At 40.6% G+C, this 71420-nt stretch overlaps 4 protein-coding genes across 11 annotated transcripts in view; all 4 read right to left on the bottom strand.

Moving 5' to 3' along the window:
- The window catches only part of marchf8 (membrane-associated ring finger (C3HC4) 8), a 108261-nt gene extending 101489 nt beyond the window's left edge, over window positions 1-6772 (bottom strand). For 2 of the 3 annotated variants that reach the window (XM_072677888.1, XM_072677886.1), the window contains exon 1: window positions 6688-6772. The gene's annotated coding sequence lies outside the window, so the exon portion shown is untranslated. Of the gene's footprint in view, window positions 1-5571; window positions 5627-6687 lie in introns of those variants that run through there. The other variant, XM_072677887.1, reaches the window with a different exon arrangement.
- A 4880-nt stretch (window positions 6773-11652) lies between these two features.
- zfand4 (zinc finger, AN1-type domain 4) lies at window positions 11653-32962 on the bottom strand. 2 transcript variants are annotated; one of them, XM_072677884.1, is made up of 11 exons: window positions 32881-32962; window positions 32467-32593; window positions 31399-31706; window positions 23536-23611; window positions 22761-22828; window positions 22295-22481; window positions 20650-20797; window positions 18946-20118; window positions 17401-17455; window positions 15540-15657; window positions 11653-14006 (listed from the first exon to the last, which is right to left on the bottom strand). In XM_072677884.1, the coding sequence occupies exons 3-11, from the start codon at window positions 31580-31582 to the stop codon at window positions 13871-13873; spliced, it is 2145 nt and encodes a 714-aa protein (XP_072533985.1). In that variant the 5' UTR covers window positions 31583-31706; window positions 32467-32593; window positions 32881-32962; the 3' UTR covers window positions 11653-13870. The 2 variants fall into 2 exon arrangements, with proteins under 2 accessions (XP_072533985.1, XP_072533986.1); XM_072677885.1 differs by having other exon boundaries at window positions 31399-31702.
- Window positions 32963-34012: 1050 nt separating this feature from the next.
- washc2c (WASH complex subunit 2C) lies at window positions 34013-49704 on the bottom strand. 5 transcript variants are annotated; one of them, XM_072677880.1, is made up of 32 exons: window positions 49463-49704; window positions 48135-48272; window positions 47887-48051; window positions 47729-47797; window positions 45871-46044; window positions 45674-45767; window positions 45492-45553; window positions 45310-45363; window positions 45091-45177; window positions 44872-44959; window positions 44699-44764; window positions 44263-44384; window positions 44095-44164; window positions 43887-43937; window positions 43615-43797; window positions 43289-43461; window positions 42780-42890; window positions 42591-42686; window positions 42397-42495; window positions 42217-42318; window positions 41849-42021; window positions 41508-41619; window positions 39675-39905; window positions 39279-39500; window positions 39063-39191; window positions 38837-38935; window positions 38592-38672; window positions 37896-37952; window positions 37188-37406; window positions 35771-36376; window positions 34756-34930; window positions 34013-34637 (listed from the first exon to the last, which is right to left on the bottom strand). In XM_072677880.1, exons 2-32 carry the CDS (start codon window positions 48261-48263, stop codon window positions 34495-34497), a joined length of 4242 nt encoding a protein of 1413 aa, XP_072533981.1. In that variant the 5' UTR covers window positions 48264-48272; window positions 49463-49704; the 3' UTR covers window positions 34013-34494. The 5 variants fall into 5 exon arrangements, with proteins under 5 accessions (XP_072533981.1, XP_072533980.1, XP_072533982.1 ...); XM_072677879.1 differs by having other exon boundaries at window positions 49523-49704; XM_072677881.1 differs by having other exon boundaries at window positions 43289-43458; window positions 49523-49704.
- A 2804-nt stretch (window positions 49705-52508) lies between these two features.
- On the bottom strand, window positions 52509-65672 carry alox5a (arachidonate 5-lipoxygenase a). The gene is made up of 14 exons (XM_072676896.1): window positions 65400-65672; window positions 64275-64473; window positions 63999-64080; window positions 63248-63370; window positions 62265-62371; window positions 61468-61640; window positions 61216-61362; window positions 60228-60431; window positions 59971-60057; window positions 55852-56030; window positions 55579-55700; window positions 54807-54907; window positions 53645-53815; window positions 52509-53560 (listed from the first exon to the last, which is right to left on the bottom strand). Exons 1-14 carry the CDS (start codon window positions 65547-65549, stop codon window positions 53381-53383), a joined length of 2025 nt encoding a protein of 674 aa, XP_072532997.1. The 5' UTR covers window positions 65550-65672; the 3' UTR covers window positions 52509-53380.
- Between the last annotated feature and the right edge of the window lie 5748 nt (window positions 65673-71420).

Below are 71420 nucleotides of genomic sequence, written 5' to 3'. Positions count from 1 at the left end.
TCTTCGTGTACCAATCTTAGTTCAAGGAATAAGCTAACTAGTAAGCTCTTTGTAAATTGATTCACGGCTTAGGCCGTGTAGCACAGACACATAACCTTCTTGCTAGGCGTACACCAGGTACGCCTAGCAAGAAGCGGTTTGTAAACGGACACTGGCTACAGGGCATATTTATGTCTATACTATAGAAGCATTAGAAGACATCAGGCCAACACAACAGACATTCAGATGAATCTATGGTCAAGGTGGATCAACTCCTCATCTCAATGGACTCTCTGGAGCACTTCTGGAGAGACATTCACATTACGAAAAAATGTTCAGCACTAGCTCTGAGAGCGTCAGTGTTGCCACTCCTGACTGAATGCGCTCCAGAACTCCATTACCTCCTTTAGTCTCCTCACACACTCGAAAACGCTGGGAAATTAGAAGTGCTTACTCAGATTGAATGAGGGGTGCATGGTTTGTGATAATTGTGGTTCTATTCAAGGATTTTGAAGTTCTGTACAGGAGCTTTACCATTCAGAACCTCTGGAAGCTCACACAAATGTAATGAATAATTATTTTTTTTATGCACATAGGAGCATGTAGAACATATACATTTCATTCTGGGAAAGTACATCTCCCTACACAATTTCACTAAACTTGCTTGGGCAGATAAGGGCCACTCCAGAAACCGTCATTTTCCATTTTCCTACGGCTTCCTTCTCATCTTATCAGGAGGTCACTGTGCCTTATCTTGCTTATTGTGCTCTGCGGGGAGGTGCAGTGCAGGGGTCTGCATGACCTCTCAGTATTACTCTCTCTATGTTGTGACACTCTTCGGTCTACCTCATGAACAGCATACTGGAGCAGTGTCTGCTACTGACAGAGAATGCCCAGTTTTGGTGTTGCCTTGGCTCCCTGAAGGATTCAGGAGAAACAAGCCCATCAAACACCTGAAGAACACATTCATACATTGGTCATGATCTTCCAGGCTCATTCAGCATATTCCTTCAGGACATATTAGATTCAAAACCAGACAGACCTTTTCATTTTTTGTAGTAAATGTAAAAAACACACCAAAGCATAAGTGATAGTTACATGTACAGAACGATTCTGTTCACATTACGAAGCTTTATTCTCATTAACGCAGCACTGAAAGTACCTATATACAGTTAGGCGCTCGGCCTATATCTTAAAAATCCCTAAATGAAAATTGCAATCTGACCCTTTTTGTGAGGTTGTGTGGCCACATACTAAATACTGAATGTACTGATTGTGTTCACACAGCTCTTAAGAAGAAGAAAAAAAACAGATACCTCAAATACCGAACGAGATCCCACAGATCGCTTAATCACATACAGAAGAAGCAAATAGACTCCATGGAATGCTTCTCCTCACAAACATTTTGTAGAGCACAGGAAGCACTGTGCCAGTACTGACAAGCACACTAGATAAGCTGCAGATGACATTTTTCCTCTACATTGCTGACACAAGGTTGCACTGTCTCATCTGGCCCAACCTAAAATGAATGACAGTGTGACATATTCTGCATCAGAGGTGCGATACATTATCCATTATTCCATCAAATCAAAAGCAGCACCTATTGCAAAGAGAATGATTATTCCATTCTTTACAAAGAATTCTATGTGATGCTCAAAGCACGTCAGCTGTTGGGGACACCTAAAATAATGCAATAATCAGTCAGTCAATATCCCTGTTTACTTTTTTTTTACTAGAAAATACCCTAAAATAAAAGAATCCAAAAGATACATCAAGCTAGATGCTGCCAAATACAAAGTCAGATACACAATAATCAACATACACATTGGGTCTTCAGTCTGTGTTTGAAGCCGTACGGACACCCAGGGCAAGTTCATTCCACTACTTAGGTGCCAGGACAGAAAAAAAGTCTGGACACTTGTCTTCAACGCTTTTTGAAAGATGGTGGGTCAAGCAGAGGCATACTTGAAGCTCAAAGGGCTCTTGGTACTGATCGACTTTTGACCATTGCCATCAAGTACGGAGGAGCTGGTCTATTATTGGCTTTGTAGGCCAGCGTCAGGGTCTCCAATCTGATGGGGGCAGCTACAGGAAGCCAATAAAGAGAACGCAGCAGAGGAGTTATATGGGTGAACTTTGAAACATTGAAGTCAAGTCATGTCGCCGCATTCAATTGCAGGGGGCTATAGGTGCGCATAGGATGACCAGCCAGAAGGGAGCTACAGTAATCCAGTCTTGAAATTACAAGAGACTGAACGAGCACCTGGGTGGCCTCTCTAGAGAGGAAAGGTTGAGTTCTCTGGATGTTGTAAAGGAGAAATCTGCATGAGTCAGGTTTGCAACATGAGTCGAGAATGATAACTGACTACACCAAGAAAATCTTTCCCCAGTTATTTTGTTTTTGCTGGAGAAACTGTCTACACTTTCCAGGGAAGGCTTTTTACTAGATTTTAAAGAACTGCTGTGATGATCTGATTGCATTCAGCAACAAGAGCAAGAGCACGAGGTCAGGATGTTGGATGATCATCCATTCATCATCATCATCATCATCATCATCGTTGTCCACCTCATCCCCAACTCATGCCAAAAGTATTAAATGGAGTACCATCATTACCACAGATCAATGCTGGGGGCTTTATACCCCTTCAGCGCATGCATGACATTAGGCAAGGTGCCAATAACTTCATGTTTATCTGCTCCAGAGAGTCCTATTCTATTGGCAATACTTCTCTCCAGGGACTAGACAAGGTATGTATGTGCATTTGCACATAGGTCTCAGCAATGGGTGCAACTTACAGTAGCTGAATGCATTTACTGGAGTTGTCAAACATTTAAAAACATTTAGACATAAAACTTGCACAATTAATATAATCAGATGCAAATCTGTAATAAAATTGTGATTAATCCCATCTCTCATATTCTTGTACTACGGCCTCCACTGAAGAGCTTGTCAAACTGTAAAAGTCAGTATAAAAACTGTACCAATAGAAACATTGCCTTCACTTGGTTTCCTGGCAGAGTTGGTTTCCTTTTGCAACTGAATGACAGGGTAGCAGCACAGCAGAAACAGGCCTGTGGCTAGTCTGCTGCATGGTTTTCCTAGAACCCTCTTGATTAACTTCTAGCCTATCAGTCATTCTGTAAAGTAAAAGTCAGTCAAATACAGCTACACTATTTTACATCATAACCATCATTAACCATCCTGGCAAAAGGGACGACTTGTACAGTACTCCACAAGAGCCATGAGCAGGAGCATTTTCAAGCAATGGAGATGCATTAGGCCAAAAGGATTATCTTGCAGACAGTCAGTGATTGCACTGTTTATCCTATTAAAAAACTAGAGCAGAAGAGGTGACTCCTTTCAAAGTGAGTGCAATACAGCTGGGAACTGCTAGCCTTTCTCCCCCCCACTACATGGGTTCCACCCTACAAACCCTGACTGCCTCAGGAAAGAATATCTAATACGACGCTGCCCATCATTTTAGGAGTGGCAGATACACAGTGTTCTCAGAAATGCCAGCGATAGGACCATACTGAACTTACACAAGCAGAAGAGTCCAAGATTCCACTACAAGGAGGATTAACATGAAGTCTGATGCAACAGTTTAATACTTTCCTTTATGAAACACCTTTTACTGTTAATACAGCAGAAAAGACATGCTGTGTTGTGAGCAGAGCTTGGAACATCTCATCTAATCACATGCCTGCTTACTGTTTTTCAGCACAATGGTTTGGCATACACTAAACATGTCCAGCATCATAAATGTGCCCTTATTATTTTAAAGGGTCCATATATGAAATTACATGTTTATAAAAGGTTCATGTATGACATTTCTGTGGGCTTTTGTATCATACATAGTCCTTTCCTTCTCAACCACTCTTTTTTTCTCAGATTTAAACAGGCTGTTTCTGTTCACTGATTATATGTAAATTTCCCCTCTTCTGCAACTCATTTCAAAAAGCAGCCCAGGCTAAAAGACTGGATGCACAACATTAAATCTGTAAGATCTCAGGTAGAGAAACCTGTTTAAATGGAGTGTTGGCTGCCCGTATTTTTCCCTCTTGCATAACCTGTTGCATTGTAGCTGTTCTTGCTGGGGACAAATTGTCACTCCTGAATTTAGAGAACATTTCAACATTGCGATCGTCAGCGTCTGCCATGATTTTCACTGTGGGATTTGTTATGCTACATGACAGAGTTGTGACCCACTGGGCTGGAGCTTTTAGGCTGCAAAAGCGGCCTACCCGGGAATGTGCGGCACTTTTACTTGCGGCTGAAGGACACAGGTTCACCCAAACTGAAAAGTTTGGCATTTTGACTGGAAAAAAACATAACCTGCTCTGATGAATCTTGATTTTTGCTGAGGCACACAGACGGTGGGCTCAGAATTGGGTGCCAACAGCATGAATTTATGACTCCAACCTGCCTTGTGTCAACAGTCCAGGTTGGTGGAGGTGGTGTAATGGTGTGAGGAATGATTTCCTGGCACACCTTTGCTCTGTTAATACCAATCAATCATTGCTTGAATGCCACAGAGTACTAGTATTGACCATGCGCATCCATTCATGGTCATGATTTACTCATCTTCTAGTCGTCTCTACCTCAGTTCAGTGTCTTTTAGTGGCCTCCAAACAGAACACACATGGAATGTGGCAGAACATCACGTCAACATGGAATTCCAGAATTCCAAAGGAATGTTTCCAACATCTTTCGTGTCATGAGGAAATTGAGGCTCTTTTTGAGAGCAAATGGAAACCCTACCCTAAAACTGCTCAGCGAGTGTATAAATGTGTTGATTGTTGTGACAATGACCTGAAAAGTTTCATGCTTAACTGATCATTTAAAGTTGCCAATTTAAGAAAGTAATTTCTCTGTTGATCATCAAACGAATACATCAAATGACACCGGCCATTTAAACCATTCTGACCACATCCACAATTGACCGGGCATCATCAGAGGATCTAAGCAGCAAGTCCTAGAATGCAACCACATCTAGAAGCATAGAAGCGAAGATTACATAAAGAACAATGACATGGCAGAGTGAGAGGATACTGAGCAAGAGATTTACAGTACAGGCTGTCCAGTGCTGCACATTTGGAGACTGCAAGAAGACCTGCAGTATGGAAAATGTTAACATTTAAATATAAAAGGCTGAAACCAATAAAAAAAAATTTTTTTTTAAACTTCTCTGACCAAAAGTGATCAATGATAATCAGCTGTTTAAAAAGCACGGGAAAGACAAGCATCAGAATGACTCACCATTGCCAACGCAAAGACAAGACATGCATTAAACATTAAACCAAGGCAAACCGCCGAGATCTGGAACAGTGTGGCAGAAAAAGAAAAAAAAAGCTGCATTAAGCCAAACATTTCACAGCGAGCTCTTCTTCGTTCAAGACCGAGCCAACATGTGCCCCTCCTGCACAGCAACACGGCCAACTACTGGGGTATTCAACGAGAAAGAGGAAAAGACAAACCTCCCAACCCGGGGAGAGACGAGCAGATTGTACTAATTCAGCTCTGCGGCTGAAAGAAAGCCCTGCCCGCGTGAGCGTGGAGCAGCAGGTCGAGCTGTAAGGCAGCCTACATACCAGGGAGAGGTGTAATCCATACAGCAGGACAGGCATACATCAGCAGCTGCAGCTCACAGGCGAGGCGTTTATGTGTATGTGCGGTGTGCGTGCGTGCGTGCGCGCGCGTGTATGTATGTATGTATATGAGTGTGCGTGCGCGCGCGCGTGTATGTATGTATGTATATGAGTGTGCGTGCGCGCGCGTATGTATGTATGTATGTATGTATATGAGTGTGCGTGCGCGCGCGCGTACGTATGTATGTATGTATATGAGTGTGTGCGCGCGCGCGGTTGTGCTGCCGAATTCGGTACACTAACAAAGAGAGCGAGACAGGGGAACCTCTGAGGGTCCCACTTTCTGTTTGAAGCCCACAGACACTAAAGCCATAGTTCATTCACTTGTTCTTGGGTCAGTCAGTCCGTCTGTCTGTCGGTCGGTCGGTCGGTCCAGCGCTGGGGGGCTCATTCTCAGGGTTTTTATCCTCGGGGTCTCATAACAAAAGCGAAAGCGACCGCGAGACTGACTGACGTGTTCTCCTAGTGAACTTAGCACTAGCACATTCAGGCGTTCACCGTCTCTCCACATAACCGTCCACCCGCTCTCATACAGGGTGTTATTTCACTATAGCGTAAATCAGCATCTACACGGACATGTCAGGTCTGTCCCCCGCGCTGTGGCAGTGTCAGGGCAATTGGGCAACAGAAGCCAAGCCAAGAGTAGGGGGGGAAATGGAGCGGAGGCTATCGACGATGAACGATAACAGCGTCTTAGCAGCTGAACGGCTTTGTGCTTGAATAACCCAGCAGCTGCTCTGCTGGGCTTTGTGTGGCAGTAGAGTCAGTGAGCTCCATCGGCAACAGCGCTGTTATAATGAGGGGAAATCATAAACGGACACTGAAGCTGTTAAATCTATCAATTCCAGCTTCCAGACGGACCTGAGAAGGTTTCCAATCTGAAAGGGATTTAAATCCGAGCCCACTGCCTGTCATTTCACACTGAGGGTGCAGAATGGTGCAGGGTGATGGGTAAATAATAGTGTTGTTAAAAAAATCATGAAACAGGGGGTGAAAACACAGGTCAATGGTCCGGCCCGATATGCTCGGTCTGTCGGTGTGAAAATCAGTCTTACTCACCTTATTGTCGCGACGGTTTGTTTATTTCTGACTGCCCATCTGACTGCATGCGTCATGTCTCTGACTTCCGCGATAGTGGAGCTGAAAAAACTGCAAGGGAGGGTAGCGGCTGCGGTGCGCATGCGCATGCGCGTTCCAGACCCTGAGCCCTGTGGCTGCAGTAGAGGCCTGGGGTTCATTTACTTCACACCAAGGTCTCTGAACTCCAGTCTTGCAATCCACATGCTGTCCATCAGTCTGGAATCGGCTAGGGAAGAGCTTTAGTAGCTAATTAGCTCGGCTGATGCAGGGTAAACATGTAACTGTGCAGTTCGCTCCAGGATGGGAACTGAAAAACACATGAGAGGACGAGATAAGACCACCATATTCACCATTTGTGACGGACGGAGACAGAATTTGGCTTCCGCCTTTAAGCCATCCGTGCTGTGAACACACATATAGTGTGTGCAGCCATTGCTGCGGTGCCCAGGGAACAGAGAGGGTAAAGGGCCTTGAAGCTTGCAGAGCACGGGTTTTGAACCCACAACCCTGTCATCAGTAGCCTGGAGCTCTAACCACTGAGCAACAACTACCCAGTGCTAGACACAGAGCCAAGGAGATAAACTGTACTTAAAGCAACATTAAATAGCAATATTATTTTATAATATTGGTTAAAAACTTTTTGATGGTACACTGCCTGTTCTCCCTCCTGCCATCAGGAAGAAGGTACCACAGCATCCAGTCCAACACGACCAGACTCTGCAATAGCTTCTTCCCCCAAGCCATCAGACTTCTCAACTCAGCTTAACTTCTGACCTGACCTGATGTCGTTTCTGCTACATGCACACACACACTCTCTCTCTCTCTCTCTCTCTCTATCTCTCTCTCCAACCATTTACCCCAGATAAAATGTTTTGCACAAAGCATTTGCACTAATAACTTTACTACCTCACTGGACTGGAATATTTATTACACACTGCAGAATTTGCACACTACCGTCCATTATTTATTATTCTCTGTCTGTACTGTGTTGTGTTGTCTGTCTGCACTTGTTTGTGTTGCACTTGTGTCTTGTATGCTCTGTCTATGTTGCACCATGGTCCTGGAGGAACGTTGTTTCGTTTCACTGTGTACTCTGTATGTAGTTGAAATGACAATAAAACCCACTTGACTTGACTTGGCCTTGTAAGAGGGAGAATGGGGTGTCTGTCGTTGAAGTCTGACGCTGCTACTGTACTATGTACCTTTGGTGGAGCTGCACAAGACCTCCTGCCAGAACTGCATAATGCTGATTAACCCAAATCCCATTTATGTAAAATCATGTAATATCACTCCACCAATGCCAGTCAACATGCATCCTCCCTGGTTCTGTATCCTTAGCTTGCCAACAAATGCATGTGTACAGCTGTCCATGAGGTGGGTCTCAAGGTGTGATTTGTTTTCTTTGACAATGAGGGAGCCCTTAGTAAAACACCAAAGCTGTGTCCAAAACTGTGTTGTGTTCACTAGATATTACTAAATATGACTAAATATGCCCTATTCCCTATTCACTGCAGCAGTCCCACAATACACTGTAATATATAGCACAAACTAAATGGACATGGAATACCCATAACCCATCGCATTGTTTGATTTGAAGATTGCACACAGCTTCTCTAGGGAAGACAGACAATCAGACTGTTAATCTGTCGCACTCTGCTGTTGCACAGCAGCGAGCTCACACCTATAACGACGTGTCTGACATCGTCCACTGCCTTGTGCAATTCTGTTCCCTATAATAGTGCTCTATATAGTGATCTTGATGGTGATCACATGTAAGGGATAGTGAATAGGGCACAGTTTCAGACACAGCATATTGCTGCTTTAAAGAGCCCATCCTATCAATTTTTCTTTTTTTTTCTTGTCATTTGAAAAAAAAAAAGGTGTAATCTAATATGTAAACATTTAACATTTTAGTGCCCTATTCACTCCCTAGTCTATATATGGACATTACGCCCTGCCTATCAAGGTATAGCTTGCCTGTGTTTCAGGCAATACAATCAGTAGATGTCATTTACAAGTATCAGTGTGTTAAAGGTGCAGTAACAAAAAATAACCTGGTTAATTTCCAAACTGAGTTTACATGTTGCTGGTAAAATATAACTCCACGTCTCCAAGCTGGAAACGGGCAGGTTGTTGAGACTGTCCACTATTTTATGCTAAAATAGATTTCAAACACATACGTTGGGAATGTGTTGTGAACATGATTTGAGGGTTTGAGAAAGAAAAAAAAGAAAACTGGTCCTTTAATTCAGAAGAAGTGCTCAGTCCTGGTCCTCAAGTAACCCTACTGTGCCTGCATTTGTGCTTTACCTGCCCTGATCCTTGCCCTACCAAACTCGTCAGGTAAGGTATCAAGCCTTGACTTACAGTGGGTGGGTTAAAAACAAGGAAAACACTAAGAAGGACAGAGGTCTTCGCACTTCATCTGACCTCAATTATAAATAGTTTTTCTCTTACCACAGTGATTGAGTGTCATAATTTATATGCATGGTTACATTTTCTATTCCCCATTCCTCTTTGCATCTCTGGGGGAGTACAACAGAACATCTGTGTGTTAGTGGTGTGTGGGCCACAAGAGAGGGACGGGTAAGCTGAGGCTCTGCGAAATTCTTGCTTTTACACACTGCTTAAATCCTCATCAGCTTGTGTGTCAGAGGGTTTGAAGGGGTTAAACTATGGGCTCAGTTCTTAACCATGCAACATTTCTCAAGAACTGCATTTCATAAATTGCAGACGGAGGACACATCATTCTCTGTTCAAAACACCTACAAAATAAAAACACCTGAACACCTGAAGATTACGTTGAAGTGGTGCGTGCGTTTCGACATGCAGAGATGATGAACCTGTTAGGCAAGCTGGTGTTGATTTGCTTGTTTCCACACCGACAAGCATTTTCACTGTGTCAAATTTCATATGGCCAAGCCAAGGAGAAAAACACAAAAACACAATGGTGAGATCCTTTCTTCCGGACGACAAGGAACTGCAAGGAACTGTGATCTTGTAAATTTCCCCACTGCGGGACTAATAAAGGATTATCTTATCTTATCTTATCTTGCACAAGAGCAGAATGTTAATAACTTTTAAGAAATGACAGAAAAGAGGCACTTCTTGCTTTTAGTTTCATACAGAACCGCGCTGATTGGATAAATTATACGTTTTGAAAGACCTTTTGACAGCATTGTGCATCGCCCTCTGGCTGAGTTTTCACAGTAAAATAAATCACAGGCTCCCCACTGCTGCAGTCACAACTAGATCCCACTCACTCAGAGTCTCTGTCTGCTGCCTTCAAACGCTTCTGCAGCCCGCTCTGCCTTCTGTGAACCACACTGTATGACATCTACTGCTTTGTGTGAGCTCCTGTCATAAGAGAGAGATCCAGGATTTTGGATCTGGTTGAAATGTTTTCTTTTTGGCAAGAACACGCTCACACATTCCACGAAGACAGCACTGATAAGGCAAGAGACTCCAGTCTATCTGATCACAACACTGAGGTACGAAGTCTTATTGGCTGATTCACATGATCAGATTGTGATATTTCTGGATTAAATGGATTACATAACACAGCCGCTCCCCAGCCAGGAACCTGTTGCCGTAAAGGTCACAAACAGTGATTATTAATAAGATTAATAAGATTATTAACAAACAATGGCACTATACATTTGGGCAACTACACATTTGCATTCAGAAACACAGACAGAAACACTGCAGGTAATAAAGGTAAAAATTTAGCAGGACTCAGGAAGTAAGATGCATGTGGGTTAAAGTCTAGTTTAAGCTTCCTTTCGAATTTTGAAGGCATACAGACAGAAAATACCGGGATACAGGAAATCACATGGAGTCCAATACACATTGTTCTAAAAACATTTCTCATTTAACATACATTATACATTAATATTCAGTTAACATTACAGATTTCTCTATGTCTTGATCTGTTCTACACTTTCTATTCTACACATGTCCAAATGTTTAAGGACTACTCTACCTCTAATAAAAGCATTTATAATGGTTGTACCCATTGCTGCTACAGATCTACAAAATACGCACACAACTTGTCTAGTCCCTGTAAGTAAAGGTGCACGTATTTGTCACTGTACAGCAAAATGTGTCCTCCGCATTTAACCCATCTGTGGTAGTGAACACACACACGTGATCTAGGGGCAGTGAGTACACACATACCCAGAGCGCTGGGCAGCCAACTCCAGCACCCGGGGAGCAGAGAGGGTAAAGGGCCTTGCTCAAGGGTCCAACAGTGGTAGCTTGCCAAGCCTGGGAATCGAACCCACAACCTTGTTATCAATAGCCCGGCGCTCTAACCGCTGAGCCACCACTGCCCCAAGTGAAGTACTGTCAATAGAATAGGACTATCTAGGGCAGATAAACATGAACCTATTGGCACCATGACTGTCATGCGTGGGCTAGAGGGGTATAAAGCCCCCAGAATTGAGCTGCAGATCAGTGGAACTGTGTTCTCTGGAATGATGGTGCTCCATCTCATACTTACGGGATGAGTTGGGGATGAGGTGGGATAGTGTTCTGGTCACTAAATGCAATCAAATCTTCACAGCAATGCCCCATAATAGCCTTCCCTGGACAGTTAGTCCAACAACAGCAAGATACACATTTCTGATACCCTTGATTTAGCAAGAAAATCTATATAAAAAAAAAAAACATATCAGCTGATGTTACTGTGTTGCGTGGAGGCAGGTCACAATTACAAGTGTACTGAAAAGGGAGGGGTACACACACACACACACAGAGCGCGAGAGTGGATAAACTGCTGTTATTGTTATTGATGTTAGAAGAGCACTGTATGAGTGTCAGTAAATTGACACCTATGTACAGACCCCTCTGTATTCTATTCACACATCAGTATGTGTGGCTTAAGTCCGTTAAGCCACACATACTGATGTGTGAATCAACTAACTTAGCCCAAAGCACCCCCAATCAAGTAGTTTAATTACACACCAAAACCTCAATCAATAACACATGTAAGGAAACACAGGTGTAGTTTATTATTAGTTGGATCCCCAAATAAATATTGAAAACTTTAAGCTGAGCGTGCTGCGCAATAATTAAAGCAAAAAGACAGTAAAAATGAACCTTCCAAAGCGGTATCCAGCCATTCTGTGCTCACATCTTCCCATAGCAAGCCCTTCTGAAAATTGTTAAGAATGCTACGTGGCCGTACTGCATAGTGGTGTTTACAGCTGACAAACATGTAGAACTTGCATAAATGCTTTTCAAAGTAAAACCCAGCACTAGACAGACACAGTATCTTCTTGGATCATGGGTGTGTAGTACCCGGTGTGATGTTGAGTAGAGTGTGGTATGCCTAACTCAGAGAAGAGAAAGATGAATTGTTGAACACTGGGACACTTAAAACAGTCAACAGAACACTTCTTTACAAACAACACATAATTCAGCCTGCCCCTCGTCCCATGAAATATTCATTATTCCTAAAGTGCATCACACAATGACTTGCCTTATGATGTCATCTCTCCAATTTTAAGAAACAATAACAAAAAAAAAATATATATATATTTTATATACACAGTATTATGCAAAAGTTTGGACACCCTCAGCCAAATGACACGGTTTTTAGTAAACACAGCCTCAGTAGCTAATCAAACATATCTTCAGAAAATAAAAATGTACTTCTATCTTTTATAACATCAATAAAAATGTTAAATAAAATAAACATGAACATTAAAATCATAATTGTGGCCCAGAGTGGTCCAACGGACTAAGACGCTGTCACTATGATTATAGGATCGCTGGTTCGAATCCCGGTCACGCTGCTAGCCATCAGCAACCGAAGCCCAGAGAAAGCACTTCATTTCGCTGTGGTTGGGAAGTTGGAGCCATGTATGTAGCGCTTTCCCCCAGCTGCATTGTCCAGTTACGTTGCAAGTTTGGGCACCTTAACTTTTTAGGTTCAGATTTGAGATACCTTTTTTTATTAATTAGGAGCCATCGACTGAATCCCACATCCAGGCTTTATACATTTTCTAGCTCTTCAAACCTTTCTCTAAGCAATTGTCTAAAGATCTGAAAATAAAAGGAATCAGGGCCCACAAAGCAGGGAAACTGTACAAGAAGAAGTGTTTTCCGCTAGCAGTTTATGCAGGGCACTGTTCAAGGAAGCTGTGGAGGTCAAGATAAGATCTGAAAAATCAAGAAAACAATAATAATAATAAAGGCAAATCAAAACCTCCAAATGACTCCCAAGAATCTGCATGAACGTTTGGCCAAGTCAAGAAGGTGGTGCACTCTTCTACTGTGCAGCATTGCTTACACAAACAATTTTCAGTGCTGTAGACTGAAGTCAAAATCAGAACGTCGGCCACAATCAGCAAAAATACATTCAGAGTTTACAAGGAACTGCATTTCAAGAAAATAATATCTTGTTAACTGAATGCAATGCCTCTGTTGCTCATTTAAATTAAGAATATGTATTGAAAATGTTAAAAATGTTGCAACTAGTGCTTGTATTTTCCATGGTTGTGGATCGATTATTCAAAATACAAGCAAATCCTGAATGTAAACATAAATCCATGAAAAGGCTGAAGCTGAAAAGCTTTACAACAGGACAGTGATCCAAAATATACCTCAGAATCTGACCACCATCGACTGCCAGATAAGACAAGCCGACTTCATTGGTAAGTCCAGATTACATTATGAAAGGTAGAGTAAAGGTGCAGAAGGGTTTATATTTGGTTAGTCACAGCTGCCATGTTTACTATTATTGTTCAATAAATAAAAAAAACCCAACCCACACACACACAAGGGTGCCCAAACATTTGCATAACTGTATGCACACACACACACTTAAATCATGCATTTTGCTTATCTGACATTTTTGCGTAATGGAAACTTAGTTGAATCAACTCATTTCTCATGCCAGGTTCGTTTATGTTTTTCTTACTGCATGTGAAGAAAACACAGAGTAGAGGAAATAAAAAAAAAGATAAAGATATTCACATTTGTGCAAAAAAGTAACCAGTAAAAAAAAAACGTGTGCTATTTTTTGCTCTGTTTCTACACATAGGATCTTTGACAGTTAAGCAAACATGGTGATAAAAGCACACACTGGTGATAAGGTTCTTGCTCTTTTTTTTAATAGGTATCTGGTATTCCTTCTTGTCTTGTCCATATCCAGCCTTCATATTTTGGGCAGCTTTGGTGCACTAATGATGGGGTTAGACTCCTGCAGAAAGCGGCGGCCTGCACTTTTATAGTCGTAAGTGCAGTCGTGGGTCTCTGCATAGCGGTGTGTGGAGCAGAAGTTGTTGCCACACCTTAGACAAAGAAACAGAGACACGTTATTAAATAAAAGATACAACACAACACATAAGGACACCAAATCAATCAAGTGTACAGATGCATGAAATGCGAGCTCTGGACAGACACAGAAATCCAAGATATACACACCTTTGGCACTATATCTACCAGCAACATCAATTGTAGAGTTACTGAACAAATGTAAAATGAAAAGGATTTGGATATGTTTGCACAGCAAACCAGAAATTTTTTGCGATGAACCACCTGAAGCAGCTTTATGTGAGAGTTACATCATTAAATGCACAAGAGACAGCAGTAGACTCAATGCATGTCTGTGTTTACATTGGTGTAAACTACACAATTCAATTTGAATGTCACGTAGTCCAGTGCTATTTAAATGTTCAGTTCTCTTTTCCAGAAGGGAAGTACACATAAGATAACAAGTAACCAGAAAGCAATCATTAAACATGCATAACAGTTTGCAGTACAGTTAGTTCTGAATCATTATGGAAGATTTAGAATAACTGTAACATTTAACATAACTCTTCTCAAACATCCATTCATGAGGCATCTCAATCATTACCCTGCTTAGAGATATTTGACATCTTGGACATAAAACAAAAAAGGAGAAAAGGAAAGTTTTCCGTTTTACAGACAAGACAGGACATGGGCATCTAACAGAACACACACTGAAAAGATGCCTTTCAAAACGGATGCCAGAGCTGAATCATATGGTTCTGCACAGTAGGGGCACATTAGAGAGAGAGTGAGTGACAAAGATTGCAGCCAGCCAGAGATGATGTCATACCTGAAAACACCAGAACATGGAGAAAAGCCTTCACAAAGCATCTCAGAGCAGAAGTGCAACACTACAAGAATTAGGTCCTACACAATCCTCTAGCAATTCTTACCCCTTGAACCCTAGGCTTATTTCTGACCTGTGATTTATGTGAAGACATCGGATTTAGTAACTACTATGAATTACATTTACATTTATGGCATTTAGCTGACGCTCTTTTCCAGAGCGACTTCCAGGGTTACTCATATTACAGAGATGGGTCAATGTAGTGTTAGGAGTCTTGCCCAAGGACTCTTATTGGTGTAGCACAGCACCCAGTCACCCAGACCGGGAATTGAACCCCAGTCTCCCACATGATGTGGTAGATTAGTGGCAGTTAGTGGTGTTATCTGTTGTGCCACACCAACCACCAATTATTCCGTAGCTACCGTCAATTATTCCGTAACTAGCATATTTTATTTCAGAACTACTGTAAATCACTCCGTAACAACTGTGCATTATTCTGTATCTACCAGTAATTACTTCTGAACTACAGAGAAATATTCCGTATCTACTATGAATGAAAGAATAAAAACTGAAGTATGGGCCAAGACATAGGCCTTCCAAGTTCGAAGACTTAAAATATAGTGTGTAATATTTCAATCAAAACACCCTGCTCAGACTGAGAGATCTAACCTACGCCAGTTCAGTGAGAACTGCACGGGGAGTATGGGAGACTTAATAGCATCTCCCTGTAGCCTAAGGTAAGTACCTGCATTCATAGCTGGTGGCTAGCCCAGTCTTCTTCCCACACAGGAAGCAGTGCTTTGAAGTCTTCTTCTTAGAGCCAACAGGGGCTTTCACAGGAGGGAGGTGATATGTTGGAGTGCCTGAAAACATTTTAGGCAACAAAACAAAAAAGAAAAACATTAGCAGCTTCTACAATAACAATGCAAAAAAGAGAGAAAAAGGAGGGTACACAAAAAAAGCACATGCAATCCTCATACTGCACCAGTGAATAAACACAAAAGCACTTCAAATGTAATTAAAGCCATTTTCTTCATTAATAATGAACATTCTTTTTATGTTCATTTCTCCCAAAGTGCAGCCATTATCCGTTTGCCATGAGTTTCTCTCTATTGAGAGATTGTGTTAGCTGTCTGGTAGACTCCTGTATATGCTTTCATCCAAAGTGCATGAAGACCCTTAGACAACCAGTTGAGTTTGTTCTGTATACCATTTAATATTCCTATGTACTGCAAGGTTCATGGGCAGGTCTACTCTGAATCATGAGCTACACGTACAGTACATTACATCTTTGGGACTTAAACACAGGTCTCAAATAGCACCGCCTATGTGCATAAAAGCAATAACCCATTCCACATAATCACAACAATTAGTCAGGCTTCTACCACCTACAAAAACACCCTGGGTGGCACACTTAGCAAGTCACAAAAGTAGGGAGTGAGGGAAGCACACAACAACATGATGAAGGAACCACTGTGTGACGGAAACAGTCTGGAGAAGCACAAGGCCAGGCGCTGAGGCATGAGATTGGATTTATAGTTGTGTTCCTCTAGAGCTATCAGTTCTGATGCATGCTTCCACAGATGTGTTCTGTGCCACTGACAATCTCAGATATGACGGCACTGGCAGTGATATTTCTGGGAACATTTCAGAAAAATCAAAAACACCAGCTGCTGGAGAATGTCTCGCACGGAAACCCATCCCTGAAGACTTCGACATTTCGGCTGTCTCGAATGATAAATATGGTAGTTGGTGTCTTGTGGAGTTGCATATTCAGCGAGTATAGTATGTGTGTGAGAATGTGTGAACAAGTACATTTGAGTGTATCTGCATGCTGCGAGTGTTGATGGGGGAAGGTATATGGTTTGTATTTCCTGTTGCTTAGTTTCTGCTAGCAGTTAGCAGACGCGCTTCTGTGAGTGCTGGTAAATAATTGAAAGTGTGCTACGCCACTGCAGGGCCCATACAACACGTATCAAGCTCATAAAGCAGAACTGCTACTCTGCTAACCTCTTGGTCAAGGCCACACTTCGTCATGGTTCTTCTCAATGCACCACAGGTGGAAAGCTGGCACACAGTGGTGGGTCTTGACAAAATTAAGACTGTGGGTTTCAGCAGTCTATTTATAGCTTATCGCTTCACTGCTGCCTGCTACATAAATAAAAAAAAAAAAAATGGAGGTCATGCAACTCGCTTAGAATTCATGTCATTGCCCACTACCCTAAGTGGGGGATTTCTCAGGTAAGAGACTTCATGAGAAAACAAAACCAAGCAGAGGCTCAGTGGCATTCTGTCACTCTCATCATAATGTAATACATCCTTTCATTAAGATAATAAACCTGGCTGTGACACAAAATAAATAAATGAATATTTTCATGGTTCGAACAATGCAGTTTCAGAGGCTCTGAGACACAACAGTATGTCAGCACCCTCCTAGTCTCCAGGACTGATAAGGCATTCCACTGAATGTGTGCAGTGTTGCATTAAATAGTTGTCTCGAGAAGAGATGGAGCTGTGTGAGAAAGTGACTGTGACTGTAAAATACTGAAAACTCCCAACAATCCTTCTCAGAAAGTGCATCCTGATAATAAAGTGTGCAGACTCACCTTGTCTCTTTACTGAACTGGAGGATCCGCTCGAAGAGCCCAGCATTCCAGATGGCTGAAAAGACATTATTTAGAAAAATTGTGTACAGGTAATACCAACATCAATAATAGCTTCGTTTGTATGTGTGCGACTACTCTAAACGAGGTAAACTGATGCTGCCACCACCATGATTCATGGTGGGGGTGGTGTGTTTGTGGTGATGTACAGTATCTAGTCTGATGGCCAAATAGCTCCTTTTTGTCTCATCGGAACATGGAACCTTCCTCCAGTTGACTGTGGAGTCTCTCTCCCAAATGTTTTTAGGTTCTAGATTTAAGGCAATAAAAGGGGAAAATATCCATGGGGGTGAACACTTTTCACACTAGTTGCAACATTTTCAACATTTTCAATACATATTCTTAATTTAAATAAGCAACGGAGGGGCATTGTGTTGTGGCCACATTCATAAAAATAAAGGTGTCAAAAAAGGGTTCACAGTCATGCAGTTGAATAACACTTTTTTTTCCCCTAGAGAGCTGTTCATGAAAAAATTCATTTGGTAAATGAGATGGCAAAGTTTGAAGGACCTTTTAAAAATGTATAAGAAAAATAATCTACATGTTTTACCTGTTAAAAGTTTTTTTCTTGGAACTATGTGCCCCAGCCAAGCTTCGTGTTTAAGCTATTATTCGATTTAGAGTCTATTAGATTTTAAGAAACATCTGGAAATGTCCAGATATGAAAATAGCTTAATCTTAAAATTAGCTACTGTGAATCTGATCATATTATCTGGATTTCTGTGTTTAATTCCAAAGACATTTCACGTACAGACAGTACTAAATGCACTTGATGATGTGCCAGTATTGTTTAGTACTAATACTAATGTTGAAACCCAAAATCTGTAGACATCGCCAACTAGGCTTTTGTATCAAAAACAATGCTGGCAGAAAACACTTTAACAGTACTGCTAACACTGAGTCCCAGTTATACTGCACCACTAACAGTACATAAAAATAACTGTACTTCTCACTATTTTGCATTATAACTGGTCTTAAAGATAGAAAACTAGGATGCGGAGAGTGCGTCTGTAAACCAACAACCTGCACGTTCCCTCTTGACCTGTTTGATTGATCAATCTTCTTAATAAATATTAAAAAATATATATATATATAAAAAAAATGCTAGATATTACTCTGTACTTTTCTTAGAAGTTTCATTTTTACAAAAACACTTAAAGCACACTGATCAAAACAAAAAACCACTTTTTAAAGATTAAAAGGTTAAGGTTAAAGATTATGATTTACTGCGATGCTGTAAACAAAGTGTTATGATGCAATTTTTTAAATGACCTGATGATCTGAAGACACAGTACAACACTAAATGAACTATTTAGCGGTTGGGGTTTAAACACAACACTAAACGAACCACTGACTGCCACCAATCTTTACATGTAAACTTTTCATTAAAAGTTAATTTCAGAAGCCATGCAGTCTTGCAAAACATAATATCACAATACTCAAGTGTATCAATATTTTCCTACACCCTTAGACGTCATGCACACTCACCGTGTAGACGACTGCTCTCTGCAGGGGGTTTATTCTGCGCAGGAGGTCTTCCTGAAGCAGATGGATGTTAGCTGGCAGGGAAGCAGATGCACCACACAATCTGCCCAGCGCACGCGATCCAGCCATACTCTCTCGACCCCCAGAGCCGGCCAGCGAGGCCAGCAGCTCTGTGTTACTCACACAGCCCAGCAGCTCTTTGGAGGCCTTGTTGGCCATCTTGGTGATGTTCCGTGCCTCACTTTTGGACATGACCTCGGTCCTCTTGCCAGGAGAGCCCACTTTGATGCCGCAGAGCGGAGTTGCCTGCGGGGGTGAACGAGGCGGTACAGGAGGACTGTCGATAGAACTGAGGAGGGTACGAGGCGGGCCGGCCCTCAGGGAGGCCCCTGTGAACTCAAAAGGCTGAGGCATGCGTGGAGGGGGAAAGGGTTCTGAGGGGAGATGCAGCGAGCTTAGCACAGGTTGGGACTGTAGTGCTTTAGCGCCTGTAGCCCATGTGTCACTGCCAGGTTGAGACTGTAGTGCCTTAGTGCCTAAAGGCCATGTACTGACAGAGTCTGAGCCCACTGCTTGAGACAGCAGTGGCGGTGCGGCCATAGGCTCAGCCACAGCCCCTATGGAGTCCAAGCTGGCATCCTGCTGAGTGGACACGTCCAGGCTCAAGGGTTCTGGAAGCAAGTTGTTGAATGAAACAGGCTTTGAAGGCTCCATCACAACCACATCCTCTGCTAGTGTAGCTTGATCACCCTGCAGCTCTGCCTCATCTTGACCAGACAGGACAGAGAAAGGTGGGTGTACACAGTCTCTAATAACCTTAGACCCACCCACATCCAGTCTGGACACTTTGGGAGCCAGTCTAATCTTCCGAGGGGTGGGGTTATTCCATGGCTCCTCCTCCTGAAGCATGTAAATGCTAGAAGCTGCCAATGAGGGAATAGCTCGGTCAGAGGCAGGACTCAGGTGAGGGACAAGAGGCATGCTATAAGGGCCAGTAGCAGAGGAAGGGGTTGCAGGTTGCTGCTGGTCACCAAGTGGAGGTAGATGTGTTGCAGAGGCGTGGCCTATCTGGGGAAGGACCCGGAACATTCGGTGGTGGCGGACAGACCCGAGTGAGCTACTGGAAGGGCGGGGACCAACCGGTGGCCTGACTTTCAATTTAGCAGTCTTCTTGGGCTGGAAAACACATCATACATATGTCAGAAGCAGAAGAGAGGTTAACACTGTATGTATAAAGGTTTCCATTTCACAGATAATTAAGTCAGGGGTTAAAGTGGGAGTGAAACAACATGAACAACATTTTACTGTAAATATAAAGAACTCAAAGAAACACTTGCATGCGAGCGTCAACAATTTGTCAGGATCCTAATGACTGTGCCGAGTTGAGTGTGAATAACAAATTAAAAATGTGCCAATCTGCTGAGCTTGTATTTATTACGGCGCTGGTTAATAAGAATCACTGTGGGCCAGGTGACACCCCTGCAGCCAGCTGAAAAAGTGCATTCAGTCTGAGTCTGCTTTTAGTAGCAAATCTAATTACATGTGTTTAAGACACCTGCTGTGTCTGATAGGATGAGTAGGCTCTTTTTAATGCTGCCATTTTACACACCTCCAGTAGTGATTCACGGCTGTATTACAAGAATGAAAAACGAATGCAACACATCAGTGACGTTAACTGCCATCTTCACACAATCAGTGCTCTGGTACCTTTTTATTGAGGTTCATATTCTCCATTTTGGACTTGAGAAGCTTCATCTTGTTCATTGTGATAGAGTTCTCCAGGGTCAGCTGAGCAGAAGATGTGCTCACACCATCCTCTTCTTCTTCAGCGTACATATTGTGCAAAGAACCACCACTGAGATGAGAACGAACACACACACATTTTGTTTTAGTTGGACCAAGCCCTTGAAGCATGCCTCAAGTTGTTTATCCTAAGTTCTTTTTCTTTTTAAACCGCAGACGCAGACACTATTTTGCCCTGAAATACCATTTCTTTCATCAGAAAGTTGAGCCACAACTGACAGAGGTATATTCTTCACAAGACGCAATTAAGTACCAGTGTTCATTTCCTTGTTTGCTTGTGAGGCTGGCCTGTGGTTTATACTGTAAAGAAACCAAATTGAACCTCAGACCATCCATATTATGCAAATAAAACAAGTACGCTGTGAAAAGTTTCATTCATTTCCGTATTTTGTTTCTCATTAGATGTTTAACATCTTGGCTAATCTTTTATCTAGTTTTCCCTTGTTAGCTATCAAACAAATACTAGTCTTCCTTGTACTGACTCCTTTTGCTGAACGCCATGACTCGGCATACCTCTTAACTCTGCTTCAGGAGTCAAATTCCTCATTTCAGATCATTCCTAACCAAAATTGGGCCTGGTCTGGACTAGGTTCGTTTGAGGACAAACAAAAATGCAGCATAAAAGCATAACCTCTAGTAACCTGTACAATCCGTCTGTTTCCCTGAACACTATGAAAGAATAAGTTCTGAAGGGATGTAACCTCACTTTTCTTGGTTTACTTCCAACTTGTAGCATTAATTTACTCTTTAATATGTTTATAAGTCAGCAATAGATTTATTGGAAATATGTATATAGCAGTGGTGTAATGCTATGTCGTTCTCTGCATCTCTTCAGTGCTCAAAGTATCGGGATTCAGATCTAATGTAGGTGGATGTAGGTGTTCCCTAAACCTGATGTTTACATTAATTTAACAGGTCCTTTCAACAGCATTTCCTCATGCCTAAATGGTTGAAAAAATATGTCTGATTAAAGACATTATTATATATATATAAATTGATGAATTATTATAAATATGGTAGTTTTATTAATTGGCGGCCCAAGCAGAGATCTGCTTCCCTGTGGTGCAGTACCAATGCAAGGTCTGAGGGTTATATGATGCTGCAGCTCTGTAAGGAAGCAACAGCAGTCATTGAATGTGAATAGAGGCATACTGTTGTGTAAAAAATGGTTTTATTTTGGAGCTCAGTAAGGCAGCAGTTAGCAAACAGTATTTATGGTGAATCTTGAGGTCATGACATGTAATGGAGTAAGGCATGGAGTAAGTTGCAACACATTTCCTAGAAGAAGAAGAAAAAAAGTGACCAATGCAAAAAGAAAGAAAGAAAATAGTGTTCCAGCTACTCGCATCTGTATTCAGTTCCCTTTTATATATCAAGTTTGCTCCATGTAACATATCTGCATTGAGTTAATTCCCAAGTATGAATCATATCCCTTCCTTTGGTGACAAAAGGGGCCAAGTCATGAAGTTAGCTTCCACAAACGTCTGTTTCAATTTAAAAAGAAGTCTAGATGGAACTGTTTCTCATAATACGTGAATGCTGAACAGACCTGAGTGATTCGGACACAGGTGTAAGAGTCCCATCTCCACGGTCCACAACCCGGAAGAAGTTGAGCTGGTCACCATCTCTGTACACCAGAAAAGTCACCTGTTTATTAGACAGGGACTTTTCCCACACCTCTTCCCTCCTTGAATCTAAGCAGTCAGATGTTTCCTTCACAGAGTCCTCCACAGTCACTGAAGAAAGGCCAAAGAAAAATGTTTTTAAGCTAATCTGTAAAATAGAAATCCACCAGTTTATGCCATGTGTAACTCATTTTTCATACATTTTAATTTTCCTCACCAAACCTCAGAACTGATACACAAATCATCTACACAATGTTACGAAATATAAGCCAGAATCAATGAATATATAGTGAACGTAAAGACAGAAGATGGAAGAACTTCTGCTTGTGTTTTTTTTCTCTGATGTTATACTACTACTAAAAACACTTGGGTATACTCTAGTATTTATACCTCGTCTGGTGTTGATGGGCCCACCCCTCATGGCAAGGACCAGCTTGAGAGTGCAGCCTTCTGCAATGCTGAAATAACAGTCACTTATTACGAACGCATCGCAAAAGCATCAATATTTCAGAACTGAAGACTACCTGACAGGAAATTTTTGAAGTATCAATTATTTGCAATCCACACAACTACACTATATGTCCAAATGTTTGCGGACACGTCTTTTAATGAATGTATTTAGCTACTTTACGTTGCACCCACACAGACAGCTAGTACCCATAGAAAACCAGAAGCAGATGACATGAAACATGAACCAACTGGCACCATGCCTAATGCCAGGCGTGGGCTAGAGGGCTATAAAGCCCTCCAGCATTGAGCTGTGGGGCAGTGGAACGGTGTTCTCTAGAATGACTGTCCTCCAGCCAATACTTTTGGCCTAAGTACTTTGGGGATGGGGTGAGATGGTAATCATCAAATATCTATCTTGATGTCATTAACCCTCTAGTTGTCGAATGCAAACAAATCCTTAAAGCAATGCTCCAAGATCTAGTAGAGAGCCTGGACAGTAGAGATAAAAAAAAATTTTTATAAACTCTATAAAATAAACTTTATTTATTTATATATTAAAATAACCTTGATTTTTAAAGAAACAAAAAATGAGCCGGTGTCCCAATACTTTTGTCCATACAGCGTAGTAAGTTCAGCACCTTTGCTTAATGAGGTTTACAGTAACTGCTCTAAAATACTTTTTACAGAAGCAAAGCACAGGAAAGAAAACAATTACCTATAGTCATGCAAACAGTACTCGTCTTCAAGTTCCAGACTATTCCAGATCAAATGCTGCTGAGCAACAGGGATACCTTAAAATAACAAAAAAGAAAACAGGTTGTATTAAAAACATCTATACAGAAAAATACAGTAAACATTCAACTGTGCCAAATGCGTGGGTATGGGATGGATTGCCCAGTCTGGTTAGTAGGAAGAGTGAAATGTATTTGTTTTATAATGAAGTGAAGGAGATCGAGGCTGTGGGCAAAAGTTTATATTGCTTACGCTCTGCATTAACCACACTGAACATCCTGCACTAACCTTCGGTGACTATTCTTGAGTGTGAGTTATGCAGCATGCAACAATAAAAAGGTCAATAAACTGGTTTAAGATCTTTGCCTGGAATAACGTAATAACTCACATAGCCCCACAAGTTTCCACTGCATGATCGCAGGCGTTTGCCTAATAAGGTCAGTGAAGTCACATAGAACATTAGGCAGCAGCTTGTTATGCAAAGCATGACAGAAATGTCTTTATCGTGCCACAAACAATCCCAAAGAAAGTGCATTTAAGAAAATACTAAACGTTTTTTTTATGTGTACTGGTAAGGGGTGGGATATATTAGGCAGCAAGTGAACAGCCAGTGATCAGAGGTGTTAAATTCAGAATCTCAGCCAATTTGACCAGGGACAAATTGTGATTGCTAGACAACTGGGTCAGAGCATCTCTAAAAGGTCAGGAAGCCTTGTGGGGTTTTCTGGTATGCAGTGGGCAGTTCCTACCAAAAGTGGCCCAAGAAAGGACAAGCAGAGAACCGGCGACAGGGTCACAGGCACCCAAGGCCCACTGATGTGATCCATGGTGGCCCCCTTCTCGCAACTTACAGGACTTGCTTAAAGGATCTGCTGCTAATGTATGCCAGATACCACAGGACGCCTTCAGAGGTCTTGAATGCCGTCAAAGCTGTTGTTGTGGCACAAGTGGGACCTACTCAATATTAGTACAAATGTTATGGCTTATGAAGGAAGGGAAGGAAGAAAATAGCATCTTTCAAATCAAGTTCAGCTGTAGCCTTGCAGAAATACCTGAAACAAGGCCAAGCACAGTTCTCATAACAAACAAGGTCCCACTTGTTAAAGGCGCACACACCCTCCGAGATCTGACATTCCACAGAACAAATGACTTCGTGCTGCCCCCTTCTGTAGATCACATACATCATTTAGGCCACGTCATTCACTCATTCAGTTTCACTTGTATAGAGCTTTTCACCTCAAACACCATTCACAATTAACTCTAGAGTGTGTAGTGCTCAAAAAGCTCCTTGGAACAAAGCTGTGAAAATTGCAGGGGCAATCATGGTGCACAATCAGACGAAAGGGGACTTTATGCTGGGAAATCTGTTATTTTGGTTAAAAACTTAGCTCTCCCCATTGAGAACACAATTGAAACAACCTAGAGTCCGATTTTTAGACATACCTCTAGCCTGGAAGAATGGTGAATCTGCACTGGAAATAGTTTTGTAATGCACGGTCAGGTTTAAGCTGTGTCCATAAAACCAGCTATTAATATTAAAATAAAGTACCATTCAGACAGGAGGCACAGTCCAGGCATATGCACATGAAGTACCATTACTGCAGGACATCTGAAATGTTCATGATTGATTCCTACAGAGTACAACTACCTGTAAATTACAAGGACAAGACTGTGAAGTCGATTTACTCACTGCCATCAGGCCAAAAAAAGTGCATGACTGTTTCCACTTTTTGTTATTGCTTCAATTTATCTTACTTCTACTCTGTAGTGTTACAGTGTTTAAAATAGTTAAGTCCCTCAGAATTATAATAAAAAAATGCTTCCAAAGTTTTTTCCATTTTTTCTTAGCCTCACAGGATATTAAGAAATATTTATTGAAAGGTTACTTTTGCAATGGACTAATATAACCTGGGGTTACTTACTGCTACTGTTCAGTTTATAACAAGTTAAAGTGTCATGAACTTGTGTACTTCCTATAACAAGTTACTGAAACAACACTGTCAGACAGGACTAAAATCACAGAGATACTATTACAACACTATGTAAGGCTCTTCTTGTGTAAATACTTTAGATACCTATTAAATAAAACCTAATTAAAACTGATAAATGTGAGTATAATTCATATTCACTTGACATGAGGAATTTTGCTACTTTCATTTTCTTATGAAGAAAAAAAGAAAAAAAGGAAAAGAAAAGAACAAACTCTGATATATCAGACTTCATAGCCCTGTTCAGTGTTGTTGAGCAGTTCACTTTAGAGATGCTTTCACTCTTAAGATTACACATTCACCATTAGGTCCTGTGGACTCTTGCCCCTTAATAACACACAGGTCTAAGAAGCAAGGAGATACAAGAGCAAGCCACATCAAAATAAGCAAGTTGCTCAACACAGTCCATTCCATCTTAAAACAGACTGTACACGAGCTAGTAGAACAACGAGCAATAACAGCACTGAAGAACAAGCACGGTCCAACACAGTTTGAGGATTTCCCTGCTCCAACCGATCTACTAAACCTGGCAATTAACAGGTGAGCTGAACCAGGCGTGCTGAACCAGGCGTGCTGGAGCAGGAAAAACACAATTTTTTCAGGAGATTTCAGGAGTCATGAAATAAGTAAATAGTTGACAGAACACTGCATTCGTGATTTTCCTGGGATATGCTTGTGTGTTTATCAGCAGTTGGTGTGTTTGAATAAATAAATCTCAAGGAAAAAAACATTCGTTAGAAGGATAGTGTGTAAGAACGTCTGGCAAAACACAAAAGGAAGATTTTAGATGACTCCAAGGGAGCTCACACTATACATTACAAGTATTTTTGGACCTGTAGTCATGCTGATTTGATTACTACTGCAGGAAACATCTGATGAAGCAGGCCTACCAATAAACAGAACTAATCAAACCATGACAAATCACAAAAGTTCTAGGAGCCGTACAGTTCAGCTGTATTAGTAAATGCTTTGTGTGCCAAACATTTAGACCAGTGGTTCACAACCCTGGTCCTGGAGGACACCCTGCCATGCAAATGTTTGGGTTTTCCTGCTCTAAAACATAACCAACTTATTAATTAGCTGATTAGATAAATGCTAAAAAGTGCAGGGCAGGGGATCCTCCATAACCCAGGTTGGGAACCACTAATCTACACATCCAGCACAAATACAGACCTTTGCACAGATGACGAAATTAGCTCTGTAATCTTAAATATCCATAAATGTTCAGCAGTATTTTTAAACGGGAGGACTGAGAACTTAAACACCAGAGATTAGTGTTTTTACTCTTTCAGTTTAACAACCCGGGTGTAGTGGACAGGCAGGTTATACTGTGAGCTGTGAACTACAGCGGGTGAGGGGGGATTTGGCTTGCCTATTGTTCTAAACATGCCTGATCATGTCCTTCAGCTCTTAAACAAACTCCTTGTGTGAGTACACCATCAGACCTATCCTTGATCTTCAGGAGACAATGCTATGTGAAGAACACAATCACTGCATTGAGAAATGTAAGATTTATTAGGAGAGAGCTATAAATGGAAGATTTTAGATGACTCCAAGGGAGCTCACACTATACATTACAAGCATTTTTGGACCTGTAGTCATGCTGATTTGATGACTACTGCTGGAAACATCAGATGAAGCAGGTCTACTAATAAACAGAACTAATCAAACCATGACAAATCACAAAAGCTGCATTAGTAAATGCTTTGTGTGCCAAACATTTAGACCAGTGGCTCACAACCCTGGTCCTGAAGGACCCCCTGCCAGGCAAATGTTTGTGTCATCTCTAAAACATCTCCAGGAGACAATGCTGCATGAAGAACACGGTCACGACATTGAGAAATTTAACATTTGTTAGGAGAGAGCTACAAATGCAGTAAAATGAATAAAACAGATACTTTAGTGCAGCAGCACAAACCACTCCTGATTGAAACAAATATCTTTAATACTTGGTCATTTTAGAAATCCACTTAGCAAAACAATTCTTCAGCCCGAATCATAACTCTGTCAGCTGTTCATCTGTATTCCTATGCTCACTTTAATAAAAGTGAAATAATGCCACTGTAGGCAGCCAGTATTAAATGACTGAGCTTTCAAAAGCAAAGGATTATTGAAAAAGAAGACATGCCATAAAAATCTTGTAAACCGAGTAAATTGTCATCACTTTAGCTGCTGCAACTTCACAGCTTTTTTACAATTTACTAAATCGACTGTTGAATGTGAGGCAGTTCTATCCTCATTATAGCCAAGCAGGAGACTTTTCCCCGCTAACCTGAGCCGTTTAGCTCCCCAAAGGACCAGAGATTAGTTAAAAAGAGTGTAATTAGGAGATAAAATATTCAAGCAAGTGCATAATCAAGTCCAGTTAAGGAGGAGTCTCAATGGAATCATTTAAGCATCAAAGAAAACAGCCTCTCAAAGCCTGGGCTGACTACAGTTTAAAAAAAATCTCTCATTTGCGGAGGGGTAAAGATTTAAAAACGTAATCTTTAACGGTACAAGACCAATAATAACAATTGTCAATTTATGGTGGAGATTATTACAAAACATCAGGCATTGAGCCCACAACAAAATTCATGACTTTAATAGAAGTAAAGACAGCTAGAAATACTTCTACTTGCTAATCTTTAATTCTGCATTGGGAAATATCATACAATACATTGCCATATGTATTCACTCACCCTGCCAAATCATTGAATTCAGGTGTTCCAATCAAGTCCATGGCCACAGGTGTATAAAATCAAGCACCTAGGTGTGCAGACTGCTTCTACAAACATTTGTGAAAGAATGGGTCTCTTTCAGGAGCTCAGTGAATTCCACCGTGGTACTATGATAGGATGCCACCTGTGCAACAAGTCCAGTCGTGACAGAGCAGGGTCGCCTTAGCAGCGCCATTGTGCGCAGAGGTCGCCAACTTTCTGTAGAGTCAATCGCTACAGACCTCCAAACTTCATGAACTTTAATTTAGCTCAAAGTTAGCACAGTGTGTAGAGAGCTTCACGGAATGGGTTTCCAAGGCCGAGCAGCTGCATCCAAGCCTTACATCACCAAGCGCAATGGAAACTGTTGGTTGTAGTGGTATAAAGCACTCCGCCACTGGACTCTAGAACAGAGGAGACTGGAGTGACTGGAATCATGCTTCTCCGCCTGGCAATCCGATGGACTAGTCTGGGTTTGGTGGTTACTTGTCTGACTGCATTGAGGGGGGACCAAACTTGTGAAAAGCCTTCCCAGAGTTGAAGCTGGTATAACTGCAAAGGTGGCCCGACATCATATGAAACCTTATGGATTAAGAATAGGAGGTCACTCAAGTTCATATGTTTGCGAAGGCAGCCGAGCGAATACTTTTGGCAATATAGTGTATGTAGGTGGGCAGGTAATCTAGGCATATAGCCAGCCATGTTCTGTGATCTGTAGTAGAACCCTGTATGGATGTGTAATTTAATAAAAATAAAAAAAAATGGTCGGAAGAGAAGTATGTGGTCAAAGCATTCATAACAATATATTAAAAATAAAAGTGGTTTTGAAATACATAACTGCACTAACTGCAATCTCATGGGTATCAGTATGCATGTATATTCACAGGGTTTTTGGCTTTGATGGCCAATGGACAGTTGCATTCAAAAATGCTCCAAAATGGTGCATCTTGCAGGTTACCCCCAGCGATCCTACAACCATCCATGGCTAGGAGTCCAATGGGTACGATGGACCCCCCACCTCCCCAGTCAGCATGCTGACCAATGCAGTTAGCATTCTTCTCTGCACTCGGCTGTAAAATGAACTTATGCCAGTGGTAGTTCAAAAAACACCACTGTCTAGCTTCATGTGATTTCAGAAAAGCATATTAGCCTTTAGCCTTCCAGCGCTGGCAGCATCGTGTAAGGAGTCCTAGCCAGAGACAAAATTGGGGACAAAATTGTAAAAAATGAAGAATTCAGTTCAATCTAACCTGCACTAAACAGAAGAGCAGATAAACTCATGCGTCATCAGCGTGAGAGAGCCGAGTTAACTTCAGGCTGATAGCAGCCGGCGTGATGTCTGCCGTCTAACACCTCAAAGCTAATCAGCACTTAAGGCAGACAGGCAGAGCTTCATGCATCACAAAGTCTGGCATGTTTACAGAGCTGCATGGAACAACCACCTCAGGCTCACACATTGCCCTCTGGGAGGCAAAATAACGTCAGCGTAATATCAGTGAAGTGTACAGTGTCAATCAACAATACAAACCAAACACACCAACTCATTAGCTATGTGAGACTCAAAACAATTAAACTAAACTTCACGCTTGCTGAAATGAACCCAATGTGTTCAGCTTCCCAAGAGACACAGACCTCTTTTTAACAGAGACAAGAAAGCCATATCGACAGAGTAAATGAAACTTTGCTCAGGGAAAGCTCAGTGAAATATTCCTCTCTTTCACACCAGCAAGTTCCTTAGAATACATTTCCAGAAACTCATCCTGTTTCTAAGATTTAATGTAAGCATCTGAGAGATGGCAGAAGCTCTGGCAGCAGTGTTAGTTACAGAGCAATACCGGTAGCTTTATAGGACAGGAAGAGAATAGATTTGTTCTCCTTCTCCCTGTTTGGCCGTTTGTGCGGGAGACTAATGAAACACATGCACCGGACAAGTGGCACTGTTCAACAACTAATTACTCAGTGAACATCACCCATCTGGTGAGCGTCTCGGTTTATAAGGGCACTTTATCAGACTGACAAGTGCTGCAACACTACCACATACAACTAGAGCAAGTGGCTTGCAACATATAGAATACAAATACAGAACCAGTCAAATGTTTGGACACACCTGCTTGAATGTGTGCAGATCATCATCTTAAAAACATCTGATCCAAATGCTAGGGTAGCATACTTTTGTTTTCAAAAGGGTAGCTACCACATTTAAGAGGTTGGGGGGGGGGCACATTAATACATCAACATTTGCTCATTTAGTAAGACCAATAAATAGCATTAATAGCCTATATGACCAAATCATCTACGCAGTTCATCTTACAACTTGAAATCCCCCAGCCATGACATTCTAACTACAGTGGATGTCCTTGTGTCCCCAGTGTCCTCTTTTTTGAAGACCAAAACATGGTCAACCTAGCATTTGGTATCTGATATTTTTAAGATGATGATCTGCATACATTCAACCATGTGTTTCCAAACTTTTGACTGATACTGTATATCATTGCTGTCACGCTGTCACTTTTCTTTCATTTCTCCCTTTTGAACAAAGTTTGAATTTGGCAAATGTCAATTTACATCAAAATGTCATGAAAGGACCCAACAGAAAGGCACTAAATTGATCTTTATACGTCGACTTCCATTAAAACTAAAGATTTTTCCCCCCTTCTCCAAGCTTTTTGTTTTAACAGCAACAATCTACTATACAATATATCCAGATGCTCTGATGGAACATAATTAAAATACGCACAAGACAGCATGTTCACCAGAATACACACACACCCCCTACTAAGAAAAGAGAACCGGAATTTAAAGACCAATATTGCAGTAATGATTAACGATGCATCATACTGCCCTAAACAGAGCTCATCCAGAGCAGGGCTGTCACATGCGTTTTTGGGGCAGTTCGGATGGCTCTACCTGCAGTACACTGCTCTGGTTTATTTGATTATTATTGGGATTTACCTGAAAATAAGAACATCCCACTGCTTCTCTGTAAACCATCATTCTTAGCAGAGGATTAACGATTTAAAATGTATTATGTAAGCTGCATAAGTGTGTTGTGCCATGATGCTTTATGGTGTCATCTAATAGCAAAGTCACATCGACACAATAAAGCATGCAAGTAATTGGGGAGCGCTATTAAATGTGATTATGTGAAGGCGCACATACCCTCCAGTCTCTGAATCTTAGCTTTGACCGAGACAACCGTCTCAAACGGAGAAACCCGCAGCTGGAAGCAGGTCCCCGTCAGAGTCTCTATGAACAGCTCCATGGTCTCATAGAAGGGCAGCTTGTAGTGGACAAGCCCAAAGTTATCATCGTTGAAAAACGGCGGCTCCCTCTTGTCGGCCATGTTTGGGTGGAGAGGCAGGCACTCAGGGACAGAGTGGGATTAAACCTGCCCAAGGTGATGGAGCAAGGGCTGTGGAATCACCACTGTCCTCAAGGCCACTCATCATGCCCTCACAGAGCTCTACCTTGTGGAAAAGACAGGACACAGTTTGAGCTCTGAAACACATGGCATGAAGGAAACTACTAGTAACTGTTTTTTTTTTTTTTTTTTAAAGTACTATTATATGCACATATAGACAGTTCTGCATTTTTGGGGCGTTTATATGCTGCTCTGAGCAGTAAAACGTCCATTAAAATGTGGACATTTTTGATACTGAATTAAACGTTCAATATCCAAGTAGCATATTACTACAGTTCATCGGCTGTGTAAAATTTCAGCCAAATAAACCACATGTGAATGTACAGTTATTACAATATAAATAGGAAAGCAAGACGGACTATAATAATAAAATATGTCATTATTAACCTATAAGCAGAGGAAACATTTAGACTAGTCATGCACAGGTGTGGTTAAGACTCAGCACTAAATTGACACACGTAACCTTCATTAAACTTTTCCCAACACTTGCCACCATAATTCACTGAACTAAAGTGTTACAGAACACACACAGCAGGATTAGTTACTTAATAAAATGTGCAGTAAGAAATTAACAAGCAAATTGTAACCTTGAGGGGGGTCGTTTTTGAAACAGGGAATAGAAAGTAAAGAATAATCAGCCATGAACGAACTAAAAGGATAAACCACCTCAATCAAGCCTGTCAAAATAACCTGCATAGTTCTGGCACTGGTAATAGTGACCCAATATTCATGGGTCAACTTTGAGGAAATCGCTTCTTCGAGGAGCAAACCCAGTGTAAACTTGTACATTTTATCAAAGCCCCTACCTTTACAGCATCACCACCGGAGGAGGCTGCGACCCCGCGACTGGGAGCTACAGGAAAGCCGTCACTGCCAAGGGAGCGGGATTCGGTGGAGGACGTCCCAGTCGATCAACAAAAACGCAACCGTGACCTACAGGGATTCAGGCAGCGTACGCGATTTAGACAGAAAACTGAAAGCGCTGACAGGAAACAAAGAACAGACAAATCCAGCAGCTGAAACCCGGAGCGAACTTAAGTGTTCAGCGGAGTAACTTAACGTTAGCATACCAAGCTAACGACGGGCACAGCGGCGGATGCTAGCGGCTCTCCGGCTACACAGCTAGCAAGCGCTCTCACTCTCTAACCATTTTCCTCTCTGTTTTACGCCAGAAACAAAACAATCTGAATTATAATCCACATTAAAGCGTTTCTAAATACCATTGTTTTCCAGCTGGATGGTCCAAGGCCTCTTCTTTATGAAGCGCCCAGCTCTCGTTTCTCCCGGAGACGGGAGCAATGGACTCGGTCTATTGTGTCACGCTGTGATTGACAGTGGACAAAACGAATGACGGCGGCGTTGATTTGTTAAAGGGACGATGTGGTCCAATAGAAGCGCAAAGAGGGCGGGACGAACCGCTGTCGGGTCGCACAGGAGCGTCTCCCGGATGTTCCCTCTCGTTTCTAACAACAATTTACACGCCGTGTGCACACGTGACTGACTTGTGCTGTCTAGAGATACTGAACAACTGAAAGCTAAAGTCCACTCCGAGGGAACCTTTAATGACCTTTACTCATCTTTCCTATTACATTCAGCCATATACACCATGTCCAAATGTTTGTGGACACCCATTCTAATGAATGCATTCAGCTACTTTAAGTTGCACCCACTGCTGACACTGCTCCAACACCTGGTAGAAAGCTTTCCTGGGACAGTAGAGACTATTACTCAAACAATTGTCAGGATACACGCTTAAAAAAATAATAAATTCAGTAGAGACAATTAAGAAGCAGGTGTCACAATACTTTTGTCTATGTAGTGTATATTAGTGTTTCTTAAGCATATGCCTTCCTAATTATTGAGCAAGTCTACATTGAGATTCAGACAGTCTAGTGATAGAGAAATGTCCCCAAAAATACTATCCCCACTTCTCCGATGGTAATACAAACGAATAGGTCATTTTTGAAAATGCAACTAAAGGAGTGATGTGGTCCCAAACATCAAGTTTGAAGTGCAGATGGTTAAATATGCTATAGTGCAATACATCATGGGTATATAGTGTACAACAATCCCCACATTTTGACCAAAATGATAAATTATATTAAGTGGTGACTCTTTTGCAGCAGTTTTTATACCCATTCTAGTTCTGTTTACATCCACATTAAAATGCAGCTTCAAAACAAGGCAGAAGAGAAAGTGTCAGATAAACGTTTTTGATGTAAGACACTTCACCAGTACACCTCTCCACATTTTTTTAAAACTTATACTTTGTTGCCCCTAATGTCCGTTATAAAAAAAACACAATAATCTGTTCTGCAGGATTCTGAAAAGAACAATTTCACTCATTATAAATTTCATAAAATATATTTTCTTTAGTTTACAAAAATCATTTGACATGCAACACAAAAAACTTTTAAAAACAGCATCAAAAGACAGTGAGCACTAATCTTAAGACAATCGTTAAGAATTATATGGCACAAACTGATGCAAATTAAACCTTACAGTCGACCATGTCAGAGGAATGTCTCCATTCACAATCATATGAATCTGATTCTATGATGCACAATTAATAATCTCAAACGTAAAGTGCTATGCAGAAAATAAAATACAAAAAGTCATCTAAATAGCACTTTGCGGCAGCTATATAACCTACTGATGAGAAATGAGTTTCTAGATGCCATTAGAAGTTTTTTAGAGTTTTTTTTTCTTCTTCATAAGGATATTTTTTCAGAATTTATAAATTATTTATGAACAATGTTAATACAGTATGTTCTAGTCTCTGTGAATTCGATAAACATCTCTACACATCTGTACAAATGAAGGATTTTAGAGGTTTAGTTTCCACCAAACACGTTAAGAGGATCATCAAAAATACTGTGACCCGATTCCTCTGCTGAGCTGGGTTCCTGGGTGGGTTTCTTAGACTTCGAAGCTGGGGTTGCTACCGGTTTTGTGATTCCAGATGAGAAAATATCATCTGTGAAAAGCAGACAGAGCAGTGAACATCTATTGGGTCAGAGTGTGTGTGTGTGTGTGTGTGTGTGTGTGTGTGTGTGTGTGTGTGTGTGTATGTGTGTACTGTAGCAGTAACTCACCCATGTCATCATCAAATATCGATTTAGTTTCCGCTTTCTTCTTCACCTTTTTCCCTTTTGGCTTCGTTGTGGGAGTCAAGTCAGCAAAAATGTCAACATCATCATCAAACAGGCTCGCATCCAAAGATGCTTCTTTAGGTTTTTTAAAAGCTTTAGAGGGAGTTTCCTTTTCATCCTGTAAAGACATTTTAAACAGTCAGTGATGGAGTCACAGGCCACAGCCTCAACAACCCTACTTAAAAACGGCTCTTTGGGCTCTGCTCCATCTATAAAGGTTCAGTTCCATAAGGTTCCACTCTGTGTTAAGTAATGGTGTAAAGATGCAACATAACAGTAAAGGGGCGTAACAGTACACACAAGTCACAGTTTGGTCCCCTCCCCACCACTTGTACATAACTATTCAGTATGAGTAGAATCTCTTAAAAATGGCAGAATGTCATTTGAAATACATGCTTATTTGAAACCGTTTCACTGAAAGCTGAACAGTGAGTGGCAGTGACAGAGAACTACTGTTACCATAACTTTCCTCGCAAATCCTCTACAGTTCTTAATACTTTATTTGCCAATGACTTTCAGTTCAAGGTTTCTGGGTGGCACCTGCACTTGTGCAATTTGGTTCCACATTATGTTTGGTATTCTTCATCCACAGCTTACCATGTGCAGTGCATGCACCATACACGACTGTGTCTACTGAACCATGATAGTTCAGTACAAATGTACACTCTGTTATTGCCCCAAATAATGATGCAGCAATCTGAAGAAGGCAATTCTACTGCGCCGATTATAATCAAATTCAATAAAGCACGTTATGTTTTGCCTAAAGAGAACTATTCTTGATCAAAATATAAATAGTCTCTTTAGACATTTGTGTATTGAACATGTTCAAGTAATTCTTCACTGAATACCACTGAATTGTTTTCTAAATACTGTAATCAAGTTAAATAATTTCTAACGTCCGGGATTTACATCCTTTTATAAATCCTAGATCTGCAAGGTTTTAAAAAAAAAGATCTACCTGGAAAATGTCTGCTTTAGTTGAGTCACTCAGTACTTTAGAGTCCTTTCGTTTCTCTGTTCTGAAGAGGTCATCATCATTTTCATCACCAAGGAAAGGCACAGCCTTGGCTTTCTTCACTGGCTTCGGTTTGACTACGGCAAAGAGGTCCTCCGCATGGTCATCGAAGATAGACAGGGTTGGGTCTTTCTTTGAGGATACACTGGCTTCGTTCTTGGAGGCTCCATCAGGAGCTGTCTCAGAGGGCTTTGTTTTGAGCTGAGGGGAGGGTGTGCGCTTAGGGACTGATGTAGAAGCAAAGAGATCCTCTGAGGCAAACAGGTCCTCCTCAGCAGCAGCAGGGGGCATCTTCGGCCTGACAGACTCATCAGAGTGTCTCTTCACAGGCGCCGTGGAAGTGGTGGTTACAGGTAGGGTGAGGGCAGAGGGTCTGGCTGAAATAGGGTTGAACGGGGGCATTGAGGAAGTCATCCCACCTCCGGATGCAGCATGAGGATTAGTGTTCTCTTCCTGGAGGTCCCTGCGTGCTTCTACAGAGTGCTGGGCTGCCAGCTGTCTTGCTGCTCGCGTTTGGGGCCGTCGCCTTGTCGCGCCTTTAGCTCGATCCTAAAAACAAGTAAACAGAGTTCAAGGTCAAGCATTTGCAAAGCAAGACTCTATAGAAAGACGATTTCACACTGGAAACCAGCCTGGAAACCAGCCAACAGCAATGCTGTTGTGCCTCATTGCTGCCCAGACTCGGCTCTCCACCCCACTACCTGCACCAGATCCTCGTGTTGATTCATTCACAGTAGGATGAGTATGTGCAGTGGCTGTGCATACGACTGTTAAGCCTGCATGAATTTTACACCAGTTTCTTACCCTCTCCGTGACCACCTTTCACACTAGCCAAGGATATTCATTATCTCACTCTATCTGGCCAGTTACTCTACTGCTGTTTTGTTATCTGTTGTTCTATCTGGGGTCAAGCAGAGGAGAATTGGTTCTTCTTTTGAGTCTTCGCTCCTTTCAAAAGTTTCTTCCTCTTGATCTGAAGGAGTTTTTCCCTGGCCACTGTCACCAATCGCTTGCTCATGAAAAGTTCAGACCTGGAGCTCTGTAAAACTGCTTTGTGACTTGATCTGTGATATCTGTTGTGAACAGCGCTATATACATACATTTGAATTGAACTGAATTAATTGAAATGTGGGCAATATCTGCTCTTCATACCAAAAAAAATATTTTGTCATGTTAAAAAAAAAAAAGTGAGAAAAGCTATTTCAAAAGAAGGCAAGGTCCCCCAAACAACAAGCAGTCTAATAATTATTATTAAAACAAAAACAAGTGTTGCATTCTTAAGCAACTAAAACAGCCTGAAGACTTCATCAGGCAGGTCTTTGTTTTCCTGTCCAAGCCACAGGGGCACAGCCTAAACTACCTTGTTGGCGTTCTGTAGTGTGGTGACTTGAGCCGGCGTGTCAAAGCTCACTGCTCCCTCACTGCGTGCCAAGGGCTCCGGGGGGCCAGAAAAGCCTGGCAGCGGCCCTGCAGCCCGAGCTGAATGGGAGGGCACCAATCCAGGGATTACACTGACCCCTCCTGGCACACGTGGCCCTGCTCCCGGTAGGAGGCTGGCTGGATTGATTGCCAAGTTAGCCTGAGGGGAGAGAGAGGAGAGTCGAAAGCTCACATATGAAAACCTCACATCGTTAACTGCACACATTGCAACATTAGCTTTAGGCCACATGAAACCACGTCTTATCGGTGTTAGTTCAAAAGATGCCGACATCAAAAACAGGCTGAAGAAACAGGGGAGGCTGAAGCCTGGTTAGAACTATAGTTCTTTAGAGCCGCAATAGCAGAATGTCAAATTTGGTACATGCCATTGAGAGAGAAAGAAGAGAACACATGCATTAGCAACAAGCAACAAATGCATCAGGAAGAAGCCACTTAGCTGAAGAAGCATGCAGTGTTCAGTGCTCATGTTTGCACAGTATAAGAATATTGAGCGGACTATGTCAGATGTAAAGTAAATGTAAGATTTGTTTCTTTTTAATAAAAAAAGGATTCTGCAGCAAAGGCACGCTGGAAAAGCTGAAAGTTCTCTTAGAGCGACAGAAACGAAGAATCATTAATTAAACATTACTTGGAGTTTCCCAATCCTTGAGGAGGTTTCTTTAGATTTTACAGGACTTGCAGGCTTCTGTGCAATTAATGACACTGGTTACATTTCAGTTAAACATCCTGGTATAAATAGTGCTAATTGCTGTACTACTACTTCAACAGCTCTTGCTTTGCACTCCTCATTAGTCCCTATGTTAGGTATTTCTTATACACACAGAGGTTTGAATCACCCCTGAACAACTGCTTAATAATCTTTATTAACAAATTATAGCCTAAAGACTAAAATTATAGCCTAAAGCCCACATGTCAATTCCCCACCCTTAAACACTGGAAGTTACATGCAGTTACTGAATAATTTATAGTACTCACTAATAATGGATCTTAATTAAAATGCAAAAATATGCCCAAGTCAAGTGGTTTCATTCTGCCAATGCAGCTGTTAAAAGGATGATTCAACAACAACAACAACAACAAAAAAATTACATATTGTCGCTGTCACACAAAATGTCTTAACAGAAGGAGGAAAAAAAAACCTTTGCAACTTTTAATGGAAGTCGAGGTAAAAAGATTTTATTCAAAGTCATTTTGGCGCATTGCTATTTGTCCATTTATTGTGAAAATCTGAAGAGAACAACAACAACCAAAAAATGAGTAAGGACTTCGCGTGACAGCGACAAGAAATTAAAAGAAGTAGAAGTAGCTTTTACAAAGATCATACCTCATTCTGGGTTGATTGTGCTGTACCTGAGCCTTTGTCAAGTTCATCTTTTTTAAGTTTACTGGGCTTCTCTGGTACTTTCTAAATGGAGAAATATTGCTATGAGAATTTACACACTCCACATGACCTCTTCTCAAAATTCTTTAATACATCAGTGATACCACCCAAGAGCACACGTTGACATATTTACACTAGACCATATTTACTGTAACTGTTGAATTAAAAATGAAACTGAAGTATCGTACCGGAGGAGCTTTTGGCTTTGCAGAGCTGAACAGGTCATCATCATCATCATCCCCAAATAATGTCGGCACATCAGTCTTCTCTGAGCTAGGTAAGGGTGCCTAAAACCATAACACACCAGTCAGTCATTTTTATACTCCCCCCTCTGAAAAGGCAGCAAAGTCAAGGTTTTGCATTGTATAACATTTGTGTAACACCCGTGTACTATACTCTCTAGTCTAAACTCACCGAAGGTTTTGAAGTGGTAGCAAAAAGGTCTACGTCTGGGTCGTTGTCTCTCTGTTGAGTGTGGCTGAAGAGAAGCTCCTCGTCCTGAAACACACCTGTGCTTTTCACAGGGGCTTTCGGTTCCTGAGACTGAAACACAATCAGAAACATTAAATCACCCTTTCACTTAAACACACACACGTATGCATACACTTTTAGACAACTGACAAAGCCAACCTTTAATGAGCTTTTATCTGTCGGCTTGGACTTGCTTGCTATGGAAAAAGGAGATGCCTCATCAGGTTCCTCCACATAGTCATCAATGTCTTCGTCGTCATCGTCATCAAACAGGCTGAGTGTGGTTTTCTTGGCCTTTTTGTCCTTGCTCTCCATGGGGGGTGGTGTTTCTTTATGCCAGTCAAGATCCTCAAAGTCATCCAAAGGATTTGTGTTCTGTTTCTGGAGTACACACAAAAAATTAACAGTGCAGACATGAACATGCAGTGAACATCTGAGGATGAGGAAGTTTTAACAGCCATATTTTCAATTACAGGCTATGCACTTATTTAATATTCTACAAAAAAAGTTATTCACAACCATTTGAATTCAGAACACAGTAGCTTCTGTCCTTACCTTGATGGTTTCTGCCCCATCTCCAAGCACATTAATACCTCCAAATAGGCTAACGGCTCCAGCTGGCTTCTTCTTACTCATGCTACTCTCTTCAGGAGAAGGTTTGGTCTGCACAGGCTTCTTGTCGGAGAGCTTCTCCTCAGCCATCTTATCCTCCAGTGAAGCAGATGCCACTTTCTCAGTCTCTTCTGGACGAAACAGAGAAGGAGTCTGAGATGTTGCAGCAGGCACCTGAAAAAGAGCCATGTTCATATATCAGAGTGGCTTATGTTTCTTTTTACCTGACCAGCCTAAACCATTTCCTACATGGCGTATATTTGTGCCCAATGACAGTAAGCCACACTGGCCAGTCTGTCTCTCAATTGCTAAAATGACCAAACTGAATGAGTGGTTTGTGATAGGCTTTCTGAAAGCGAACCATACTCCTCATACAGGCCCTTCCTAGCTTATGTTATACTAAAATGGACTGTGGTGGGATTATGCCATTACTGCCTTAAACCTACTGCTTCTTATACCAAACAAACCTGCTTCAAGCTAAATGTACCTGTTCCAAGCCAATTACAGCAAAAAATGACAAATGCAAGAACCACTGTGTGAAACTGATGGACAAGCAATGAGGTTTTATTCAGATAAGCACCTCAAATAAGATTTTTTTTTTTTTTTTTTTTGGAAATCTGATTTGAGCATGACAGTTGACATGAGTTCTGGACGCAACTTAGTTGCACTAGATAGATTTCAAACATTTTTTGCTTAAGAGAGCATGTAAAAAGCATGGAAAGTCTTGAAAAAAAATATTTTTCATCATGTGTGAAACAGATGTGTAGCAGTGTGAACAGCAAAAAACACTGACATTTTCAATTCTGATTTGGGCAACTTGGTACTGAAATGCGTCTGAATAGTCACATTGAAATTCAAGTGACTTTTACATCAAGGAGAAGGCAAAATGGACATGAGGAGAAGGGAAAATTGGATGGCAGCAGTGAGGGAGTAATAGACCTCATCAATATCTGAGGTGATGTTTCTGTTCAAACAAAATTTGAGGACAGATACTATAACCGCTCCGTGTTTGAAGGAATTTCTAAAGAAATGGACGAATGTGGTCACAGGAGGATGTGGCTGCAGTGTCAAAAGAAATGAAAAAGCTTAAAACCTAAGTCTAAAGAAACCAAAGAAGCGTCCATGGCCTAAAAAAAACAACAAAACATTGGATTTGGTGAGAAGGGTAATGTGCTGTTCTGCCACATGTGCTGTAGTTGATAAAGCACTGTAGTGAAATATGGCAGAATTGCTTTGAAAGATAGGTCTAGTAGTTATAATAGCACACACCAACATCTCAGCTCCCAAATGCAACTGGTAAGCTAAGCTGTACCCTGGCTGGAAAACTGAACCCTAACCACTACACAAAATGACTGTAAACAAGATGCAGATGTCAGCAAATGGATGTATGGTTTGGTCACTTGAAATCTCAGTCTTTTATCATTTAGTTTGTTGAATATATATATATATATATATATATATATATATATATATATATATATATATATATATATATATATATAAGCCAAAAAAAATGATTTGCCCTGCATGATAAACAAAGTTTGAGTCATCAAGAACAACTGACAGCCTGGCTTCCAAACAGGTCTGCATGTACAGTCTTATAATACATACTGTTCAATACTCATTTCTAAAATGTGCAGCTTTATTCACATATATGCATTTAGAAATTTTCCTTAAATGTGTCATTTAAAAAGTGATGCCCAAACCTTTGCATAAAATGTTATGTATTCATAATAAGGCATTATAATTATTCTTGTTAGTTTTCATTTAACTTACTTTAGCTTGTGGGGTTGTTTTGTTTTCAGGAGGTTTAAAACCAAAGAGTGACCCTTTGTCTTCATCATCTTCATCCTCAAATAGGAGGGAGACTCTCTGAGGCTTCTTCTGACTGAAAACAAAAATGACAATATGCTGTGTTGGTGCAGGTACTGTAAAGCATTTCGTTTTATTAGTCCAATACCGTGTCCCACACTGACTAAATGTACTAGAACAAAAATGTTTGAAAATAAATAAACATACATCAATAATTAAATAAACAAATAAGCACTATTGTAGTTTAGGACAAAATCATTTTAAACATCTGTAAATGTATAAAGAAAGAACAATTTTAAAGAAACCTTGTCTCCTTTGTAGCTGCAAACAGATCGTCATTGTCGTCTTCATTAAATAAGCTGTCTTTTTGTGGAGCTTTGGCACTGGGGAGTCTGGAAGGGGCACTGGTGCTGGCCTTCATTCCACCACTTTTTACCACTGGCTTCACTGTGCTGGGTGTGGAGCTCATCCACTGGTCCTGATAAAAGTAATGGAAATGATATATAATGTTTACAGGTTAGATCAATTCAAGTCAAATCCCATTACTGCCAATTTATTCTCCACCTACGCAGCAATTCAGGCAAACAGGCATCTTGGTAAGATCTAAAATGAATTCCATTCCAGTTTTAACTACCTAAACAGGATTTCAACACCCTCCCCCCCTCTCGCATACCTCATCATCGCTAAAAAGAGCACTTGACACAGTTTTCTTGGGTTGAAGCGCTGCTGTTTTGACCTGAATTGATTTGGATTTTGGCACAGGGGAAAACAGATCCTGAAAGATACAAAGATTTATAATTTAAAAAATACAATACGGCAAAACTGAAGCCTACAGTCGTCTAGGTAATCTCACCTCCTCCTCGTCATCAAATATAGAGAGCGAAGTCTTGCTTGGTTTGCTAGGGGTAGGGGCTTCAGATTTTGAATGACTTTTTGGCATTGTTGAGAATATCTTAAAGGGAGAAAGAGAAAACTAATTTGTCTTTCTACAAAAGTAATTGTAAAATTGGATGAATCAAAAAATGAAAAGATAAAATATGAGCATACCTGCGAGTCTTCATCATCAGAGAACAGACTTTTACTCTGGACTTTCTCTGCCATTTTAGGAGCAGCTGATGGTTTGACTTCAGGAGGGAGTATGCTCTAAAAACATTAAGCAAAAAACAACATTATAGAAAGAAACAAAAAATAAAGAAAAAATGAAAAAAGAGTGATGCTAAAAGAGAATGGTTTTACCTCCTCAGATTTCTCAGACTCTTCACTTGTTGAAGGCTGACGTTTCTTCAGTCCCTCCACAAGAAGATTCTTTGTGCCAGGCCCAAACATAGAGATGGCACCAGCAGGTAACTGGAAGCAATCACATCGTTTAGTCATGGGCCTTCATTATAATTACCATTCGATGAAGGAAATTCATTGCACAGTCACAGGTTAAATACTTGTGATGAAGACTATGGAAGAAACATGAACATGTAGAGTATGTACAGGGGCAGCCGAGGTCTGCGAGAAAAGTGGGATATTTATTTGGGCAGGAAACATTTATTTTATTCAGAAAGCTGGAATCAAACCTGTGCCCTTTTATTTAGCTCAAAACAAAATTGGTTGTTGACTGCGTAGATTCTAATGATACATGGAATTGAGTTTATAAATAACCCAAAAACATATAAATTGTTTTTTATTTATTTACTCATATACACATAAAATACATATTTTAGTATGTTTACATCAGGTTAGAGACGAAAACTTACCTTCTTCTCTGGTGGTCGCACTACTTCCTCCTCCTCCACAGTTTTCTTACTCTGTTGTGGAGTGGCAGCAGCTTTCGCACTGAAAATGTCACCTTCATCATAATCGCCGTCGTCGCCTTCATCGTCCCCAAACAGGTCCACTGTTTTCTTTGGTTTGGGCTTCTCCTGTCCTGCTAAATAAACCCAGTTTAGTCATTCGCTAAGGTACATGTTGCTACGGTCAACTAAACTGAGACTCAATATAACTGCAATTGGGCTACAGAGCCCCTGCATTCAATGTGATTTCAGACTTAACACGTGTACAGACTTAACATCTCCACACTTACCAGAAGCAGGTTTTTTCAGAGTGTTCCCGCTGAAAAAGTCATCATCGTCTTCATTGTCATCAAAGAGACCACCTCCTAGTGCTGTCTGTTTCAAAGCTGCCTGCACTTTGGGTTTGACTGGACTTCCGTTCTCGTTGCTCTCTGCTGAATCTGAGGCTTTTGGTGAGCCAAATAGAGAGTTTTCTGGCAATAAAACAAAGATGAATGTAATTACATTCTAAAATGAGATGATAAGGTGTTTATAGGCCATTTTAAACTAAAACAGAATTTACCTGGAAAAATGGAAACTGCACCTGTGGGTATTTTCCTAGTTTTTACATTCTCTACAAAAACAAAATGAGGTTACATATTTTAAACATGAATGTACAATATATTCTTTAAACATTTTTCCACAACCAACTGACCCAATAATATTTTACCCAAGGTCAACACAGAAATGAGAGGATCTTTGAAAGACTTTCTGTTGTCAGTGGCACCTACCTGTTTGTGGTGTTTTTTTTCGTTCGTCCTCCATCGGCTCATTTTTAGGGGCTTCAGAAAACAGATCACCCTGCAAAAAGTAAAATAATTTGGATGTAATGCTATAAATACAATTACTTATTATTTACCTAGCAACTAATGAATGTGTGAAACTTTACAAGCACTTACTTCATCATCATCATCAAACAGGCCTTTACCACCACTGAAGAGACCACCTTTTCCTCCAAATGGAGAATACTCATCTTCATCCATTTTCGGAGGCCTGAACATGTCATCGCTATCATCTTCCACTGTCACAAAACGAACGTGAAAACAATTCAATACAGAAGAAGTCACCGTAATATTGACACCATATAACCAATGTTTTTGTGATTAATTCAAGCTGGAATAAATAGTTGGCACACAATTATAAGAAACGGAGATGAAAAGAAAATGAACAAGTCATCCATCAAAAAGGAAGGTGGGAAGATGTCTTGCAGTTTACATAAATAATAAATGATTTGCCTTATCCACAAGTAACAGATGCGTCGTCATCAGAGTTACTCAGTGAAAAAACAACAGAAAGGCAAGCTCTGCTATGAAGGGTGAATGCAGTCACTCATACCCGATGCCTTTGGCGGTTTCTTTCCTTTGTTCTTCTTCTTGCTGACAGATGGGCCTGATGACAATGCTTCAAAGAAAAGAAATATATGCATATGCAAACCAAAAAAAGATGAAAATGTGAAAATTAACCAAATGCTGAGAGAGAATAAACAGTAAGTGAAGGAGTGAACCTACATGTTCGGTCTGGCTCTGGCTTGCTTGTTGTATCGCCTTTGATTCTGGCAGCCAGCTCATCAGCAAAAGATGTGGGACCCACATCATCCTGAAATATATGAAACAAAAAACCTAAAATTATATATATATATATATATATATATATATATATATATATATATATATATATATAGATAGATAGATAGATAGATACTGATACATAATCAGAAACTTGTTAACCTTTGTGGCTTCGTCTTCATCCTTGTCAGACTCTCCAAATATGTCTGAATCTTCATCTTCTTCCTCACTACTGACTACAGATGATTTCTAATGGATGAACAGAAAAGAAGTTATCTGTAGTAAGAGTTACGACTGCCTCTCCTCACACAAGCATAAAACTACACAAATCACTTGCATTCTCACTCAGCTTTGAAAGCAGCACTGAAGCACAGATCTTACCTTCTTTAAGTTTCCCTGGCCTTCTTCTTCCTGGTCAAAGTCCTCATCAGATTGCTGTAGATTTGCAAATCACATTATATAATATCAACCTGATTAATCCTGGCATGATAAGCTGAAAATGAACCTGTTAACGATATTGTTTAAAAAACACTGAGAGCCCGAGTTAGCATATCAGGTTCTACCTCTGCATCTTTTTCCTCATCACTCTCAATAACGCTCTCCCTGTCGCTGTCGATGGACATTTCTGCAAGAGAGAGATAGAGAGAGAGAGCGAGAGAGAGAGATAATATTGCACATGCAGTCAATGATCTTAATTCAATGAGCAGCACTACGACTATATGCACACAAACTGGGAATAAGCTACCATCACTGGAGAGATCCCCAAGACCAACATCATCTTGTTCCATAAAAGCTTGGGATCCAATCAAATATGGCAACGGTCTATCTACATACAGGTCCTGTTAACAAAATAGAACGAGAAATTAGAAGCCTTGCTGAAAGAAAACAGAACGCTACATAACAGTAAAACAATACATCTGCAACGCATGTTCTCTAACTTACCTTGGGTTCCAGGATGGGTTCCACTCTATCAGCTGCCTCCTCATCCTCAGAGTCAGAGTTCCCTGCTTTAATGTCTAGTTGCTCAAAGGCAGACTCCAAAACCTTAAGGCCATAGTTTACTGCTTCCTGGACTTTAGGTATCAGCTCAGCCTCCTTCTGTTCTCGTGTTTTTTCCTTTTAAAGTGTTGTAAAAAAAACAAAGTTAAAAATTCAATTCAGTTTAAAACTACAGTCAGCCTGCTCTCAAACTAACTTTTGTTGGGATAGTCACATTGACATAGTTAGGAAATATTTACAAAAAAATGATGAATAAAATGAATGAAAAAAGTGAATATCTGACAAAACGAAACTGTGTACACAATATTTCAATCTTTTTTGATAAAATGAAAGTGAAAACTTGACAGTGGATTTAAAGAGTCTGATAACTAAATATAGTTACCATACATTCATTATCATTAGCTCAGCACCGTCATACAACAGTAATAACAGTTCTTAACCTTACAAAAAAGCATTTCATCATAAAAGTCTCAATAATATAATATAGGGCTTAAACTATTATTCGAGTACAATTCAATTACAAACAATTCAAAAGGCTTCGTTTAATTAATGTCCCCAACATCCCTCTATTTCAAATGAAGAGACCGGTGTGAGACGAGACGAGTGTGGGACAATTTTGCACTGGGTAAGGCGGAAAATGCAGTGCAGTGTATTCACTGTAAAACGGACCAGGCCAACCATAACAGTACTTCATCAATGCTGCAGTACCTAAACCAAAAGCCTCCTCATGTGAACTGCACTTCTGCAAGTGGACTCTGAGCCTCTACAGCACATGATTTTGAATGCTCACTGCAACACTAACGTAATTTATCCCTCTCCATCTCTCCCTCGCACACGTGCACACACTGATCATCACACTGACATCTCAAAGCAGGTCTTTCCCATACATAAGGTAGTAATAATAAATGCAACAGATGGACCAATTAATTAATTAATTAATTTATTTATTTATTTAATATTATTTTTGTATTTATTAACATCAATGACTACATTCATTAGCATATAGATTTACTTAATAATTGAGATAATTGGGAAATGTACCTTTATATCATACATTACCTTTTATTATTACCTTATATTAAACTAAGGACAAATAGGCTAACCTTTGTTTGTGAAGTTGTATTTCATTAGTTTTGTATTCATGTACATCATAAAAGTTTCACAGAAAGGTTGATTAAATGGACTTAGTTCTGGGTTTTTAGGTTTGATCTAGTAAAAGTGTTAAATAACAGCCAATTACTTACTCACTTGAGATACCTTTCATGTTGCAGAACACACTATTGATAAAGTTGTTTAAAAACACAAAAGTATGATTTATCCGATTACTCGATTAATCTATGAAAGAAATTGGCAGAATACTCGATTTAAAAAATATTCGATAGTTGCTGCCCTAATTTAAACATTGTACCGCAATAAAAAAATCTCACACAAGATTTTAACAGTCTACATGTTTTGTTATTTGCACCACAAATGAGCTTTTCATTTTAAATCTAGAAGTGTATTCTATTCTATTATTATCAGCCAGAAAACATATCTAATTCAAATGCAAGTAAAAATATTCTAGTTTACATAAAGCCTAAAATACATAATCTGCAGCTTTACAACCAATCACTACATGTTAAAGAGCTAAGGATTACTGATCCCATATCAACAACTAAATGAAATTGTTTGCAATGATAACTATTAAAAATAATACTCTGCAAGTGCATACTACTTATACAATTTTTAAAAATGCAGTTTGTGAGAATGTAAATCTTAACACACATGCATTTTATTTACAATTCATCAGAAAAGAACAGACCTGTTCAGGGTGTTTCTCCTGGGCCTCAGTCTTTGGAGCAGGATCTTCAACTTCTTCATCATAAACTCTCTGAGTAATAAAAAAATAAATATTTACTCGATACCAAAATACTATTTTCAGCACTAATTCAAAATGGAACCTGGACACAACAGACATACGTTTTCAATGAACTGTGTATTGGAAAGCATAAGGAAGTCGTTGAAGACTGTGTGCAAGCAGCTGTCAGTTGCTTTAGTGTCCCGAATGAGGCCATCCAACTGCTTTTCAATTTCATGAGTCTTGGACAGCATTCTCTGCGAGAAGTCTTGCAGGTAGAGAAAAAGCTGTTGAGATAAAAAGACGAGACTGTTCAATAAGCCACTATCACAGGTCGTTCTAAAACAAAACACTTTAACCGAGATCATACCCCAGAATCTGCAGCCAAGGACCAGTTAGAGCTGTTTTTTCGCATCTCATCCAGCGTCCAGGGCCTCTCCCACACCTGTTCAGCCTCACCATTGTAATTACTGGGACCGTTCTCCATCGGGGTTGCCATACTGGTTATCTGTCAACAGACCGGCATACGTTAATACGGCTGGACATTTAATGAAATACAATCAATTCATTTGTACATGGCAAATTACAGCCTGACAAAACCATCCAAAGAAGAAGCCTCCAACGAACACAGCACTAAGAGTGCTACTTGCATATACTCCCATCCAAAATCAGGATTATGCAGTTTTCAAAAATGACTTTCACTGTAGATTATCGTTGCTGTTTCAAGAACACCTACAACAAAACTGTACACAAGAAGTAACACACACTTGCTGACACATGACGTGAAGCAAACAGCAGCTGGTGGTTTCAAATTCTGTACAAGAAAGTAAAAACTACAAAAATGTCCATGTCCTGTCCATGTCCAAATGTTTGTAATAGCGCTTTCACCTGCCATTTCTTCCTAAATCCAAACATCCAAAGGTATTTGTAGGGGGTTTGTCAGCCTCTACTCATTACACTACATGCTGGATCATTGGATGGAGATTATGCAAGCTGTGTATGCAACTGACAGCACAACCAGAGGTGGGTTCACATTAAAGTAAGCTAGCTAAATTCAGAGAGCAGATGGGGTGTTTGGACAGTGTGGAACATAAACACAGAACAACACCGTGGATAAACCAACTGATAATGTTCAATCTGGAGAGGAAGGCTGGAGCATGAATGCACCTGTGATCTGTGATCATACAGAATGGGAAACCTGACAAACCCACGGCTCTGAAACGTTAGCTAGCAGGCGTTATTTTTTAACGAGTCTTTTTAAATATCTAGCTAGAGCTAGATGTCAATCTCTGGTTCTTCAGCTGATAACTTCTCCCAAACACGCAGACGTTAAGGCCAGCAGTAGTGAGCATATGTAAACAGAAGTTAGCAAACACTGCTAACAGTAAGCGGCTAAGCTAGCTAGCTAGGTAGGTAGTGCTAGCTCGGGTGGCTATGAAACTTGTTGCCTAGCTAGTGCTAGTGCTAGTGCTAGCTAGCTACGTTAGCCAGCTGAACACTGTTTCACCGTTAAACCTCCACGTCTGAGCCCGAGTTAACGAAATCCGAGATGATATCACACTGTTACTTTGATCGTGTAATAACTAGTGCGGGTTTAATCCTCAACTTTCCATTTCCTTAGCTAGCTAGCTAAGCTAAAGCTTGCCATGATTTCCCACACCAGCTCTCTGTTTTCCTGCAGGAGCTACGCTTGCTTACTAGCTAAATAAAGGCCTCCGGATGAATCCAGTGTCCGGGGTGCAGACGTTTCTTGTGTACCTTGCAGGAGGTTATTTTGCTCAGGTTGCTCTTTTCATAGAAGTCATTAATCCAGCAGGGCTTGGGCTGAAAGGCAGCTTGTGACTAGCGGTCTCCTCATCAGTATTCCGTCTCCTCGGCCGTCCAGTCTGCATGCAATCAGCTGATCCATAGTCACCTGACTGACTGACTGACTGACTGACTGAGAGAGCCTCGATTTCTAGCCTCCCGTATCCGAATCGCCTGGAGCCGCTATTGCACCAGTCCTGAGTCCTAAGGTTCACTGCCTGCACCAATACACACAACTAACCGTGATCATCATTCTGTCTAATGATCAAAGTCAGTGAGCAGTATACCCTGAACTGGAGCCCTAGTTTGGTCATGTTTTTTTTTTTTGGGTTGGATCCTTGAGTGGCAGGTACTGGCTGGCACTACACCTGGCACATCTTAAATGAGCCATCACACCAACCAGCACATTGCATTCAACCATACGTGGCACAACTGGCACGTCCAGCAGCTGGCACACCAACCGGCACATCTGAAAGCAGCTGCCACACCAACCGGCACATGTAAAAGCAGCTGGCACATCATCTGGCACGTCCTAGGGCAGCCGGCACACCTGAAAGCAGCTGCCACACCAATAGGCACATCTTAAAACAACCGGCACATGTAAAGGCAGCAGAAAAACACCACGTGGTTACATCTCAGGGACAAATAAATAACACTATATTAATCTGATTAATGGATCTGGACAGTTCAGGGCAGTATGGGGCCCTTTCTGACACACATAAGAACCGCTGCCCAACACTGCTGATCTTGATGTACATTTTAAAGTGCACTCACCTCACAGTCTCCTAAATCTGAAACACACACTGGTGCAGATCACATAAGGTTGTATACTCCACTGACACACGCGCTCTTTACTGGGTCTAGACGCGTCTTCAGCGCACCCTGATTTTGTTTTCAGTTAAAATTATGTTTAGAAATTCACTGAAAACACACCTGTTTAGGTATTGTGCGTTTATATGGCTAATATGAATAATTAGATTTTTTGTTTGTGTAAAAAAATAAGCCCAAATATTATTAAAATTTTTTATTGTGCATGAACGTCTCTTCAGCGCACCCCTGAGACTGCAACGATAAGACAAACAGCGAGCTGAAATGGGTGATAAGATATTTTTTAGTGCGAGGGAGTTGGTTATAGTTGCTTGTTTGATTTTTTCAAACTCTGGATTACGTGCAACTTTTAAACTCTAAGGAATAAACTCCCAAGGACTGGAATCTGTTTGTTCTTTGAGTAGATACAAGTATCAAACCTACAAACCTTGATGTGCTGGGTGCTGTGCCGGCTTCTGTAAGATGTACCGGTTTGTGTGCCTGCTGCAGTTAGGTGTGCCAGATGATGTGTTGGGTGCTGTGCCGGCTTCTGTAAGATGTACCGGTTTGTGTGCCTGCTGCAATTAGGTGTGCCAGATGATGTGTTGGGTGCTGTGCAAGCTTCTGTAAGATGTATCAGTTTGTGTGCCTGCTGCAGTTAGGTGTGCCTGATGATGTGCTGGGTGCTGTGCCGGCTTCTGTAAGATGTACCGGTTTGTGTGCCTGCTGCAGTTAGGTGTGCCTGATGATGTGCTGGGTGCTGTGCCAGCTTCTGTAAGATGTATCAGTTTGTGTGCCTGCTGCAGTTAGGTGTGCCAGATGATGTGTTGGGTGCTGTGCCAGCTTCTGTAAGATGTACCGGTTTGTGTGCCTGCTGCAGTTAGGTGTGCCAGATGATGTGTTGGGTGCTGTGCTGGCCTCTGTAAGATGTACCGGTTTGTGTGCCTGCTGCAGTTAGGTGTGCCTGATGATGTGCTGGGTGCTGTGCCGGCCTCTGTAAGATGTACCGGTTTGTGTGCCTGCTGCAGCTAGGTGTGCCAGATGATGTGCTGAGTGCTGTGCCAGCTTCTGTAAGATGTATTGGTTTGTGTGCCTGCTACAGTTAGGTGTGCCAGATGATGTGTTGGGTGCTGTGCCGGCTTCTGTAAGATGTACCGGTTTGTGTGCCTGCTGCAGTTAGGTGTGCCAGATGATGTGTTGGGTGCTGTGCCTGCTTCTGTAAGATGTACCGGTTTGTGTGCCTGCTGCAGTTAGGTGTGCCAGATGATGTGCTGGGTACTGTGCCGGCCACTGTAAGATGTACCGGTTTGTGTGCCTGCTGCAGTTAGGTGTGCCTGATGGTGTGCTGGGTGCTGTGCCGGCCACTGTAAGATGTACCGGTTTGTGTGCCTGCTGCAGTTAGGTGTGCCAGATGATGTGTTGGGTGCTGTGCTGGCCACTGTAAGATGTACCGGTTTGTGTGCCTGCTGCAGTTAGGTGTGCCAGATGGTGTGCTGGGTGCTGTGCCGGCCACTGTAAGATGTACCGGTTTGTGTGCCTGCTGCAGTTAGGTGTGCCAGATGATGTGCTGGGTGCTGTGCCGGCTTCTGTAAGATGTACCAGTTTGTGTGCCTGCTACAGTTAGGTGTGCCTGATGGTGTTGCTGGGTGCTGTGCCGGCCTCTGTAAGATGTACCGATTTGTGTGCCTGCTGCAGTTAGGTGTGCCTGATGGTGTGCTGGGTGCATTAAGATGTGCCTGGTGGTGTGCAATGTTGTATGCTGGCTTCTGTAAGATGTGCTTTACCATGTGCATGATGGTGTGCAGGCTATTAAGATATATCAGGTATTGAACCAATTCTGGCTGATTTAGGATGTACTTGATGGTGAGCTGGCTTCAGTACGATGTACCTGATGGCATGCTGGCTGTGTCACGATCTGCTGGGTAGTGTGCAGAGCGATTTTGGATGTGACGGATGATGTGTCTGAGTCATGTTCTGTGTTGCTTCAGTAAGATGTGTTTGCCAGCTGCCTCAAGATGTGGCAGATAGTGTGTTTTTTCTAACGTGAAATAGTCCCAAATCCAGATGTCGGGTGAAGCACAGGGAGTTTTTTTTTGACAGATTATTTATTAAACAGAAAATTTAGGTCATATTTAGGCCATAAGAGCAATTCTACCTGTATATGAATCCTTCACAGGTAATTCACAGTAAAACTGGAAAAAAATGTAAAACAGCATTGCTCTAGCTCATTCTGAATATAAGGGTACTCAAACCTGATAAATCTTTATTTTGTAAGAAAAGAAAAAAAAATGATAAGAAAAGCAAAACAAGCGTAAAAATAACTTCTGAATTTTGTTAGCCAAACATTTAACACAAAGACATCAATCCATTCACAGCATAACTGACAGAGGACAGAATTTTACTGTGCTTGTTTTTATGTGTTTTTGCAATACCAAAAAGTCAAAAGTTTTAGCAGCCCCATTTTTCAGCTTTTATTGACATTTCAGCAGCTCAAATCCAGTTAATAACCTGTAATTGTACAAACTTAAGCAGTAAACTGTTGAGCAGTTAATTAAGCTTTGTCAATTGATGCAAACAATTTGAGTGTCTAAACATTTGCTGATTACTTACAGACCTTTTGTCTGGGAAAAAGCAGTGTTGAAACAGACTGTTACTGTATTCTCTACTGCAGTATCTAGACACCACGGCATGTCTGGACTTCTATCATAATGACTAGAAAATGACAAATTTCACCAAGTCTTGATTTCAGCTGTGAAGAGAAGACTTGGAGTTGCAGGAAAAGCTAGCAAAATAACAAAAGCAGGCTTGCCTAGGCCATGCAACACTACTGGCAAAATTAGGGGTGTTCTAAAACCTTTGACCTGTATTTTGACCAGTGTATATTACAGGAAAATCTGAAAATCTGAAGTAGCAAATATTCATGAAGCATTGACACTTTTAGGAAGCAAACAGTGAATTAACTGACGCATCACTACTGATTAGAAATCTGCCAAGTGTGCAGGCTCAGACCGCCACACTGTTTGGGATTCTGTCAGGGGACAGGTAGTAATAGGGCAGCTTTTTCCCCTCATTGCGATTCTTGATTAATTTGGAAACCTCTGCCAAGTTTTGGCGGAAAGTCTCTGCAGCCTTCTTCACTGGTTTCTCTATGAAGTGTTCATCAGGATACATTCCCAAGAATAACTGTAAATGAAAAAGACCTCAGGACACCTGTATAACACTTTATGTCTGCATATACAGAAGGGTGATGTGTCATGGAATCTGTACCTCATTTTCCTGGAACTGACTGAGGGCCCATACTGCTCCGAGATGCCAGCAGGAGCGGCCACGGTCGGGCAGACTGTCCACTATGAACGTCATGTCCACCTGGCCCTTCTTGGTGGGCGGGGGCTTCCGCATAGTGGGAGGAGCATTTGGAATCCATGAACACCAGTCATACTATAAGGATTTTGAAGAAAGTGAAATTGATGTCTTATTAGTTTTGAATCTGTAATGCTCATCCATACTGATCACTATGTAAATCACCACATTCCATACAATAATTGAAATGACCTTTACTGTCATATATGTCATATGTATACTTGTACAGTACAACAAAAGTCTGTTGTTAGCATATCTCAACTCAGAGCCATTCAGTGGTGTCCTGGAGCTGGTGGCGTTAGGTGCCTTGCTCAAGAGCCCAACAGTGGCAGCTTTGATGACCCAGATTTCGGAACCTACTGTCACATCATTACAGGATAAACACCATCCGCTTCTCTCCTAACCCCATAAAGACTTGCATACTGTTGTTCAGTAACTAAATAGAAAACAGTGCAAACTGGATGACTTATTCTTATGATTACAGAAGACTAGCGAATCCTAGCACTTTAAGGTTAAAATCATTAATTAAAGGTAATTTTTTATTCTGTGTTTCTACATCTGTGTTCATCAACCCTTGCAGACTGCAATTTTATGTTTATTCATTTCAAATTTGGACAAAACAGTAACTTCCCAGCCAACATGGAGCACAGGTCTGGCAGGCTCCAGCTGAACACAGGCTCTGAGTGGGTTTGTATATACTTTGTTACTAGTTGGACCAAATGGGCCCCACCCTAATCTCACATGGGTCCTATCTAGGCCCCTCATGTAGTGTACAACCCAGATGGGACTTATGCTTATGTGGGGCCAATATGGAGCCTGAGGACAAAAGTGCATGGCTCTTAGTTGAGTTAATGTAAAAAAAAAAAATCTTACTCCATGTAAGTGCAAAGTATTTCTAGTGGTCCATCCATTATTAGTGTCTACACTGTAAATGAGAGCTACTGTTTGATGTACATAAATATGAATAGAACAAATGGAGATACGTGTTTATATTTGGATAGTGATGAAATGCACAAATTGATGTCTGTTCAGTTTAGGATGGGCTGTGTGAAAGAGAGAGCTACTCAACCTGTCCAAAGTTAACGGCGGCATGATGAGCAGAAGCAGTGAAGATTACAACAGTCAGATACTCTGCCAGCTGCTCCCGAGTCTGCACTGATTTAGGGAACTCTACAAACAGTGACAGTGCTCTTTTATTGACCGTCCTGAGACATGACTGGTCAGATGTACATACACACACACATACTTTGACACAAAGAACACTCAGTATGTCTGCTTTTAGGAGCGTTTTGTCTGCAGTTGGAATTGGAAGGAAGTTCTTGCATGTTGAAACTCAGGAAACGTTTGGAAACTACTTTCAGAAGCTTCCTCAATGCTTTGGAGTGGTCAGCTGACTTCACTAAAACACTGTGTGCAGTCTATTGGAGAAGTATGGTGCCTTTGCGGCTTTGTTTCATTATTCACCATATTAATGAAGGAATGGACGGAGGAATGGGGGAAGTCCAGATGAATAAAACTGAGCAGGAACAGGTTTAGTTACACCAGCGTTTTCCAACTCATGCCTCGACACCCCTACTGCGCTGAATAGTTTTGCAATATCCTTCTTCTAACACATCTGAATCATATCATTAGCTACTTATTGACTGCTTTTTGAATTGAATCAGCTTTATTAGGGCAAGGCAAACATTTAACTACGCAGTGCCAGAAGGGGCAGCAGGACAGAACTTGATTTGAGAACTTGAGCAGGACTGAACACTGATTAACACAAGACATTCAAAAGGTGTGTTTCAGTCTAAAGCATCAAGAACATATTTCCAATCGTGTGAAAGCTTTGTTCTCACCACAGTAGTCGAAATCCTGCATTCCAAAGCTGCAGACATCTTTGACGAATGCCTGTATCTCCTCATCCTCCTGTATGATGTCATCACTGGCATAGTAGATGTTTATCACATCTGTCACAAAACTACCAAGACACACAAAGCAGAGTTTCACATCCTACATTTTGCACTATGCCATGAAAAAGTGGCTTAGGTTATGCCATAGAACAATGTGTAGTTGTTTTCTTGATGGCTCTGTCATTACTATGCCCTGATTCTTCATAATCCTCTGATTACCTTTTGATCACTTCCCACACTCGGTTGCCATCATCCCGGTAGTAGTAGTAAGGCAGCTCCTCCTGGCTCTCCATACCTCGAAGCTTTATGGACTCTGGGAAGCACAGGGACTTGTAGGTGAAGGTCTTCATGGCCCTCTGAACAAGTTGCACATGGCCACCTCCGCCTGTGCCATTAGCCTATTCAACCCCCAGTGCAAATTAGGTTTATTAGACATACATTATACATTTGACTTTTTCCAAATTCAACACAAAATGACTTCTGCAGTCTCAGATGTATTCAACCCCTTCATGACAAGCATTCTTAGTACTTAATAGAGCACCTACTTACTATTATGACCTGCTATAAACATTCTGCATAGATACCAGCTTCTGGCAGTGTTCCTGAGGAAGTTTAGGCCCTGATCCTGATAAGATTTTAGCAACATGCATCTACACTGGGTAGTCAAATAGGGTTTAATCTGACTGAAATGCCATTGCATTGGGACGGGATATGCAAATCCACTCGTTACACGGGAACTAGTTGTTTATCCATTCTTCCCGTGCTGTGCTAAAGATGGATGCTGTCTTGTAATTTGCAATTTTACATGCTGTCATCCTCTGTGATTATCTTTTTTGTAAGTACTAGTTCTATTACATCAGCTAACAAGTAATGGGGAGATCAGGAGGGTCATCCTACCCACCCAGAGAGAGAGGTCATTTAATTTGGGACTCTCACAGCCAAAGATGGCTGTGGTATCACTGAGGAGTAAATCACTGATCTCCCTTGGACACATCTGTTCCACTCATGAGTCTTGTGTTTAAGTCGTTTTACTTCTACATGCTTGTCTTCTTTTCTTCTGTTAGCCAGACTCAGTTAAGGCTGTGTAATGTACAGCCATGGCCAAAAGTTTTGAGACTGACACAAAAACGTTTTACTGCCTCAGTTTTTTTAGATCCTTTTAGTCAGATGTTTACAGTCATGCCCGAAAGTATTCATACCCCTGGCAAAGTTTGACTTAAATTTACTTTTATTTAACCAGAAGTTATATTTTTGCCTTGAAACGACACAGGCATCTCCCAGGAGATAACACGATGATGTACAAGAGGCATCATTGTGGGAAAAAGTATTTCTCAGCTTTTATACACATTTGAACAAAAAGTGGCATGTCCAAAATTATTCATACCCTTTGAAAACTGTCACAGTATATGGGAAAATCCAAAGTTCTATACCATTTCAAATAGTCCAAGCTGTTTTAAAGCATCCTAATTACCCTGATTCATTGGGAACAGCTGTTTTAATCAACTCAACAGGAGAAAAACAGCAGCTCTCTGCAGTTGGTTTGTGGACAGTCATGGCTAAGACAAAGGAGCTCACTAAGGACCTGCGGCTGTGCATTGTGGCCGCTTACAAGTCAGGAAAGGGCTATAAAGCCATATCAAAATGTTTTCAAGTTCCAGTGGCTACAGTGCAAAGTATTATTAAAAAATACAAGAAGTTCCGCACTGTGGAAAATCTCAGAAGATGTGGTCGGAAGCCAAAAGTGACACCTGTGCTGGCCAGGAGAATAGTGAGAGAGGTGAAGAAAAATCCAAGGATCACCACCAAGGCCATCCTGGTGAATCTGGACTCTGCTGGTGGCGACATCTCAAGGCAGACAGTTCAACGAACACTGCACACTGCTGGGTTCCACGGACGCAGGCCAAGGAGGACACCACTTCTCCAGAAAAGGCACACAAAAGCCCGCTTGACCTTTGCAAATGCTCATCTGGACAAAGAAGAAGACTTCTGGTGTTCTGTTTTATGGTCAGATGAAACAAAAATTGAATTGTTTGGCCACAATGATGTGTGCACCATTTGGCGTAAAAAAAGGAGAAGCCTTCAACCCTAAGAACACCATATCCACTGTCAAACATGGTGGTGGGAACCTAATGTTTTGGGGGTGTTTTTCAGCCAATGGACCAGGGAACTTGATCGCAGTAAATGGCACCATGAAAAAAGAGCAATACATCAAGATTCTCAACAACAACATCAGGCAGTCTGCAGAGAAACTTGGCCTTGGGAACCGGTGGACATTTCAGCACGACAACGACCCAAAACACACAGCCAAAGTGGTGAAGAAATGGTTAGCAGACAAAAACATTAATGTTTTGCAGTGGCCCAGGCACTTGAATCCAATTGAGAATCTGTGGAGGGAGCTAAAGATCAGGGTGATGGCAAGGAGACCCTCGAACCTCAAAGAGTTGGAGCTCATCACTAAAGATGAATGGGCAAAAATACCAGTGGAGACATGCAAAAAGCTGGTCAGCAATTACAGGAAGCATTTGATTGCTGTAATAGCCAATAAAGGCTTTTCTATTAATTATTGAGAAGGGTATGAATAATTTTGGACATGCCACTTTTTGTTCAAATGTGTATAAAAGCTGAGAAATATTTTTTCCCACAATGATGCCTCTTGTACATCATCGTGTTATCTCCTGGGAGATGCCTGTGTCATTTCCAGGCAAAAATATAATTTCTGGTTAAATAAAAGTAAATTTAAGTCAAACTTTGACAGGGGTATGAATACCTTTGGGCATGACTGTATATGGTATACAGAAGTACAATAATAAGAATTTCATATGTTTTAAAACATATGACCCTTTATTAAAAGACTTCTGCAATTCACCTTGGCATGCTGGGTTCTGGGCAAAATCGTAAGTGATGGCAACCTATTCTTGCCTAATCAGTGCTTGTCATGCTGGAAAAAGCATTGTTCATTACCAAAAAGCTCCTGGATCATTAGGAGAAGTTGCTGTTTGACGATGTTTTGATACTATTCCTTATTCATGGCAGCTTCTTATGCCATATTTTGAGCAAACACACTCATCCGGATGAGAAGCAATCCCACACATTAATGGTATAAAGGATGCTTCACTGTTGGTATGAGACAGGACTCATGGTAGCGCTCACCTTTTCTTTCCAGACAATCATTTATATTATTTAATGTCCCAAACAGTCTGAAGGGGGCTTTATCAGAGAAAATAAGAGGTGCAATGTCATTCCTAAGCAAGCTCTGCACTGGAGGTGACCCGATTAGGAGATGGTCATGACACTTGCTTCACTATATTGAGTGCCTTGAAGCCTTCGTCACTGCAATTAAACCTCTCCCCTTGACATTCTTGATGATTCAATAAATGGTTGATGTAGGTGCTATCTTGCAAGCAGCCATGTCCTTGCCTGTGAAGCCCTTTTTATGCAATACAAGGACGACTGCATGTGTTTCCTCTGAGGTAACCATGGTTAACAGAAGAAAAACTTCAAGCACCAAGACCCTTTTAAAACAACCAGTCTGCTCTTCTTATCAGCATGACAGAGATATATCAGCTACACTGATATAACACTGAAGCAGCAAACTTGGTAAAAAACAAGATTTCTGTTAGTCTCAAAACTTTTGGCCACGATTGTAGATTGTTAATGCATGTGTTGAATTGTTGAAAATGTTTTTTTAGTTGACAAACAGTTATAATATAAAAAAAAGATTCTTGCTATTATAATATATATATATATATATATATATATATATATATATATATATATATATATATATATACATTATATAATTATATACAATTTTTTTTCTTACAATAATCAGAAACTATAAGCATAATCTGTCCAATTTGGAGTGCTTGGAGTTGATCACAGCTTCTGTGTTTTTGCTTGTCTACCCTCTTTTTGAGGATGGACCACAGAATCTTAATGGTTTTAGAGATGTGGGGAGTTTCCTGGTCATGGACCCAAAATTTCAGTGCCGTGTTCACCGAGCCACTTTTTTTTTATCACTTTTGCCTTGTGACGTGGTGCTCCATGATGCTGGAAAAGCATCGTTCATCACCAAATTGCTCCTGGATCATTGGAAGAAGTTGCTGTTGGATTGTTTTGATACCATTCACCATCATTTATGAGGAATGATATCAAAGAAGATTGCTTAGTGAATTTTTCTTAGTGAAATATCTTACAATAACTCTAGAACAACAACTGAGAAACTTTGAGCATAATCTGTTCAATTTACCAAAAATAAAAAATAAAAAACCTTTCATCCTAGGGAATGTTTTGTGATGTATGCATTTGCGACACTGTGAGCACCAAAGGCGGTCCTACCTTGTCAAAGAGTCCGTTCTCACAGATGAGTTGCTCTCGCGCCTTGGTGTTGATGGCAATTGTGAAACGAATGTGTGGTAGAAGCAACTGAATGTGCAAATGTGCAAAAAAACAAACACCTTAACACATGATCACAGCCACACCTTTCACAGTTTCTGTGTTCTGATAAAAAGCATTTTACACAATCGCTTTGTTGAATATGTGTGTACTGCCCATGTTTCAGCAATGCACAAGGCGTTAAAGTTAAAGCTGCACACCTTATAGACTGGATGAACAGCAGGAAGCTGTCTGAACATGGCAATGCCGAAAACTTCAGATATCAGATGGGTCCTGAGAAGGTGTGTCACTGTCTGGTGCACATGAAAGTCGGACGATCTCACCCAAATCTTGGCCATGAGCCAGTCATTCTGATCATCACTGGGGAGATAGATGGGGCTATCTTCTCCTGGGCTTTGGCTAAGCTTTTAAAACAGGCAGAATAAAATCTCATTTTATTTTCCACTGGAGTGTTATATTTGAATGATCAGATATTACATATAGATATTACATATAATTATTACCGTCCAGATGATACTTAGACGGACATGTATGGGCAAAGAAAAGGGAGTGAAAAAATCCTATAGTATGCACCTACTCAGGAAAGTAGATATGCAATGTGCCATCCAAAAGTGACTCTGGAGGCTCATTATAATAAATATAAATTATAATAAGTTTATATTGTGTTAAAATGAGTTCTTCTTATTTAATAACTATTATAAATGATGTGGTATGTTATGAGAGTACACAGCTGAATATATGACATGTGGTAGGCCCATGTACTGGTTTAATTTGATTCAACGTGCATCAGAAATACACAGCAAATTTTAAATGAACAAAGTAACATCAATTAAAAATGTAATTTAAACTTAATCCACTGTAAATCTCAGATACATAGTAGTTGGGATTCCAGTAGCAGTAAATAGAGTAGAAATGGCTTGCAGTCATTGTTTACTCAAATTCCCTCTATTAAATATTACTTTAAATATGATTTAAAGGAAAGCAGAACTGTTTCCATAATTGTTATGTTTTTATGATAGTATGTCAGTATTAATTTACCAGTGAAAGCCCTTTTAGTTTAGGATTATGCTTAATCTGACAATAAATTGCATTTCTGTTGTGCTCCTTTGGGTCAGATAAAAATGTATAACATATTTGAAGTATGTATTCAGTCGTATGAGATTGCATGAAGAATATAGCCATAAATACCTGTATAGCAATTGGCAAAATTTTGTTCTGGCTGTTCTTGTACAGCAGGCAAATTGGTGCAGCCAAATACTGCACGGTGCAAGGGTCTGTAGCGTTCGGGGTTATGTCTTCCATTATCTCGTAATCTGCGATGTATATGTTTCCTGCCTGCAGACCACAAGGAAAACACATTGACGAATACAAAATGTTTGAGGAGATAGCTGCCATTATCAGGCATGTGAGATGCACATGAGAGTCTACACTGGTGCCTACTTTTAGCTCCTCTTCCAGGGTGAGGTCTCTTTCTAAGCAGTCAGCCACCATTTCATGTGTGACAGGAAACTTCTTTGGTATTTGTGTGCACTTCTGGATTATGACAGGATTGCAGCCATTTAAGAACTGGTACCCAAACATGAAGTCTTCCTTCCAATGCTGCATCACATACTCTGCTCAAAAGGAAGAAATTACATAGCCATAAGATTTCGATGCTAGCTGAAAAGATTTTTCACACTCATATTTAACTCACCATTTCAAAACACTGGCATGACCACCATTTGCTTTAGATCCAAATATAGGGCATCATGAGGTAGAACTGGTTCTGCATGCCTTTTCTTATCGACATGGCATGGCTCAATTAATGGTCAGCATTTTGTTGCCATGTGGCAACAGTGTATGTTTGTTTCATGCAACAACATTGACCCGATTCAAACCTGGCCCACATCCGGCAGTTACATCAGGCCCAGAAGCAGGCCTAATGCAGTGGCTGGATCTTTTAACTAGATCTAGTGGTCAAACCTAGCGGTTGAGAGGTGGGTCAGTTCTGAAAGTGGTTGTTTAATTGTGGCTCTTGCAGCTAAAACAGAAAGTCTTAAATGTAGTGTTGCAAAAATACTCATCATAATTATTCATTATTAATATGTGTTCTGAAAAAGAAATAGTCAACTTCCCTCAGACTGTCTTTATGAAGTTTATCAACATAGAATTACATGGCAACACCATGCAGGAAATGGCTAGAGAATAAGAACAATATGCAAACTTCACAGTAGGCAGGCAGACAAATCAGCCTCAACCTGAAATTGTGTTCTTGATCCTCATAAAGATCCTCTCAAAGTCAGAGAAATCCCCCCATGAGGACTGGAACATGTGCATGAACTGGTTGACGTATAGGTTCTCTATCCTGGAAGAGGAAGAACAGGCCACAAGTGTTGGTAACAGAGCATTAGAAATTGAAGCGACCCAGTCAAAGAGAAGGTTACTCATCATGCATTTTTTCATTCGCAAGCAAATGGTTTTGTGGTCTATTTTTGAGTTTCCATTGTGCAAAGCATATAGATTAGTAATTCATAAACCTCTCTGTGAGATCTCTTCATGTTGAGCTTCGACTTTAGGTTGCAAGCTCCAGTGATGTGGGATTAATTTATATAAATGCTTCACTTATATTCACATATCTGCTAGTCATGAATTAACACAATAGACCCCCAATATTATCATGTCTATGAAGGGCATGAGATATTATGGTTGTAATGTCTTCACCACTTTAGAATGAAAATCTGAAATGCTTCTAAGAAACACAGCCTAAAAAAAATCGTATCCAGTATCAAGGTTTATCACAGAAGACTGGGGCAGACCTACTTAAAATTCAAATACATGGAGAGACGCAGGATGGAGAGATGGGCTAACAGTGAAACAATTCATGGGCAAACATGGAGTGACAAAATTTGTATTTAAACATAGAGGGATGCATGCAAATTTAACTTACAACTAAAACAGTACAATGACTCGTCTGTTGGAAAGTCCCCGATCAGTGGGTAGATGAGACCGGGGAGGGTTCTAACTCTTTTTTTTCCTCCATGTAACTCAGTTAACAGCCAATTGTTGCTGGTTATGAAATAATTAGTGTACAAATGTTCTACCTACAACATGAAACATGTTTTTTCATCAAGAGTGCTAACTCTGAGTTCGGACTGAGTTGAATCTACGTATTCAACCTCAGTGGGTTGAGGTCATGGGTTTCAGTTGCTACAAAGTGAAATGTTCAGTTCTCAGGACTCACGCTTTGCTGTAGTTGAGGATGAAATCCACACCTTTCTCGCTGTCAAACTGGATGTCTCGTGGGAGTTCTTTATGGGTTTTAGCATCGATGCTCATAGGAAAGCCAGGGTGCCATTCCTTCCACCTTGAAGAAGAAACAGCTGCAGTCATTGCCAATATCATGCAACTCTCTTAACTCCTAATGGAGGATTTTATCCCAAGTCATTCTAGATCATATTTATTGGTCCATTTTATCATGAAACATTGAGGCAATGTGAAGAAAAACTGCTCATTTCCAAATTACAGCAATTTGAGAAAAGTGAGAAACAAGAAGAATGGAGATACAACATTTTTGGGCAACAGTGATAGAACAGCATGGCACACATAAAGGAAAGACACTAATCGCTGGTGATTTTGAAATAAGGTTGGGTTTACCGTTGAGAACTGGTTGACTCTCTGTCAAACATTGGCAAAAGTCCTGTGTACTTCAATAGATTGCCTAAGTCAGGGGTGGGGAACTCTGGTCCTGAAGAGATGGATTCCTGCAAAGCTTTGTGCTCAACCACACCTGGTTCCACTCACCAGTTAACTGCTAGGCTGTGTAGGTTGGCTAATGCCAAAGCAGGGAAATCAGCAAACTGTGCTGGGCTCCGTCCCTCAGTTTCCCACTTATGGCTTAAATATTCAATCTGCTCTAGTTAATCATTCATTCTTTACATTTAAATCCATTAAAACCATTTGAGTAAAGTTTTTTTAAGATTTCAAATACAAACCTGTATGTCTTTTGTCTTGTCTCCAGCTCTTTGCGTCTGTGCTGTTTCGCCACCCTAGTTTTGTCATCCTGTGGCAATCGAGCTATGAAGAACACATGAGGAAAGCAAACTGAACACACACAACTCTCTTTAACCCTATGGAAATGGCATATAGTGTAGGGTGTTTTCAGGATCTTCCACAATGCAAGTAAAGCATTTTTGTTTGGTCAGATTATTAATTTATTTGTAGCAGACTAGCAAGTGACATCCAAATCATACCCACTGAAAAGGTCCTACCTCGGCCATCTCGAAGGATCACCTCCTTGTCGTCCACCAGCCAGCGAAAGCAGGGGAACTCGATGTAATCTCCAGAGGGGGTCTTCACTGTAATGTATTTACAGTACCAGTCATCGTGCATCCAGTATTTTTTCTTTTCAATCTTGATGAGTTCAATGTCACCAATGTTCTCCCCCACATTGATGTCATAGGAGTCCACCTTGGATTGAAGAAGTGAAGCCAGTTGAGAAATCCTAGAGGTTCTAAAATGTTTTGTTTTGTACAGAACTGGGTGCAGATATCTGGTGTAATAAAGGGGCCTGTTAGAGGACTAAATATGCCATCTAAAATCCACGGCTTGTCACTGTGGTGCAAAGGAGGTCACTGTTAGACAGATAGACAACTGGATAGATGTTAACTTACCTAAAAAAAAAAAGTGTCTTCAGATATAATTCAAAAACAATATAAATAATTAAATTTCCATAATGAACTGCAACCAGATTTAATTAAGAAATAAAACAAATTCAAGAAAAAAATCATTTTATTTGATTTATTCACATTTGTGTACTTTGTTCATGTTATGATAATAAAAAAAAACTTTTAGAAAAAGATTCAATCAAAATAATCAACAGTTATGAATTACGTAGTTATGAATCAGTAAGGTTATGAATCAGTGTGTAGTGTGTAGTTCGTCTGTCTGTGGCTTTATCGGCTTTTCTGCTTTCATCTTTATGTACATAAATAGACACATTAGCCTGCTTGGACAAACCTTTACACTCTTAAAGATAAAGGTTCCTAATTAGTCCTTGCCTTTCAAGGGTTCTTTAACCCTTGAAATATTCTTAAAAGAACCAAAGCTGGTTCTTCTGTGACAGGGGTAAGCAGTTCCACTCCTGGTCAGCTGGAGTCCTGTACAGTTAGATGGTTTTTGCTGTTAACACCAGCTAAACCCATTAATTGACGAGTAATGAGTTGAATCAGGGTGTGTTTGAGCAGGAAAACACACACCTAACTGTGCTGGACTAAAACTGTTCATCCCTTTTTTCTACAGCATGTCTAAAGAACCCTACAGCTGGACGTCTTCTAGGACATGAAATCTCCATTATTGTTACTATTGGAAAGCTGCTAAGATGAGAAAGATCTTACCGCTCCTCTTTCAAAGTCATTATAGAGGGGCTTATCCAGCAAAGTTCTCTCGCTGCAGCCCTCCGTCCCCACCAGGGTCAGGTAGATGTAGTCGTCCGTGCCAGCAAACCACTGGCTGCCTGTGGCAACGGTCACTGTGTAGCAAGGCATCCTACTCTTACAAAAGGCCAAGGATAAGTCTCTCCACTGCTAACCTTTGAAGCCTCTTGCAGAATGCATTTCCCTTTCTCTAGCACACACACATAAATGCGCATGCACATACACACACACACACTCCCCCAATCTCCCCAGATACAACATGCAAATGCATAAACAGGACTCTTGTTCTCAGAAACCAATGCTCCACCCATAGATTACTCATGTGAATGTCAAAAACTTGATCTTAATAAGATCAACTAAAGTTTTTCTGCTAGATATTAATAAGTAATGAACAATTTAATGGTTTTACAAATGAAAGCACTGTTGAATCATCAAGGTAATCTAAAAAACACTTTAACCACAGCTGAGGTTATCAGGCAAGGTTCAGTCAGACATCTCAGACTGAGAACAGCAGATAAGACAGCACACAATGTGACGAAAAATGAAACACATCGACTTGCTGTCAAGGATCTGCCTTTTCATTTTTACAAGTACAAACTGTATGAGCACAAAACCCTAACTGCTCATTGATTAACTTATTTATAGAATAGGACCAATGACTAACAACTCTGTGAGGGTGGGCTATGTTTTGACCTTTCGCGAAAAAGGACATGCATCACTGTATTTTTGACTTGGGGAACAAATGGCTGGAAATAAAACCCACAAACAGTGTATACAACATATTTACCAGTCAAATGAGCCACTACTTCATGAAGCAGCTCTATACAAAGCTAGAGAGGAAATGCAAATAAGAGAGAAGTCAGCTAGGATGCTCTACCAGCTAGGACTACAACAGCGTTTTCCAAGTCTATTTGAGGAGACCCACGCTCTGCACTCTGTGTTTTCCCCTCTTCAACAGATACATTTAAACTCAGGAGGTTTTTTTTTACCTAGCTGGGATTTCTCAAAAGCATCTTAGATGCTTCTGAAATGGTGAGCATCACACTGATTGCTCTTTCTACCAGTTAAGAAGATCTCAACGCTGAGATGTTTTTGGGAAAACTGGGCCCTGAACAGTAGAACTGGGCAGATTGAAACTGAATGTAGATGTTTCTTTTTGAGAATCAGTTCTCCCTGGAAAATATGGATCTGAGTTTTTTTTTAAATGCTATAAACTACTGGTGGAAAAAAATGTTGAAATTTGGACAATCCAATAATAAAACAAAAGATCAACAAAACATAAAAACCAAAGGCAAATGAGTAAGTCAAAGGCAGAGAAAAAAAACATCCTCAGAGCTGGTGAAAGAAACCTTGGAAGGAACCAAGACTCCTCTGGTCAGAAATACCTAAACATTAATGATAAAAAGTAACCATATCACCACTGTTCTTCTGGTCAGGTGTGCTGATGTAATAATAATAAAATAATATATAATCATAGTAGAGAACGTAAGATAATCAAAGTAATGATAATAATCGTAGCAAATAGTTCGAGTCCATGTAAACTTCAGAGTAGTAGTAATGGAGGGAGAGCCTCTAGGGCAGATAGCAATAGCTATCTGGTAGCAGGAGAGTTCAACCATCTTCCATCAGTGTCGGGACTTTGTTTTATGACCCTTCATTTTACATAACATCATAACATAAAATTGGGATCTCCGTTTAAAATGCTAAGCTAATAAAGCTGGACTGCTGTTGTAGCCAAATTAAAACCATGGGCCAACAATGATTTCGCTACCATGCATTGGGTTGATCACATGCCAACAATACTGCCCCAGTCTGTTCTTGTATAATGACCTTTCACTCAATCACTTACAAAACAAATGACTTAAACTGAATAGCTCACTCTACATTTTGGTTTGAGGTCAAAAGTAGTTTGTGTGCTACAGTTTCTCATTAGGTGAGATATACATATTATAGTATAAAAAAATGAATACACCAAAATTATTTTTGTCCATGTATTTGCCCTATGTTGTATTGTTATTATTTAACAAGAATAAAATAAAAAAAGTGTGACCCATCTCAAGTTTGCCCAAGATTATCACAAAGCTTTAAAATGGTCAATGGCAAAGGGTCTGTGGGCAAATAAGCACAAATACATAATGCTACGTTTGGAGGGAAAAAAATAATGCACTCCAAAAACATGGTGGAGGGAGCATCATGGTTTGGGGATGCTTTTCTTCCTTAGAGCCTGGGTGCATTATGATCAATTGAGTATCAAAACATTTTAGAGGAGGTACACAAATCAGACTAAAGAATGGATGAAGACTTGTGTTTAGGAAAGGCCAAGTCAAAGTCCTGATCTTAACCCTACCAAGAAATACAGATGAACTGAAATGCTTTTTTAGGGAGGGATGGTCCAAAAATACCTCCATCCTCCTACAGGAAACGTTTGGTGGAATTGATTACTGCTAAAAAAGGATCTACATTTTATTACCTCAAAGATGTACTTTTTCTAGCCTACAAAGTTTTGAAATGATTTGAATTTATGTTCCTTCTCCTGTCTTAACATTATGTGGGATGCTCTGTAAACATTTTTTTTCTTACTGAGTGTTGATCGCAGGACAGCAGATTTTCCATCACCCCTGCAGACTGCAGATTGTAGATGTTTACTCAATGTGTGCAATAAGCAGTACAGTACAGAGTAATCAATGCAGAAATGCAGGTCATTACAAGGGGATCATTTACTTTTTCTTGCAACTGTAACTTAGGCATGTTGGAAATGCATTGTAGGTGCCTCCCTATAAAGCTGCACTGAGGCAAAGAGGAATATTTGAAAGGATTCAAATTATATATATATAAAATAGATGTTTCTTTTTTAAACCATAATTTGATGTTTGTCCAGTGCTTACACAAATTAAAGGTATGTTTTTATTTGTGTAAAACATGGCCTGCTATGGCATCTGTTTATTTGACTTACTTCAAACCGCAGTTCAAAGCTAGCGGCTGAAGTAGCCACAGATCACTTATTTCAAGAAGTCATTTTGATTTAGGTTTGAGAGTAAATGGTGAAAAATTGTTTTTGCAGCAAATAAACTGTGGAGTTATAGTTGTGAGGAAAAGTGGGTGAACTCTTTTAGAATTACCTGGATTCATGCATTGATTATTAATAAAATGTGGTCTGATTGTTATCTGAGTCACACATATAGACAAACACAAATGCTTTACTGATCATGTCTTTTATACAGCACACTGGGCAAACTTCTGCAGTGCAGGCTAGAAAAAGTAAGTGAACCTCTGGGTTCATAACTTCTTCAAATGCTATAACAGCTATGATGGTTTAAAAAGTTGATTAAATTAAGGAGATGATATTGGGTGTGTGGGTTTTCACAGGTGCTTTGTCCTTTAAGCAAATGTACACAAAGTCTGGTTACTGACAGCTTAGTGTAAACCATGCCTCAATGCAAACTTTTAGAGGATGTGTTTTTTGAAAGAGATGAGAATTAACCCAAAGATAACAGCAAAAGAAAACAGAAAACAGTGTAGACAAATGGCATGTTCATGTGCCCACTGAAAAAAACACTGAATAGGAATAGTGTTTATAAACAGACACCACAATGGAAGCCACTGCAGCAGTCCATCTTCAGTTTTCCAAATACCATCTGGATGTTTCACAGTACATTTAGGAAAGTGGCCAAGCCTTGACTCTAGAATCGACTTTGACTCTAGAATTGACTCTAACCCTAAGACGCTGTAGCATGAACTGAAGAGGACTGTGCACGCAATATAAACTCTATAAACAATTAACACGTTTGTTATCACAGCATAATTCCGGCATATTTTTTCTTTGTGTGTGTGCCCACACTTGACTTGGTAAGATAAGGATGTGGACCAAGAAACGGTTAATATTTCTGTTACTGTGAGACAGGGTGGGATGAAGTTCGGCAACGGGCAAACAGTGAAAATATTCTCAACATCAAAAAGTAAAAAATGTCACAAATTGCACTAGAAGATTCAGCTGAGACTCCACTGAATGAATACCACTTCCTTTATGGAAAACATTTGACTTGTGACTCCGCAGTTTCATAAGATTTACAGATACTGATAAAGGGGGCTGGTGACCTAAAAGAGTAACAGAAATATTAACCGTTTCTTGGTCCACATCCTTATAAGTCAAGTGTGGGCACACACACATAGAAAAACAGGACGATATGGCGGAATTATGCAGTGATCACAAACGTGTTAATTGTTTATATATATGTATATATATATATATATACAGTCATGCCCGAAAGTATTCATACCCCTGGCAAAGTTTGACTTAAATTTACTTTTATTTAACCAGAAGTTATATTTTTGCCTTGAAACGACACAGGCATCTCCCAGGAGATAACACGATGATGTACAAGAGGCATCATTGTGGGAAAAAGTATTTCTCAGCTTTTATACACATTTGAACAAAAAGTGGCATGTCCAAAATTATTCATACCCTTTGAAAACTGTCACAGTATATGGGAAAATCCAAAGTTCTATACCATTCCAAATAGTCCAAGCTGTTTTAAAGCATCCTAATTACCCTGATTCATTGGGAACAGCTGTTTTAATCAACTCAACAGGAGAAAAACAGCAGCTCTCTGCAGTTGGTTTGTGGACAGTCATGGCTAAGACAAAGGAGCTCACTAAGGACCTGCGGCTGTGCATTGTGGCCGCTCACAAGTCAGGAAAGGGCTATAAAGCCATATCAAAATGTTTTCAAGTTCCAGTGGCTACAGTGCAAAGTATTATTAAAAAATACAAGAAGTTCCGCACTGTGGAAAATCTCAGAAGATGTGGTCGGAAGCCAAAAGTGACACCTGTGCTGGCCAGGAGAATAGTGAGAGAGGTGAAGAAAAATCCAAGGATCACCACCAAGGCCATCCTGGTGAATCTGGACTCTGCTGGTGGCGACATCTCAAGGCAGACAGTTCAACGGACACTGCACACTGCTGGGTTCCACGGACGCAGGCCAAGGAGGACACCACTTCTCCAGAAAAGGCACACAAAAGCCCGCTTGACCTTTGCAAATGCTCATCTGGACAAAGAAGAAGACTTCTGGTGTTCTGTTTTATGGTCAGATGAAACAAAAATTGAATTGTTTGGCCACAATGATGTGTGCACCATTTGGCATGAAAAAGGAGAAGCCTTCAACCCTAAGAACACCATCCCCACTGTCAAACATGGTGGTGGGAACCTAATGTTTTGGGGGTGTTTTTCAGCCAATGGACCAGGGAACTTGATCGCAGTAAATGGCACCATGAAAAAAGAGCAATACATCAAGATTCTCAACAACAACATCAGGCAGTCTGCAGAGAAACTTGGCCTTGGGAACCGGTGGACATTTCAGCACGACAACGACCCAAAACACACAGCCAAAGTGGTGAAGAAATGGTTAGCAGACAAAAACATTAATGTTTTGCAGTGGCCCTGGCACTTGAATCCAATTGAGAATCTGTGGAGGGAGCTAAAGATCAGGGTGATGGCAAGGAGACCCTCGAACCTCAAAGAGTTGGAGCTCATCACTAAAGATGAATGGGCAAAAATACCAGTGGAGACATGCAAAAAGCTGGTCAGCAATTACAGGAAGCGTTTGATTGCTGTAATAGCCAATAAAGGCTTTTCTATTAATTATTGAGAAGGGTATGAATAATTTTGGACATGCCACTTTTTGTTCAAATGTGTATAAAAGCTGAGAAATATTTTTTCCCACAATGATGCCTCTTGTACATCATCGTGTTATCTCCTGGGAGATGCCTGTGTCATTTCCAGGCAAAAATATAATTTCTGGTTAAATAAAAGTAAATTTAAGTCATTTAAGTTAACTTTGACAGGGGTATGAATACTTTCGGGCATGACTGTATATATATATATATATATATATATATATATATATATATATATATATATATAATTTGAATCCTTTCAAATATTCCTCTTTGCCTCAGTGCAGCTTTATAGGGAGGCACCTACAAT

The sequence above is a fragment of the Salminus brasiliensis genome, chromosome 4, assembly GCF_030463535.1.
Source record: "Salminus brasiliensis chromosome 4, fSalBra1.hap2, whole genome shotgun sequence".
NCBI lineage: Eukaryota > Metazoa > Chordata > Actinopteri > Characiformes > Bryconidae > Salminus > Salminus brasiliensis.
The sequence above is the reverse complement of the archived record's forward strand: the minus strand, read 5'-3'. Positions and strand labels throughout refer to the sequence as shown.

What these genes read in the sequence shown, in the direction of transcription:
- zfand4 (XM_072677884.1), bottom strand. Translation starts at nt 31,582, where the DNA reads ATGGCCGACAAGAGGGAGCCGCCGTTTTTCAACGATGATAACTTTGGG. An exon ending in TACTGTTTGCATGACTATAG is followed by an intron (nt 22,829 to 23,535) that starts GTAATTGTTTTC and finishes CTGTTATTTCAG; the next exon opens with CATTGCAGAAGGCTGCACTC. An exon ending in AGAGAGCAGTCGTCTACACG is followed by an intron (nt 17,456 to 18,945) that starts GTGAGTGTGCAT and finishes ATGTCTTTTCAG; the next exon opens with CCATCTGGAATGCTGGGCTC.
- washc2c (XM_072677880.1), bottom strand. Translation starts at nt 48,263, where the DNA reads ATGGCAACCCCGATGGAGAACGGTCCCAGTAATTACAATGGTGAGGCT. An exon ending in ATACACAGTTCATTGAAAAC is followed by an intron (nt 47,798 to 47,886) that starts GTATGTCTGTTG and finishes TTTATTACTCAG; the next exon opens with AGAGTTTATGATGAAGAAGT. An exon ending in TATTTGATGACGAGGAGGAG is followed by an intron (nt 42,319 to 42,396) that starts GTGAGATTACCT and finishes TGTATCTTTCAG; the next exon opens with GATCTGTTTTCCCCTGTGCC.
- alox5a (XM_072676896.1), bottom strand. Translation starts at nt 65,549, where the DNA reads ATGCCTTGCTACACAGTGACCGTTGCCACAGGCAGCCAGTGGTTTGCT. An exon ending in TTTTGCCAATTGCTATACAG is followed by an intron (nt 60,432 to 61,215) that starts GTATTTATGGCT and finishes CTGTTTTAAAAG; the next exon opens with CTTAGCCAAAGCCCAGGAGA. An exon ending in GCAGGATTTCGACTACTGTG is followed by an intron (nt 54,908 to 55,578) that starts GTGAGAACAAAG and finishes CACTGTTTGTAG; the next exon opens with AGTTCCCTAAATCAGTGCAG.